Genomic DNA, 72,089 nt, shown 5'->3' on the forward strand with positions numbered 1-72,089 from the left:
TGGGATTTCATTCTATCCTTCTCTGTGTATATTTCAGGGCCCTTCTCTGATATCTACTATATGTATGATTTTGAACAAATGATTTAACCTCTGTTGTCTCAGTTTCCTCTCCAGTAATCTGAAGGTAGTAGATTAGATGTACTTTCAAGATTCTTTCTATCTCTATCCTTTTAAGTCCCAGAATTAAACTAAACAAATGGCTAATTGATATAAAACAAGGAACAACTCACTAAGTTTGACCAGACTCATTTGAGAAATTAGTCAGAATAGTTTATCCTGTGAAATGATCCAATCTAAATTGGGGAAAACAGTGCTTTTGCTCTGCAGATGTCCTTCCCAATGATTATTACTGATTTAAAAGGCATCTGGTTTGATCATATTTCACATAAAGTATTGTTTCTACAGAGTTGGACTGAAGTAATTATTTTATATTAGTGTAATATGATATTAATAAAATGACTTTTTAGGGAACATTGTCTCCTTTCAGGAAGCAAGTTGTAACAAACAGCAAGTTAGAATGATAAATAATTAAGTTACAGGATGAAAAGAAGTTTTATGATTTGGGCACACACCAACTGAAACATTTCTAAAAGAATTAATATTTGTTCTGCATTATGGATACATTTTCTTTTATTATCCCTCAAGATAAAACAACAAAAATCAACTCTGGGAAAGTGCAACCTTTAATATTTTATCTTATAATTTATTGCTTATACTACAGATGGTTTTCTAAAGGGAAGACTATCAAATGGGATTTTTAAAATCAGCTTTGTAGAGGTATATATATTTGAATCAATCTCCATTAAGAGCTTAAAAGCTTCTCTCCTGGTTCATAGCATTGTAATATAGAAACATGTTAATCTTCTGAAATTCAGAATTATATAATGCTAAAAAGTCCTATTAAAAACTCTGTGTGACTGACAATGGAAATAAACAAGATTTTTTATAAAGAGTGATGACTTTCAGTCTCTCATTTGGCTCATAGCTTGGGATCGGGTACTACTCATAACAAACAAAAAATATGATTAAAAAGTCAGAAGATATATCTGTGTAAAAGATAACAAATTGCAAAAGTGTAAAAGTAACAAATGTTATAGAGACATTAATCTGAGGAAAGAATTATCAAACAAATTGACTTAATTATGAAATTCTACTTCAAGTAAGACTAGTCCTTTGCTTAGGATACTCCTCTCATAAGCTTTTTCCTGCTGAATCTGGATTTTCCTTTAGGGCTTTTCATTAGTAGATTAGTTATAACAAGCCACTGGATCACTAGATTATCTGTGAAAAATACAAAGCAAATACAAAAAGCTATAGTGAGCCTCTAAACCTCAGAAAAAATGTGGAACCTGACCTTGCCTACTAAGTACTGGAAGCAAGTTAGCAGCATTGACCCCAGAACAACCAAAAGCATTTATTGCCCCTTTGCCCTAAGAAAAGACCTTAACCTTTTTAAAAAAATGAGGAAAAAAGCAAAAATAACTCTGATCATAGATAGCTTTTATAAAAAAGAGAACAGACTTCAAACCCTGAGGATCCTAAAGGCAAATATTGTTGGGGAGTTGCCCCAGAAGGTGATATTACTTGGTCCCCACTTAAAAAATCTCTCTTGGAAGAATTAAAAAAGGATCTTACAAGAAACATAGAAGAAACATGGGGAAAAGAAATGAGAATTTTGCAAGAGAGTTTGGAAAAGGAAAAATAGAAATTTGAAGAAAATTCCTTTAAACATAGATTTGATGAAATGGAAACAATAAACATACAACTTCTTACAAAATACATATGAAAAATAAATCAGTTCATCAAAAAAGAAAATTGTCAAATAGAAAAAGTACAGTGAACAAAATACTTCATTGAAAAGTTCAGTTGGCAGGGGTAGAGCCAAGATGGTGGAGAAGGCACAAGCAACCTTCTAAGTTCTCTAAGACCCTCACAACCAATTACTAAATACAGCCTCAAAAATAACGCTTGACTGGTAAAACCCACGAAGGTTAGAAATATGACAACTCACCAGCTGAAGATAATCTGGAATTTCATCAGAAAAGATTTGTCCTGAGAGGCCGGAGCAGATCAGCAGGGGAAGGGATAGAAGTAGAGGCTAGCATATTGTACAGATCAGGCAGGGGTGATCTCTATAATTAGAAAAATTACAGAGACAACTGGCATAGACTGATTGCTCTGCTTGCTTGCAAAACAGCAGATCAGCTGAAAATTCAAAGCCACTCTAAAAAAAAAAAAAAAGAAAGAAAGAAAGAAAGAAAGAAAGAAAGAAAGAAAGAAAGAAAGAAAGAAAGAAAGAAAGAAAGAAAGAAAGAAAATGCCAGAACCTAAGAGGATCTGGCTATACCTATCCCAAACCGGAAGTGACTCAGCACAGATCACAGCACAACTGTGCAGCTCCAATCTGCAGTACAGGGCTTTTCCTTGGGTTAGTTTTGAACCTGCATGGCAGGGGGGCACAGCCCGAGGTAGCCTCTAATCTGCACAGTGTGGGGCTCAGCCTGGGGCAATAGAACTTCTGCAGTGAGACTGTGCTTCTGGGGCAGAATCACTTCCGGTCCGTATGGGACTATTTGCTGGTCAGCTGCTAATATCCACAGCCCTATGGTGGGCTTTGGCCTGAGGTAGTGACACTTTCACTGCTCAATCTCTAACCTCAGGGCAGTTGCTAATCCACACAGTGGGGGTTCTTCACTGGCCACTTCTGCAGCTTGGCAGTGCTAACCAGATCTGAATCACTTCCAGTTGGGGAACTTTTTCCCAGAGCACTCCCGTACCTCACTGCTCTCTGCAGCCTAGTTTGTACCTTTCCCTGCTTTGCAGAGGAAGCTGGTAACCTCTTTGCCCTGAAGGCAGATCCTAAAGGCTTTAAAAAAAATGAATAAAAAAATCAAAAGAATGATTGATAGCTTCTCTACAGAAAAAGAGCAGATTTACAACCCTGAGGAAACTAATAGTAAACAGTCTCCAGACAATACCCCAAAGGGGAATGTTACCTGGCCCCCATAACATAATGCTCTTCTAGAAGATACCATTAAAAATCTCAAAAGAGAGCTAGAAGAAAAATGGGAAAAGGAAAGAGAAGATATGCAAGAAAGTAACAACTTTCTGAAATATGAATTGGAAAAGGTAAAGAATTCCCAGGAAGTGCAGGGAAACAGAATTGTGAATTAGAAAAGATTAAAAAAAAAACCCAGGAAAGTAGAATTTGGGAATTGGAAAAGATAAAGAATTCCCAAGAAAGAAGGATTTGTGAATTGGAAAAGATAAAGAATTCCCAAGAAAGTAGGATTTGTGAATTAGGAAAAAGAAAATAACTCACTAAAAAAAATAGTGAAATGGAAAAAAATTCCATAGAGCAAAACAACTCATTTAAAAACTCAATTAGACATATACAAAAAGAAGGAAAAAAGCTAATGAAGAAAATAACTCATTAAAAATCAGAATGGAACAAATAGAAATGAATGATTCATCGAGAGATCAAGAATTAGTGAAGCAAAACCAAAAAAAAAAATGAAAAATTAGAAAGAAGAATAAAAATCTACTTGGAAAAACAACAGATCTGGAAAATAGATCTAGGAGAGATAATCTGAGGATTATTGGACTTTATGAAAATTATGATGAAAAAAAGAGCCTAAATACAATTTTACAGGAAATCATCAAAGAGAACTGTCCAGATGTAATAGGATCAGAACGTAAAATAGGCATTGAAAAAATTCATTGAACACCTTCTGAAAAAGACCCTAAAATAAAACTCCAAGGAATGTTGTGGCCAAATTTCAGAACTATCAGATTAAGAAAAAAATAATATAATCATCCAGAAAAAAAAACAATTCAAATACTGAGGTGTCACAATAAGGAATCATCCAAGATCTGGCTGGTTCCACATTAAAGGATCAAAGGGCCTAGAATCTGATATTCTGAAAGGCAAAAGAATTTGGAACGCATCCAAGAATAAACTACCAAGCCAAGCTGAGAATTTTCTTCCAGAGAAAAAGATATTTAATGAAACAGATGAATTCCATTTGTTTCTAAGGAAAAAATCAGAATTAAACAAAAAATTTGATTTCCAACCATAGGACTCTAGAGAAGCAGAAAAAGGTAAATGGAACTCTTGAGAACTGTATTTCTGTTGTGGATATACAAAAAGGCTACATGTATAATTTGATTTTAATGATATAACATAAAAAGGGAAGTAGAAATGAAAAGGGGATAGTATCAGAAAAGCGGGTAAGGGGGATAAAAAGAGAGAAACTACACCCCACGAAAAGGCAAAGGAAACGTATTTATATCTGAGGGAATTTAGAGAGGGGGAGAAACATTGTATGAATCTTACTCTCATCAGAGTTGCAAGTAGAGAGAAAATAATTGACATATTTGTTTTACAGAGACTCTTCTTTCACCTCATTAAAAAGAGAGAGAGGAAAAGGGAAAAGGAAAAGAGTAATAAGGGAAGGGCACTGTGATGACCGTGTATTTAAAATCAGCTGGAGTCAGGAATTCAGGTTAAGGGAAAAATCTTTAATCTTTATTCTCAGTAGAGGTGAAGAAGGATTGCGATAGCAATATGGGCAGCTGCAACAGGAAGCCAGCTAGCAGAGGTGAAAGGGGATTGCAGGTGAAAAGGGGATCAGAGGTGAAGGGCGGTCACGATAGCAATGTGAGCAGCTGTGTCCAGATGCCAGCCAGCATTCTCTCTTTCCCCTTCCTTTTCCACCCCCTTGCTTCCACCCACTAAAATCAACATTTCCTATACAACACATCAGGACTTGCACAAAGAGTGTTTCTGCAAACATATATATTAATAGAGTATGGTCCAATTACTATTTAGCCTCACGTGCTTGAGACCTCAGTGCATTAACTCAAGCCTCAGCCCATTACATCTCCTGCTTTCTTTTTTTTGGGGGGTCATGCCATCCCTGACTCCTCAGGGAGGTCAGAGCCCCCAAGAGGAGGTGATCACACCCTCCCTGACTTCTCAGGAAAGGAGGTGAAAGCACCGCAAAGGAGGTGATCATGACCCCCCTTGTTGGAATCCTTACTAACTGCTAACTAATTAGAGTTGATCTAATCTTACAAGAAGATGTTTTGGGCAGAACCTGAAACAAGGTACTAAGTAGAACTACCCATAATCCCTCTCTCTGGAAGGAGCATAAATAGGCCAATGGGCCAGTCGGAGAGTTCTTCAGAGGAAGACGCTACAAGTCGAGATTTCACCGGAATGACATGAAGACTGGAGCTGGCTGGAGGCTGAAGAAAGCAGAGGCAGAGGCTGAAGGACCAGACCTTTGGATTTAAAGACATTTGGAGAGAGCTCTTGGAACCAAGCAGAGAGATAGGCCTCTAATCTCTCTGCTTGGTTCCAAGAGCTCTCTCCAAATGTCTTTAAATCCAAAGGTCTGGTCCTTCAGCCTCTGCCTCTGCTTTCTTCAGCCTCCAGCCAGCTCCAGTCTTCATGTCATTCCGGTGAAATCTCGACTTGTAGCGTCTTCCTCTGAAGAACTCTCCGACTGGCCCATTGGCCTATTTATGCTCCTTCCAGAGAGAGGGATTATGGGTAGTTCTACTTAGTACCTTGTTTCAGGTTCTGCCCAAAACATCTTCTTGTAAGATTAGATCAACTCTAATTAGTTAGCAGTTAGTAAGGATTCCAACACCCCCTGACTTCTCAGGAAGGGAGGTGAAAGCACTAAAAAGGAGATAATCACATCCTTCCTGACATCTCAGGAAGGGAGATGAAAAGCACCAAAGGGAAGTGGGGGTTGCTAGCAGGTTTCTGGGCTGAAGGGTCTTATTATGCACAAACCTATCAGCATGGGAGATATTACACAAGCACATAGCAATAATGCAGAGGCTATTAGTGATGACTCTCCCCACAGTCAGTGCAGGCTTGATGTGGTGTAACAAAAATGAATTGTAAATGCAAATAGTGGTATAACAAACAATATAAATCAACATGGTGTAAAAGATTGCCAGAGGTCCTAGAAGGAGGGTATGTAAACAGCAGTCATACATACACCTTCTTCAGCAGCCAAGAGATAGTCTAAAACCAATCTATTGTCCATTGTTTCACATGTCAGGGAATCCAATGATCCCCCCAAGTTTTTGAAATCCTGCAAAAGTCTTTTTATGTGTTAGGGAATCCAATGATTCCAGCAGATTTTGAAGTCCTGTAACAATCTTATCATTTCTCAGAAAATGCAATGATTTCTGAGGGCTTTCAAGTCCTACAACAATCTTATGTCTCAGAGAATCCAATGATTCCTGAAGGTTTTCAAGTTCTACAACAATCTTATCATGTCTCAGAAAATCCAATGATTCCTGAGGGTTTTGAAGTCCAACAATTTTCTATGTCCATGAGTCAAACACCATAACTGCCACACTCTTTCAATGGTGAGCACAATCAGCAACAGAACCACCAGATATTTCTTGGGTCTTCTCCTTCGTTTCAAGGGTCTGCTCTGTCTCTCTGCGATGGACAAGGTAAATATGGCTCATTGGCATCCATCTGATTCCTTCTCTACCTGTAGAGATACAAGCAAAACCTCTCCCCCAAACAGTTAGCCTATCTGGTCCCTTCCATTCACCATTTTCTGGGTCTCTCCACATTTCCTGGTGATTATCTAAAGATATTGGAGCTTCTCGCACTGGACACTGCCTTTCCGGTGGGTTATAAAACCTGTCTGTTGGAGCCAGTGCATCTTTGTCAATAATCAAGAAGTTAATAGTATAAAAGGTTAGATTTAGAAGTTCTCTAGGGTTACCTGTGGCTCCCCCTTTCTTTTGGTTTTGGAGCAGCATCTTAATGTCTCTGTTTCTCCTCTCTACTATTGCCTGTCCTTGAGGATTAAAAAGTATGCCAATAGTGTGTAAAATCTTATGCTGTGCACAAAAGTGTGCAAAATGTTTGGAGGTGTATGCAGGACTATTGTCTGTTTTTATTGCTTATGGCACACCCATAATAGCAAATGCTTCTGTGAGGAATCTAGTGACCACTCGGGCTGTCTCTTTTGCTGCTTGCTGGTATTGCAAAAGTGAATCCTGAAAAGGTGTCTACCACAATGTGGATAAAAGACAGACAACCAAAAGATTTATAATGGGTCACATCCATTTGCCAGATTTCATTGGGTCTCAAACCACGAGGGTTCTTCCCTGGAGGCAGTGTAGGAGCATGGAAAGGGAGGCAAGCTATACAGGCTTTTACTATGCTCTTAGCTTCCTCTCTTGTTATTCTGAATTGTAAACATAAAGCTCGAGCAGCCTGATGATATTTATAATGAGATGCCTGGGCTTCTTGGAATAAAGGAGTATTGACCAACATAGTTAGAAGGCTATCTGCCTTTGAATTACCATCAAAAATGGGACCCGGAAGTCCACTATGAGAGTGGACATGCAAAATATAAATCTTACCTGGATGCTTTCTTACTTGCTCTTGAAGTTTCTTAAAGAGCTGATATATATTAGAGAATGCAAATTTTATTTGGGCTGTGGCAATTCTTTGTACCACACTTACTGAATAGGCTGAATCAGATATTATATTTATGTCTCCTGGATAATAAGTAAGAGCTAGAATGATCACATACAATTCATTCTGCTAAGTGGACTGAAAAGGAGTTCTGACTACTCTCTTTATAGTTAAGTTATGAGAGTATATAGCACAAATATTATGTTTGGATGCATTTGTAAAGATAGTTGGTCCTTTAAGAGGAACTTTAGAAACTTTTTCTTTAAGAATCCATTGCCAATTATGTAAAAGTCTGGTTATCTTTAATGGAGACCCATGTGTAAAATTTGGAGCCATGGCAAATAAAATTTGCCACTCTGGGATGGTCTCATAGCACACATTAATTTATGTATTGGTGTAAAAGGTATATATTTTGTCAGGCCTTGTCCCAGAGAATTGTACTGCTCACTTAATGGCCTTTAATAAAATTCTAGCCACAAGCACTGGGTAAGGAGTAAGGCTTTGTTCTGGTTGTGCTGGGAGGCTCACCCACTCTATCACACTGTCTTCTTGATGAAGGAATGCTGTAGGTGCCTCTTGTGTGGCAAAAACTGATATTTCCAAGGGTTTTTGAGTGACCACATTGGATAAAGCCAGTTCAACTTCTCTCAAAGCCTCTTGAGCTTCTCTTGTAAGCTGGCGTGGTGAATTTAAAGCACTGTCTCCCCTTAAAATATCATATAATGATTGTAACTGATAGGTAGTCAAGCCTAACATTGGTCGCATCCATTGGATATCTCCTATCAATTTCTGAAAATCATTTAAGGTGTTTAGCTTCTCTGTTCTTAAGGACAGTTTTTGTACTGTAAGCACTTTAGGATATAGTTTGTAACCTAAATAGTGAAAAGGAGCATGTCTTTGAATTTTTTCTTCAGCTATGTACAATTTGTAGTATCTTAGTGTTTCTATGGTCTTTTGTAGACATGCTTCTAACATTTGTTCCTCAAGTGCACATCCCAATATATCATCCATATAATGTAATAGCATAACTTTTGGAAATGCTTTTCTTACTGGAGCAAGAGCAGCAGCAACATACATTTGACACATAGTGGAGCTGTTTTTCATTCCTTGTGGCAAAACTATCCATTCATATCTTTTATAAGGCTCAGCTAAGTTAATGCTGGGCACTGAAAAGGCAAATCTTTTCATATCCTCCTTATCCAGAGGGATAAAATAGAAACAATCCTTAATATCTGTGACCCAAAGAGGCCATTTTCTAGGCAATTGAGTAGGAGATGGAAGTCCAGGCTGAAGAGTTCCCATAGTTTCCATCTGTTTATTCACTTTTCTTAAATCTGTGAGCATCCTCCATTTTCCAGATTTCTTCTTTACAATGAACACTGGTGAATTCTAAGGACTCAGAGAAGGTTGTAAGTGCCCTTGTTCAAGCTGCTCCTGTACTATATCTAATAAGGCCTGAATTTTATCACTACCTAAGGGCCACTGTTCTGTCCACAGTGGTGTATCAGTTTTCCAATGGATAGGAACAGGTGAAAGTGTTGGCAGGCCTTCAACAGTAGCCCAGCTTAAAAAACCAAAGTACTCATTTTTAACCCTAATTGCTGTAAAACGTCTCTTCCCCACAGATTGCTGGAGATTTTCTCAACTATAAAAAGAGTAAAAACTCCTGTTTTGCCTTCAAAAGTCCTTCTCATAGGGGCAGCACTAACTTCAGCTGCTATTGATCCTCCTACTCCAGACATGTAGGTATCTGCTTTAATCTTTGGCCAGTGACTGGGTCAATTGGCACCTCTAATGACTGTATGATCTGCACCTGTGTCTACCAATCCTACTAATGGTAGGCCATTTATATAGATCGTGAGCATAGGTTGGTTGGTTGTTACAGCTGCTGTCCAGAATATTTCTGAATTTTGTTGTCTGGAGTCAGAATCTGGGCGACTATCACCAGGTTGCTTATTAGGATTCTGTATGAGTAAGCCTGATGCTACTACTTCTCCTGGGTGATAAGTCACACACTGTCTACATGTATTAGTGACTGGGATATTATCTACACATTCCCCAGTTTTCCACATTAGTGTGTAGATAGACACTGTTTTGTACGTACAAAAAGGAGGTGAAATGGTCGAGTCTACTGTGCCTGGACGCAAGGTATCCATAGCTGGAGAGTAACAGATTTCACCTCTCCAGGGTGTATCTCAGTTGTCCCAGCTGCATACAGCTTTATTCTCCCCAATTGTAATTCCTTTCTCCCATCAGGTTGCTTCCTGGCTGGTTGATTGTGTAATCCCCTTCTCCCATCATATGGCTTTCTGGATGATTGGTCATGTCTGGGTACTGAACTTGTAGGCACTCTCTGGGTGCACCATTGGTTGCCATCATGCCCCAAGTGTTTTTTGCCTTGGGCCCTGAGGCTGGGCCCCTCATCCCATTTCCCTGAATCTGTCTACATTCTGAGGCCCAGTGGAAGCCTCTGTTGCATTTTAGACATGGGTCTTGTTCTCCCACCCTGTTTTCTCATTCTGTCTCTATATCAACATGGAGCTTTAAGATGCCCTACTATACCACACTGAAAGCATTGATGAGTCTCTCTGGAAGTCCCTTGTCAAAAGGGACCCTCTCTCCCAATGTTTGGATTTTGGGAAGTCTGCATCATAGCCTGGCTATAAAAGGCATTTGTGCCCACTGTGGCACAGCATCTTATGAGCTCCTCTAAAGGAGCATCTTTGTGCAGTCCTAGTATAATTCTTCTGCAAACCTCATTAGCATTTTCCTTAGCAAGTTGCCTTATCAAAATGTCTGTTACTGCATTTTCCCCATTAGTTCTTGTGATAGCTATCTGCAAACATCCCACAAAGTCAGCAAAGGCTTCATTTGGCCCTTGTGTTATTTTTATGAAGGCCTTATCCTTGTCGTCTTTATTGTGGAGAGAAGTCCATGCTTTGATAGCATTAGCAGCAATTTGCTCATATGCTACTATGGAATAATTAATCTGTACTGTAATGTCTGCATAGGAACCTACACCTGTTAGTAGGTCACAGGTGATTGCAGCATGAACTCCACTTTGACAATTTTGTTGGGCTTGTATCCTACAGAGCTCACTATATTCAGAAAGCCACAAATAGTTTTGTCCAGGTTCTAGTGTCTAGTGTCCTCAGTGTTTGAGGTCTGTTCTCCCCTGTCTCCATAATAGCTAACAATGATTAAACTTCTTTTTGCTTTTTTGCTCACTTTTAAAGATTGAGGTCTGCTCTTAGGACAAAAGGAAGATGGTCCCAAGCTTTCCCTACAGGTGACAGCAGCTTCACACTGCCCTGAGACCAGTACTGCTGGCTTTCTTCCTGGGTTGTGCTGGGCTGGCTGCATGGCCAAGTCCTGCTTGTTATGCTGGAATCCAGGAGCTCATTATTTGCCTTCTGTAGTTGTGTTTAAGGTCTGCTGATACACTGGTTTGTGAATCAGGACAGAGTAGATAATGCTGCTATATTTTGACTAAGAGCCTGCACTAGATTCCCTTGGTGCAAGAAGCCTCTCTGTCTTAGGCTCCCTCTCCAATTGAAACAGACCTTTCCTAAAGTTCTTCCAAAAATATATTCTCTTGGACATTTGTTACACTTGAAATATTTGTGGATTCTGACACTCCAAAACCTGATCAGAGGCTTAATCTTGTGTTGATCTGAGGGAAGCCAGGAAGAGCTCAGACAAAATCTGTTTACTCTATGCCATCTTGGCTCCCCTCCCTTCCAGTAAGAAAGATATTTCAACAGTTAAAGAAAAATTATTGATAATGAAGATGGTACAGATAGCATGATGATTTAAAGTGGGACATTAAAGTTGGGGAAAGAAATTTATTTTAGGGAAATGTTTTATATCATTGTACCTGGGAAAGTAGCAGGGGGTAAAAGATACCAAATCACTGGATATTAAATTCAAACAAAATATCAAGGAATGGAAGGAGCTCTTCTGATAAAGGCATATAAGTAGCTTGTCAAGATCTTGGCATGATTAGGCTTTCTATTTACCAAAGTCTGTCTCTTGGACCCTGCCCAGTCTCTTATCCTGGTATTTCTCTCAGTCATCTAGTTGTGCTTCAACAGTGTGATCTGTCTCAGATCTCTGCCTGTTTGGAACATTAGCATGTGGTTTGTCAAGGTGCCCCCTCTGCTGGGCACTGAATGGTAGAAATACTCATATCAGTGTGAATTTTCTTGGCCAACATTTGGGAAACTTTAAAAGTTCATAACAATGAGGCATACTCAATAAAAGGAAAAGAATATGCTAAGGGAAAATCATTTAAATCATAGAAAAGAAGATGAATACAGTATAGCATGTTAGTACAAAGTAGTATGCCTTACCTAGTTGTATGATAATAGGAGTGTCTGTCTGCATGTATGTATAAAAGAGAGAGGGGGGAGAAGTTTGAAGAGGTATACAGATAGAGATAGAGATGCACAAAGAAATAGATCAAGGTAGAAGGGAAACAAAGAGACAAAGAGAGAGAGAGAATGATGGAGATGGAAACAGAGATAGATTTAGAGAAGAGGAAGGAGGGAGAACAAAAAGGAGAGGAAGAAAAAGAGAGAGAATGACAGAGATAGAAATACAGGGACAGATCAACAGAAATCTAAATGGACACAGAGAGAGAGACAGAAATAAAATGAAAATAGAGGAGGAGACAGAGGGGAAGACAATGAGATACAGAAAGAGAGATACGGATATATATAAAGACATATAGGCACAAAAAGATACTTAGAGACAGAGAAGGGACAGAAGAGAGAGAAAGACAGGGGTAGACAGGGATAGAGACAGAAAGACAGAAAAAAAGAGAATGGGGAAGCAAGGGAGAGAGAAAAAAGCTCAAATATACAAATGAAGTTACTATATATACAATATTGTACAAATCAGGGAGTTCTTGACATTTGGAAACACTGTCTTTTTGCCCAGAGATACATGCCTATCTACCATCAACCTAAGAATCATACTCTTTTCTTTGGCAGATGTGGTTCTTATTTATTTGGAGGAGGAGAGCAATGCCAAGAAAGAATAAAGAGAAGGTTGAAATATAACATAGTTATAAAGACTAAAGCATAGATTCAATGATAATTCAAAGAAAATAACAAAGAAAATACACCTCAACCATCTCATTCATTTTATTATATAGCTTATCATAAAATGAAACATGTCCTATGTAGCATTAGACTCTCCATCACTAGTAAAGATGAAACTAGAGGGAGGTATTTTGGGATCAATTTTTTCACTGACATCTGGGAGCTGGATGGGTTACTGCTTCCTTTACACTATGGTATAGAAATAGTGCCTTGTGCCTTGTGTTTCCTTTATATTTTCTTGTGAACAAACACTAAAGATTACTACCACTTTCATGAGATGTAATAGGAAAATACTGTGTGTATTTATAATGATTCGCTTTATTATCACATCTGCTGTTATTTGAAACAAAAATAACAAAGAATAGATAATCATTGTGTGAGAGCTAGCAATTTAATGTACTAAGCACATTGTTTTGTGATATAGATATCCTGCAGCCTTATAGGAAAACTTTTTCAACTCCCTTAAGAAAGGTAAAGATACTACATGATCTGGACTGTTATAGCCTTTTCAGGAAGTATCACAAAATCCCTCAATGAAGTAGAAAACCATTTATTAAATGCCAAGCCCTGAGCTAAATAATGGGGTTACAAACAAAAAATGGAGACATTCTCCACTCACATTTTTAATTAGGGAGACAACACATTAAGGAGAGTTTTTGTTTATGTTCAGTTCATAGAAAATGAAAAGGCCAAGTTGTACTTAGGAAAGGAGATTGGCAGAGAGGATAGAAAGACTCAGGTGTCAGAACAATGGCAGAAAGGATGGTGCTATGTGAACAGGATAATGCGTTCAAAGATTTAAGTAAATGATGTTTGGGAATCTCTCCAATAGAAGTAGGGATCTAAAGGTCAACACACACATGACAGTAGACACATCTTTGGCTAAGTGGAAATGGGGCACTAAAGAAATGAAGGAAAAGGTAAATTTGTGGTTTCCTTAAGTGGTAGCAGGTGTTTCTAGTCTGTTCTTTTGCTTCAGGGTGAAGGAAGGAAAGATCCCAAGATTTTTCCTGAGACAACTGGTAGAGGTAGCTTCTCTTTGTCATCAGTCAGAACCATTTTCTTTTTTCTTTTTTTTTTTTCCAATTACACATAAAGATAGTTTTCAATATTCGTTTTTGTAAGATTCTGTATTCCAAAATTTTCTCCCCCCTCCCTTACCTCCACCCATCTCCAAGACTACAAGCAATCTGATATATACATGGACAATCATTTAAAGCATATTTCCACTTTGGTCATTTGAAAGAAAAATCAGAATAAAAGAGAAAAACCATGAGAAAGAAAAAGAAAAAAATGAAAATAATATAATTTGATTCATATTCAGTGTCCCTAATTCTCTTTCTGGATATGGATGACATTTCCCACACCAAATCTATTGGAACTGTCTTGAATTATCATATTGCTGAAGATAGCCAAGTCTATCATAGTTGATAATCACACAAAGTTGTATTTCTCTAATCAATATGATTTAGAGCATTTTTAAATGGCTACAGATGGTTTTAATTTCTTCATGTGAAAATTGTCTAGAAGTATCTTTTATATGTACACCATTACCACACATAGCAATGATCTATACAAAATTGTTTCAATGCCCAGAGGACTTTTCAGCTGTGAACTGGGCCTCTTCTATTAAAATAGACTCAAGATATCCTTTCTTATCATTTCCTTTAGCACCCAGTAGCATCAATCTATCCAAACCTGAAGAAATTTGGATTTTTTGTACTCAGGTTAGATTCACAAAAGAAATTGAGTTGATTCCCTGGTTTATTATTGCATTAGGGAAGATAGCAAATTATGATAGTATTCCAGGACTGAATAGAGGAGGAACCCACTGAATTTATGATTCAGAAAACTTTCGTTAATCAGCATACTCTATCTCTCATATTTTTATTTCAATCTTCTCTTTATTCTTTCTTGGCATTATTTTCCTCCTCCAAATAAATAACTCTCCAATATGATCGTGGACAAGTCCCTTCCCGTTTCTATATTTCAGTTTCCTTAACAATAAAGTGAGTCATTTGGGGTTTCTATCAAGAAATTCGTGATCCTCTCCAGTGGTCCTCAAACTTTTGTTCTCAATATCTTTACCCTATTAAAAATGAATGAGGATTTGTCCAAAGAGTTTTTGTTTATGTGGGGTTATAGTTATAGATATTGATCACATTAAAAATAAAAACTAATTATGAATTTGTAGATTCTCTGAAAGGATTTCAGAGATTCTTCAGGATGCTCTGGGCCAGACTTTGTGAACCACTGTATCTAACCCTTTTCAATAATAAAAGAAACCAATGAAATGCTCCTTTTGAAACAGAAGTTTCTGCTTTGCTTGTTTTTTTACTTATTTTTGCTATTAGAATTTTTTTTTGCACAACAAATTCTCGATTTTCAACTAAATACAGTTGAAATGTCTGTTTTAAATGAAGAAACAAAACTTTCTAAAGGAAAGTCAACCTTCAAGTTCAGTTACAGATAGATTCTATAATTGTTCTTGTTGTTTTTGGTTAAACAAATGATTAAGATGTGTGCTTGAAGATCAAATTAGAATTATTTCCCCAATTCTTTGACACCAGGTTTTCCTCATTGTTTATGATTTATTTAAACATGAAAGGCAAAGAGTTTTTATTATTATTGCCTTGACATCAGTTTCTTACATGGGCTGTTCTTTCCAATTTAACTGGATAGAAAGAAGCAATGAAGATTTTGCTTATTTCCAAAGTTAAATGGTATTCAAGGCAGGGTAATTTAAATCTAGTTGTCATTAGGGACTTTGCCTTCTTTATGCATTCATTTATACTCTTTGGTATTAGCTTTCCTTTAGACCAAACAATAAAAGTCCTTGTAATTGGGTAACTGTAATTTAATGTACTAACTACATGCTAGTAAACCTACCTCCTAACTTCATATCCCACAAAATTTGTGTGACAGGTTTAGAATTAATGTTTTGTTAGTTAAAAAAAATTCACTTCCTTTTGGTAAATTTTGGAAGTTACTGAAATCAGATTGGCAAATGCACTGCAAGCACTAATATTAAGGGATTCATGAATTTATTTTCTCTTTTTAAAATAATGCCCAATTTTGAATCAGTTCCTTTTTTTCTACAAGTGGTAGCTCTTGCTCACTGAATAACTACTCTGGCTTCAGGATGCCCTGTTGACTTAAACTGACTCTAAACAACAGATCATGAACCTCCCTCAATGCCCTCATTTTTTTCTAGTGAGTCAGAGATCATAACTGGTTCAAAGTAAAGTTATTTAATGAAATAAGGTACTACATTAAATAGATTTAATATTCTTCCCAAATTACTAGAGCATGTCAACCCATAAATATATACTTAATTAGTAGAGAAAGTGAAAATTAATAGAGCTTTATGTGTGGATGATATATGGAATGATACTGCAGAACTCCTGATTTTTTCTGGCATTATTTAACTGTTCTCAGAAAGTCCATTCCTCAATATTTGTGACATCTCTGATGGATACATCCCTCCATTAGTTTTACTGGGCATTTCTGTTTTGTTAAACTTGATGGGATCTTAGCATTAGTTTCTAACAATGCATTGCTCTACTGATTTCAACATCTCTATATTGAGTTTATGTTCTGCTCCTATCTCCTAGTCTCATAACTTTAGAGATAGCCAAATTATCTTTTCTAGAGTACTGTAGCTAGAAATTCTTCTTAATAATGCCAGGCTAATAGAAAGACTGACAACATTCATTTAACAAAGCCAGGTAAATTGACTCTAAAGTTACATCTTTATTTTTTAACCTTTGCATCTTCATGGGAACTCACAGTTTTGTGTAATAGATGACTGTTTAATTTAGTATTCTTGCTATTCCATACATTCACAAGATCTTCTGTAACTTGCAGTTACACTGTAAGTGAATTTGAGTCAAAATAAAAGGTAGGCTAAAGATGAATATTTGGCATCCTTTCTCTACTTATCATTAAAATCCTTTTTTCTGGCACATGTATTTATCCAGAGGAAAGTCTAAATGATTTGGTGATGTAGATGAGATAATCAAAATCTCTATTTACCCAAAATGGTATGAATGTAGTCTAAAGTTGTGTTTTATTCCTTCACAGGATTGGTTTGGGACTATTGACTGATTTGCCTCTTTAAGTTTTTCATTTTCAAGAAATTCCCTAGAAAATATACATGGGAAAAAGAAAAATATTATCAAATTCAACAAAGTTTTTTTAATTTATACATTTTATTTTTAATTTATAGAATAAAATAAGCATTTTCATCACATAGTATAATGAAAAATGATTATACATGAAACTACAAATCTATTATGCACAACTTGCTATTACTTTTAAATATACAATAAAATTATCATGTAGAATTCTCTTTTCCTTTTTTTTTCTTCTCTCCCCCAGCCCTAAATATGGCCAATATTAGACACTTATGTGTGCACCTGCACACATACACATAAACACACAAACATAAAATGATAACGAGAAGTATGTATAGGGTGCTTTACACATGTGTGTGTATGTGTGTGTATAAAAATGTTCTATATCTCTATTTATCATTTCTTTCTCTGGATGCAGATATCTTCATATGTTCTTTGTAGTTAATTTGGGTATTTATAATAGTTGAAATGACATTCACTCAGTGATTTTTTAAAGCTGTTTATTTTCAAAACACATGCATAGTTTTCAACATTCATTCTTACAAAACCTACCATTCCAAATTATTTCCTACCTCCCTTTTCCTTATCCCTCCCCTAGATGGCAAGTAATACAATGTATGTCAGAAATGTGCAATTCCTCTCTTTATCTTTCCACAATTACCATGCTGCACAAGAAAAATCAAATGAAAAAGGAAAATATGAGAAAGAAAACAGAATGCAAGAAAATGAAAAAAAGTGAAAATGCTATGTTATGATCTATAATCAGTCCCTACAGTCCTCTCTCTGGATCCAGATGGCTCTCTCCATCACAATACCATTGCAACTGGCCTGAGTCAATTCACTGTTAAAAAGTGCCACATCCATCAGAATTGATCATCACATGTGTCATGGGAGCTGTTGGAATATATGGGAGCCACTTGATAGTGGCTGCTGGAGATCCAACTCAGACCTGCAGAATGGATCTTCTCTTGTGACAGGATGATACAGGGAGACTGGGAGGCAGTCTGAGAGCAGTTGCTGTTTTCTGACCTCTCTGACTGAAGCCAGTTCATTGTCTGATTTCTCTTCTCTTCCCTCTGCCTCCAATTTATTTCATTCCCTGTATGTAACACCTGTGTCAGCAAAGGCTGTCCTGCAATTCCTTTAGATGCACACTGAGGAACATATGGCACCTAAACATGGGATATAAGCATAAGAATTACAAGAAGAACCAGAGCTGTTCATGAGAAGGATCCTTCTAGAGTTCCTTCAGTAACCCGAAGGGAAGGAAAGAAAGAAGATCCCTGGTAAGACTTTTTTTATTCCGGGTAATTAAATGGGCCAACACATCAAAGGGCCAAGCCAGGAGACTGATGGGAGATTAAATGTCTATTCTGACTATAGTTCTCTTCTCTGTTTGAAAGTCTGCCTTCATGATAAGGTCAACACCTGCTATCACTATCCAGAGGTGATAGTGCTGCTTGTATTCCTCAGTGTGAGGACATGCTGTGGGGGTAAAATAAGAGCAAAAAACAAAAAAAAATGGGGATTTGTTAAGGGACAGGTCAATTCTCCAAGAGCCTCCACAGCTGTGCATCATAACATCTGAAGAAATTGCAATGCAGCCTTTGCTGACGCAGGTGTTGCAGACTGGGAATGAGATAGATTGGAGGCAGAGGGAAGAAGAGAGAGGTCAAACAATGCAACAGCCTCGCAGAGAACAGCAACTGCCTCTCAGTCTCCTTGTATCATCCTCTCACAAGAGGAGATCCATTCTACAGGTCTGGGTTGGATATCCAGCAGCCATTGTCAAGTGGCTCCCATATATTCCAACAATAGCATAAACTTGTTCTTGCTGGGTATGATGTTCTTTTGGTTCTACTTACTTCATTTACCATCAGTTCATATAAGTCTCTTCAATAATATTCAATAACATTCATATACTATAACTTATTCAGCCATTCTACAACTGATGGGCATCCACTCAGTTTCCAGCTCCTTGCCACAAACAAACAAACAAACAAACAAACAAACAAACAAAAAAAGACTGCTACAACCAGGTTTGCACATGTGGGTCCTTTTCCCTTTTAATGATTTCTTTGGAATACAGGTCCATTAGAGACATTGCTAGATCAAAGGGGATGCACAATCTGATAGCCCTTCAAGCATAGTTCCATTTGCTCTCCAGAATGATTGGATCAGTTCACAACTCCATTAACAATGCATCAGTATCCCAGCTTTCCAACATCCCCTCCAACATTCATCATTATCTTTTTTTGTCATCTTTAGCCAATGTAAGAGGTGTGCAATGGTACCTCAGAGTTGTTTTAATTTGTATTTCTCTCATCAACAGTGATTTGGAGCATTTTTTCATATGATTGGAAATGATTTTAATTTCTTATCTGAAAATTGTTCATATCCTTTGACCATTTATCAATTAGAGAATGGCTTGTATTCTTATAAATTTGAGTCAATATATTTTAGAAATGACACCTTTATAAGAACACTGAATATAAAATTCCCCCCACCCCCCAATTTACTGCTTCCCTTCTATTCTTGTCTGCACTGGTTTTGTTTGTACAAAAGCTTTTTAATTTAATATAATCAAAATTATCCATTTTATACTTTATAATGTACTCTAGTTTCTTTGGCCACAAATTCCTTCCTTCTCCATAGATCTGAGAGGTAGACTATCCTTTGTTCTAATTTGCTTATAGTATCATTATGTCTAAATCATAAATACATTTTGAACTTATCTTGGTGCAAGGTGTTAGATGTAGATCAATGCCGTGTTTCTGCCATAATAATTTCCAATTTTCCCAATTCAAAGTTATTCTTAATCTTTGCAAATAGACTATTTTTAAAGAGTCTACCACAGAAGATTAGGACATCCCATAAAACCAATAATAATGAGATCCAAATCACAATCCATTTAGTTGGGCTCTTTGCCACATTGAAATATGGAGGCTTGTAATGTGTAGGAGGTCTAAATGAGGAGGGTAGGGCATTCAACAATGTTGGTTTATTAGACTTTTACAACTGTAAAATTCTTCTTTTGCATAATTTACCTTTTGAGATATTTTTAAGATCCAGGTCCCTTTTCTCCTTCTAGTAGAACTCTCTTAAAACTCAATTCTCAGTTGGCAGAACTAGCTCTTCCTTGAGCACATAACCAACTTTTCTCTCTGCTACCAAAGGTAACTCTTGAAGTTTTATTTTTCCTATCCTTAAGTAGCTGTTTTTCTTAATTGATGTTTGTTCCAGAATTTGAAGTACTTTTGATCATATTATCAGCAGTTGTACCAACATTCAACTGATGAATTGGGTGTCTTTTCATGGGACTTTGCTGCTTGACTATGGCTAATGCGTAATAGAGAAGAAAAGCAAAATTCAGCTACACAGACTAGCTAGTTCTCTTCCTCGATCCTATTCCCAATAAAAAGACAAGGAAGACAATACTAAACTTTCTGGACATTAAGGCAGTCTGTAAAACATCAGTGCTCTCCAACCTTGCAAGTTATCCCATAACTATAAGATTCACCACACTTAATGCACCCTGCTATCCAGACATCTTTCTTTTGAAGATGGGATGGATGCATGGAAGAATCTATCCTAAATCCTTTCTATGCTAAAGCTTAAGTAATTTTCTTTCTGCTTACTCTTCAGTGATTTACAAGAGCCTCATGTTACTCTAATTGAATCCTGAAGCAGCAGATCAGACTAAATAAGGTCTGACATATAAAAGAAGATGACAGGAAGAGAGAAATCTTTATCCTGTTCTCTCAGACATAAAGATCTGGGTTATTCCCCAGCTGTTGGCTTCTGCAAAAACTTCTAAATCTTACTTCCTCTGGAATTGAGTGTGCTCTCTCTCTCTCTCTCTCTCTCTCTCTCTCTCTCTCTCTCTCTCTTTCTCTCTCTCTCTCTCTCTCTCTCTCTCTCTCTCTCTCTCTCTCTCTCTCTCTCTCTTTTTCTTCCTTTCTCTTATTCTATATATACATATATTATACAGATATATATATACACGTATGTATATGTATATATATATATATGTATGTATGTCTCTGTCTCGTCTCTGCCTCTCTGTCTCTGTTTCTGTCTTTTTGTCTCTGTTTTTATCTCTCTGTTTCTCACTTTTTTTCTCTCTGTTTTGTATCTTTATCTACCTCTCCAACTCTCTCTCATTCTCCATCTTTGTCTTTGTCTCTAGCTCTAGCTCTCTCTGTTTTCTATCTTTGTCTCTCTCTGTCATTGTCTCTTCTATCTCTGTTTCAATCTCTGTCTCTCTTTTTCGATCTGACTCTCTCTCTCTCTCTCTCTCTCTCTCTCTCTCTCTGCCTATCTCTCTTTCTGTGTGTGTCTATCTCTGTCTGTCTTTCTCTCTCTGTATTGGTTTTTCTCTTTGTATGTGTCTCTTTTTCCATCTTTCTCAAATATGTATTATAACGGAGTAAGACTGATTTTGTCAGCTAATTACTAGATGTTATTTTATTATTTCTATTTCCTTTATCCAATGGCCAAAACTTTATAATTCTCATTATTCAATTAAGGAACTGATTCACACCATGTGCTAGGATTGTAGGAAAACTACTTAAAATATCCTTTCTATTTGTAAAAGGAGAAAAGTAAAGGAAAGTGAACCAAATGTCATAGGTATTATATCCACATGTGGCTGATCTCCTTTGAAGAATGCTTATTTTTCAAAGACTTAGAACACTGTAATCAGAAGATAACATGTCATCACCCAATCGCAGTCAATGAATATTTCATTTTTTGGAGCCAATTCACTGCTTCACTCCCTGGATTGCCAAATTCAACTCAAACTAAGTGGGATAAATGCAAGGAATCCACCCCCTCTACCCCACTTTGATGTTCATAGCATCAAACAATGCTTCCTTATCCCAATCCTAAGCAAACATCCTCTAGAAAAGGCAAAATTCAGATTGCCTTGGCTTTAGACCACTGCTACTTTGATCACAAACACCAGTTTTCATAAGCAACTATCAAACATTGTGTGAGAAGAATATAATTTATAAGAGTGCGGACCTCATTCTGTAGTTTTATTTGGGCAAAACTCCAAAGAATGTCAATGGGACCCTTGTCTTTACACTGAACTTTAGGTTCAAATGTGGGGTTCAACTTATTTCTTTGAACTATGTTCTTAAAGATTATGCTGTTTGCATATTTCCTTTAAATTAAAGGAGTTTCCTGTCCAGTTTTTAGAACTTCCTTGACAAGTGATCACCTGCTATCAATCTTGGATTACAGTTGTCCCAAACCATTAGGGAACTGATCTGAAGTAAAACATGGATATTATTTTAAAATACATAAATCAAGTCATAAAGGACTTCCTATGAAATGAAAGGGAAAAAAAAATATTTCTAATGTGGGTTCAGTTTAGCCATCAACACAAATGGAACTTGAGGCCCCCAAGCAAAAACTGTTGTTAAACTATTCGATGATGTCAAGGACTTTTGTCACTGACAGTTTGCTTTAGAGTGTTCTTTCTATAGAAAGTGATCAGACATGTGTAGAGAATGGTAAGGGCAACATAATGCAATGAAAGAGAGACAAAGACAGAGATGCAGAGCCAGGCAGAGACAGTATCTATCTCAGTGAGAGAGATAGAGGCAGGGAGAAAACAGATAGAGACAGAGACAAGACCAAAAAAGAGATAGAATGAAACATATAGAGAGAAAGGTCTTTATTATCCTCCAATACAGAAATAAAACAAATGAGAATTTTTAAAAAGTTCTCTGAACTCCTTTCCGTAGACTGTATCCCAAATGGTGGCAAACATGTTTCCTTTATCCTTCTTAGCCATTCTAATCTATATCCTTCTACTAAAGTCCTTCAAATAGGTTTACTTAGTATTTGGGGATCTTGTACTAGATTTTTAAAATAATCCATTTCAGTCCAGGACAATACCTGGGCTGTTCATTTGGTAGCATCGGTAACAGATGAGTGCACCAACCAAAATTGCCCCCCCACCCCATTTCTGATTGTAAATCTCTTAGGAATCACCTTTATACCACATATTACAACATTAATATCACATGCTAATAACCTGGAAAGTGTGATTATAACAACAACAACAAGAATTTCTATAGTGCTTTAAAGTTTACAAATATCTTCAGAGCAAGTGTGGGAGGTAGGTGCTCTGATCATCTCCATTTTACTGAGTTTAAAGACATAGCTAGGGCCACAGAGTTAGAGAGTATCTGAGGTAGGATTTGAAATCAGGTTTTCATGACTCCCAGTCTAATGTATTATTTTCTGTACTACCTAGTTGTCATAGCTAATTTATTTAAGCTCATCTGATATATATATATATATATATATAATTTAGTTTATTTAATATTATCCTTATCTTATTGCTATTATTTACAGTATTCTTGAATATCAGATATTGGGAGATTTCCATCTCTACACTTTAAACCCTTTACATTTTATTTAATCCATTAACTAGCTGGGAAAATGTCATGTTTGGTCATTTATTTGACTTGTCAAATAAAACATAACAAAACATAGCTATCCAAAATTACTATGTCTCATTTTGCTTAGGGAAAGGGGTTGTAAACAAACTGTTGTGCCTATGTTAGTTCTATATGTCTTTTTAATGATGGGTTTAAAACTGGAGAATAATAAAATGGTCGTGCTTGAGCCATAAGCTTATACATTTAGAGTTAGAAAAGATGTTATGGTTTCAACTCTCTTAGCATACTAATAAGGAAACTGGGGCTGAGATAGGTTAACTGATAAGCCTACATAATAATTCACTTAACATATAGTTTTACTTCATTTCTTCTTTACTCTCAGTCCAATGTTCTATTTACTATCCCACTTAACTGACTCAGAGATATTCCTCTCTAATTAAGAAATATTTCTAGCTATCAAATCATATTGGAATAAAATTGTTTTGAATAAAATAATATGATTATACATAGTGCCTTTGTGGTGTTGGAAACATAAATGAAATAGGTATTGGATTTTTGTTGTTGTTTGTTTGTTTTTTGGCTTTTAACCAAGTATTTAGCAACTCCAGTGAAATTGGTCATCAGAACTGATGAGGTCTTTGAATAATTTCATCTATAAATAATGATTTAATGGAGATTTGCCAATTTGCATGGCTTTAGAATAAAAATCATTGTTAATGGCAACTCTCCAAATCACATTTCCCTGAAGGGAATTGCCTAGGACAGAAGCACAGCTGGGAATCATGAGCTGATCTGTTCTAATAACATCCTCCTTTCCCTTTTCATCCCTTCCCTTTATCTACCTCCCTCCTTCCTCCTCCCTCTTCCTCCTTCTCCTCCTCTTCCTTCTTCCCACTTTTTCTTGTTTTCCTTCTTTTTTCCTTCCTTTCTTCTTTCTTTCTTTCTTTTATTTCTTTCTTTCTCTCTCTCTTTCTTGCTCTCCCTCTCTCCCTCCTTCTCTCTTTCCTCTTCTCCTTCTTCTCTCCCTTCCTCCTTCCTTCCTTCCTTCCTTCCTTCCTTCCTTCTTTCCTTCCTTCCTTCCTTCCTTCCTTCCTTCCTTCCTTCCTTCCTTCCTTTTTTCCTTCCTTCCTTCTCCCTTTTCTTCTTCTTCTCCTTCTTCTTCTTCTCCTTCTTCTTCTTCTTTTCAGTATTTTAATTAATACACTATATTTCAAATAGGAAAACTAAAGTTTAGACAGAATCACACAACTAATATATGCAGGATTTGTATTGGCAGAATTGGGATATGAAATGAAGCTCTTCTCATCCCAAATATTTCTACCACACTGTGATTCCATAGGTAGTATTCAGAAAAGGAAACATATTATGGAAATGTAAAGTAATATTATTTATTTTAGAACAGCCTTATAATTATGCCAAAGACTGAACATCTGGGCTGTTAAAGGTTCTGATTCAAAATATAGCTCTGCATTTTCCTGCTGCATGACCTAGCTCTTTGGATCTCAGCTTTCTAATTTGTAAAATGAAGAAGTTAGTTTATATAACCTCTAAGAGTCTTATTTAAGTCACAAGATTATTGTGACAATATTAATAGTAGGGATAATAATAATGTAGGTAATTAATCTTCTTACAGCTTCAGGTTTTTTCAGTCTTCCTTGCTAACAACACAACAAAATAGATGGTCACTTTCTTTCTAGTGTGGAAATGCATTCATTATTACCTGTAAAACGTTCTTTTTTTCATTTTAGTAAGATGTTTCAAATTAATGATTAAAATAAAAAAAAAAACCTCTATTTTATTGGCTTATTGATGATCCTAATGTAGATGTAATTCTCTCTCCTTTCTCCAGTTTTGCTTGGTCCATTTTTATATCTCGACAAAGCAAAGATAATATTTGATTTGGGATCACATGACTTGAGTTCATTTTTGACCTCGTGTGATTTGTGGTAACTGAATAACCTTGGACCTATCATGTGATTTTTATGGGCCTCAATTTCCTTCCTCGTAAAAATGAGAGGATTAGATGAAATGACATTTATGATACCTATTAGCCTTAAGTCTTTTATCCTAAAAGAATATTTCATTTGAATAAGAAAAATTTGGGTCCATGAGGGATAGGATGAGGATAATGGACATGTGAAATCAAGGGGTTCTTGTTGGTATCTTTTTTCATCTTCCCAACTCTCATGATGGGAGATGTGAAAAGAGGTATCAAAGAAAATTGGTCACTAAATAAAAAAAAAAGTGGGAAATTTAAAAAGTTACAAAAGAAATTATTCTTCTATTTGGTACTTTAATTTTTCTTATATCTTCCCAACCTGTTAATACTCTGAAGGTTTCTCCCTTGGATTTCTCATTAAGAGTTGAGAAGAATCTTCTACCCAGAAGAAATAGCAATAGATTGAACTTACCAATAAGCCCTTAAGCCATCTAAATAGGCATGTTTTGTGTTTCAGGTTAACCACAGTAATTTTGAAAGATAGACATTTTGACTATGAATGAGAGTTTCCAGGATTCTTCAGTGGATGGTAGATAGCAATTTTCTGCAACTCTTATAAAGTGTCCAGCAAAAAAAGATGACCACCAATAGAAGAATAGAAGAAGGAATACAAGCCTTGCCCTGAGTTACAAGTAGATATCGACCTTAAGGGAATTGTTTGGAAAATATTATATTTCATGACTTTCTCAATGAGTATTTCTGAGTCTTTTGTGTTTGTGTTTTAATCATGGGGGGAGGAGGAGTGTTGAGTAAACAAATAACTGCTTTATATCTTATCTACTTTGCACATTAATTACCTTTCTAGAAAGAATCTTGATAATAGACTTTGATGAGACATAAGCTAACTCCAACTTTTGTTTAAATGAATATACCCAAAGATCTACTGTGGGGTGGTGTAAAGAGGCAGTGCCAATGAGAAATAGCTTGTAATTCCCCAAGACTAAAACCTGTCTGAGCCCAGATCTGCCATCCTGTGACAGAAGAAAATGTTCCAGCCCCCAATTTCAATATATCTTATTAACAATGACTCTGTTAAATTCTCATTTTATCATGTTTCTCAGCAACTTCAACTTGTCCCTTACTAGAGAGAGGAGGGAAAGATAGATAGAGTCATAGAATTATAGCACCCAGAGGTGGGCTGGACTAGCTAAGCTTTAAGTTTTCTTCCAGCTCATATATTCTTTTTGTTATTGTTTAATCATTTTACTTGAGGCTGACTCTTCATGATCTATTTGGAGTTTTCTTGCTAAAGTTACGAGCTTGCCATTTTTTCCAGTTCATTTTATAGATGAGAAAAAGGAGGCAAAGAGGGCTAAATGAGTTGGCCAGGATCATGCAGAATAAATATCTGAGGCCAGATTTGAACTCAGGAAGTCATGAGTCTTCCTGACTCCAGACCTAGCATTCTATACACTGAATCATGTAGTGCCTATAAGTTCATTTTTTTTTTTCTTTAGGAAGATAGGTGACAGTCAATAGATAGCTGGGCTTAAAATTCAAGATCTGCCTTTAAATTCTGCCTTAATCCATTTCTTTTTTGATCTCAGCAATCAATTTTTTTTTTAGGTTTTATTTTCTTGTCTTTAAAATAACTAGGTTAGTCTCTAGCTTTAAATCTATAATCCTCTTCTTTTCCTCTATTACCTTCTATTTATAAATCCCATTCTCTTCAAAGACTGTGAATACAGGAAGACTAGCCTGGGACAATGAAAAAAAAAGCTGCTTTTGGCATCAAAGAATCTGAATTTAAATCCTGACTTCATTATTTAATATCTGTATGGCCTTAAGCAAAGTTAGAGAAGATCTCTGGGAATTTTTTTTATTCATTTTTGCAATGATATAACATTATATACTAGATTTTTAAGCTATTGTCTTTATAAATATTTTTAATCCCAGACCTTTTGTACTATGAGTGGAAACTCTCATATTATTGGAAATTTAATTGGAAAAAGTTCCTCTAACATATTGAAAACTGTTGAGAGGAGGCAACAAAAGAGAAAACATCTATAAAGGTGAAAGTTAGAAATTTAATATTGAGATATTTTGCTAAACCCTTTCTCTGGCTCAAAGGAAAAATCGAAACAGAGAGAACATTAAAAATTCTTAAATACAAGTATGCAAAACACACAGAGAGGACATTTATAGTATGTAACCCATCTAGGCAATAAGTCCATTATAAGATTAGGGGAAACAGTCAAAAATCTTATAGCAGTACCCCTAACACCATTGTACCCATCTGCGCCTGAAATATCAGAGAACATAAATGGAACCTTCACAAAAATAATAAATAGAAACAATCGAAAGGTTCTCTAAAAAAGTCACCCTCCAGTGGTGTATGTCTTAATTTCTCCATTTTTCTGTTTTAGCTGGGTGTAGTGAAGGCAGCAAATGGACTTAGTCAGAAGTTCCAAATCATGTATGATAGATCTTAGGCATGTGGTGTTAAGCAACTTCCTCACCATCTTTATATCGCCCATTTCTGATTCTCTAAACAAAAGCACCATAATGCCTCCCATGATTTCACAATGTTTTTATTAAGATCCAATGTGCCATGCTAGGAAATTAAAGCCAATCCAGCTGAATTCTTTCAACATTCCCCTCCAAATAATTTAACAACAACAACAATTTCAGAGTAAATTCTAGAGTATCAGAACCAAAACATCAAAAGGGTCAGGATGACACATTTTATAACCTAAGAAAATTTAGGAAATAAGCAGTAAAAGTTTGTCACAATGAGATGAAGACTAGTTCATCACAGCAGCAGCTTTGAGAAGTCTCAACTCAGAGACAAAACAAGGTACCCAGCTTAAAGATCGATTGATTGAGACAATTCTCAGATGAAAAAATTGAAACTATTTCTAGCCACATGAAAAGATGCTCCAAATCATTATTAATAGAGAAATGCAAATTAAGACAACTCTGAGATACCACTACACACCTGTCAGATTGGTTAGAATGACAGGGAAAGATAATGCAGAATGTTGGAGGGGATATGGTAAAACTGGGACACTAATACATTGTTGGTGGAATTGTGAATACATCCAATCATTCTGGAGAGCGATTTGGAACTATGCTCAAAAAGTTATCAAACTGTGATCCAGCAGTGTTACTACTGGGTTTATATCCCAAAGAGATTTTAAAGAAGGGGAAAGGGACCTGTATGTGCAAGAATGTTTGTGGCAGTCTTTCTTCCCGGGTTATTTATACCTTCTGAATCCAATTCTCCCTATGCAACCAGAGAACTGTTCGGTTCTGCAAACATATATTGTATCTAGGATATACTGCAACATATCCAACATATAAAGGACTGCTTGCCATCTAGGAGAGGGGATGGAGAGAGGGAGGGGAAAAAAATCGGAAAAGAAACGAGTGCAAGGGATAATGTTGTCAATATAAAGTAATCATTAAATAAAAATTTAATAAATAAATAAATAAATAAAAAGAATGTTTGTGGCAGCCCTCTTTGTAGTGTCCAGAAACTGGAAACTGAATGGAGGCCCATCAATTGGAGAATGGCTGAATAAATTGTGGTATATGAATATTATGGAATATTATTGCTCTGTAAAAAATGACTAGTAGGATGATTTCAGTGAAATGAGCAGGACCAGGAAATTATTACATACTTCAACAACAATACTATATGATGATCAATTCTGATGGATGTGGTCCTCTTCAATAATGAGATGAAACAAATCAGTTCTAATAAAGCAGTAATGAATTGAACCAGCTACACCCAGCGAAAGAACTCTGGAAGATGAGTATGAACCACTACATAGAATTCCCAATCCATTTATTTTTGTCTGCCTGAATTTTTGATTTCCTTCACAGGCTAAATTACACTATTTCAAAGTCTGATTCTTTTTTACAGCAAAATAACTGTATGGACATGTAACATATATTGTATTTGACTTATACTTTAACATATTTAACATGTATTGCTCAACCTGCCATCTGGGGGAGGGGTTGGGGGGAAAGAGGAGGAAAGTTGGAACAAAAGGTTTTGCAATTGTCCATGCTGAAAAATTACCCATTTATCTTATAAATTAAAAGCTATATAATAAAAAAAAAATAGAAAAAACAGTTAGATAAAAAATAGTAAAAAAAAAAAAGGGGGGGGCACATTTTGAAAAGACACATATTTGAAGCAATTTATATATGTTGTGAAATGTAACTATTGATAATCTAGAGGAGAACTCTCTATGGAAAGAAAATTAGTTTATTTTTCAGTTTATTACTCATTTTTTCTTAAATTTTGAGATCCAAATTATCATCCTTCTTCCAGTCTCCCCTACCCTCTGAAAAATCAAGCAAAATGAAATGAATTATACATGTGAAATCATGTGAAACATTTACATATTAATTATTCTACCACAAGAAAACAACAAAAATAGAGAAAATTCTACTTCAACTGGCAAAAAAAACCGATTGATTGATTGTTATCCTTTGTTCATGAAGAGGATTAAAATGACATCACTATAATAGAGTCAAATTACACTCCAAATATGACTGATCAGACCAACATGAGTTTGGAATGCTCCACCACAGGTTGAGCAAAATTGGCCCACTTTAACATTAAGAGTGGATTCTCCAAATTTGTGCATCTCATGTTTCTTTTGGGCTATTTTAATTCTGCTTTGTCCATATTACACAGTACCTTCTCAGATGAAGGTATGCCATATTAGGTAGTCCTGTGACAGTGTTTCTCATATTATACAATCAATTCCAAAATTCTTAAAAGACACTTTGAGAGTGTCCTTGGAAAACTTTTTCTGACAACCATTTGAGCACTTGCCTTATGTAAGTTCTTCATAAAAACAGTCATTTTTGGTAAATTACGTTTAACATTTGAACAATGTGGCAGACTAATGGAATTGCACTCTCTGTTAGTAGCGTTTGAATGCTTGACAGTTTAGTTCAAGAAAAAAAAAAAAACTATAATATCTGGTACCTTATCCTGCTGCAAGATGTTCAGAATTTTCCTAAAACAATTTAAATGTGTTTCAGTTTCTTGGTATGGTACTGATATACTGTTTAGGTTTCCCAGGAATATAACAATGAATTCAGCATAGTGGTTCTGTTGACTTTCAGTTTGGAGTCAGCCTAATACCTCTTCTTTCCCATATATTTCTTTGGAACCTCCAAAATAATGAGCTAGTTTGGCAAAACAATGAGCTTTGTGTGTGTGTGTGTGTGTGTGTGTGTGTGTGTGTGTGTACCTCATTATCAATGTGTATCTCCATGAAAGTACACTGCTAAGATGCTAAGATAAATGAACTTCTCTTTCAAAACTTTTCCATTTGTCATAATTGATGGTTTCACATAAGGATAGTATGGTGCTGGCTGATGGAGCACCTGTGATTTCTTGGTGTTAACTGGTAAACCAAAATTATCCCAAAGAGCAAAGAATTGATCCATAATTTGTTACATCTCAGCTTCAGAGACTGCATTAAGGGCACAATCATCTGCAAATAAAAAAATCATACTGCACTTAATCTTGGCTCAAAGGTATTTCATGATGAAGAATTTACCACTGGTGTGGTAGCTGACCTTGATGCCATATTCATCCTTATTGAAGGTGTTTGCCAAGTAACCCTATCTCCTGGTTCTTTGCCTTTTCATTGTTTGTATTCCATGGCTAGAATGCTCTCCTCTTTTTTTTTTTTTTGCATTTAATAGAATATGTGATTATAAGAAGAATCAGACAGGATATGAATGTGACAAAGGTCATGAGCCATAGAGTGCTAGATTGATCATAGACATCATCTTGAAGCCAAATTTGAAATGTTTTATTGAGTATAAACAACACACTTGGAAAATATCTCAAGGAGATATTATTTACAAATTATTGGGCTACCTGAACGCCATGATCAAGAAAAAAGACTGGACAGCATATTAAATAAAACTGCCCCAATACCTTAGATTCGAAGATAAAAATGAAAGAATTAAATAATCAATTCCAGAAAGAAATCCTACAATGAAAACTCCTAGGAATATAATAATCAAATTTCAGAGAATTGTGAGGGATGTAGAAGACCCTTACCCAAAATGACTACTCAAAATCACTCAGTAGAAAGCAGAAAAGTTGTTGATTAAAAACCTCCGGAGGATGAGCCATCCCATCACGAGATAAAAAAGAGAAAGCTCATGGTAGGAGGGCTAAAGAAATAGTAAAGATACACAGCTTTTGTACAAGAGATTCCATCACAAGTAAGAGAGCATTGAGAAGGGGAGGGGGAAGCATCTTATTTGGAGAGATTGGATGGAAAGTTTCTGTTTCCCTGAAATTGCTTGATTTCTAGGAAAGAGAAAATCAGGCTTTCAGGCTTAATCAAGCAGATAGTGGTCAAGCTAATAGACTAAATATCAATAAATGTCAAATGCTGATAAATGTCATCAGCTCAGGTTAAGTAAATATGTTTATAACTGGCCAAGGCTCAAGTAAATATGGGCCTGCACATATTATACAGGTCATAGGGAAAACATATAAATAAACATAAACATAAACATAAAATACAGAAAAAGAATTCATACATTCCTATAAGTTCTTCACTTTATCTCTCTATTCCACACAGAACCAAAGTCAAAGAGAACACTTAAGACAGCAAAAAAGAAATAGTTCAAATATTGTGCAGCCATAGACAGGAACATGCAAAATTTAGCATCATTCATGTTACAGAAGTAGAGATTTAGAATATGACATCGTGGAAGGCAGAAGACCTAGGATTACAACCAAGAATAACACTCTCTGAAAAAAAACTAAGCATAATTATTTTTATTTTTAATTTTTTGGGGGGGATAGGAAAGAGGAAAGTAGTTTTAATGAAACAGAAGACTTTCAAGCATGCTTATGGGAAAAACTAGAGCTGAATAGAAAATCTGATATTCACACACAGGGTACAATAGAAAAATAAAAAGCTAAGCATGAAAGCTTAATCATAAGGGACTCAAAAAACTTAAACTGTTTACATTCCTATATGAAAAAAATACATATTACTCCTAAGAACTTTATTGCTATTAGGGCATTTAGAAGGAATTTATAAAGACATAGGGAAATGATATAAGTTGATTAAGTTGAAATGAGGAGGAGGAGGAGGAGGAGGAAAAAGAAGAAGGAAGAGGAAGAAGAAGAGGAGAAGGAGGACAAATGGAAGGAGAAGAAGGAGGAGGAGGAAGAGAAGAAAAAGGAAGAGGAGGAGGAGAAGTGAGAAAGAGAAGGGAAGAAAATATATAGAATGAGGAAAATTTTCTCATCTAAAACAGGCATATTTTGTAAAGTTTTTTAGAATGGAGATAGGGAGGTGGCAATTCTTGCATTCTCATCATATTTGATTTAAAGATGGAATGATACACACATACACACAAGCACACACTCAGTGGTATATAGAAATATAATTTATGAAAAACTGAAATTGGAAGTAGAGGATAAGAGAAAATAGAATGATTTTTAAAATGAGAATTTTTTTATATTAAAGTTTTTATTTACAAAACATATGCATGGGTAATTTTTGGACATCAACCCTTGCAAACCCTTCTGTTCCAAATTTTCTCCTCCTTCCCCCACCCCTCCACTAAATGGCAGGTAGTCCAATATATGTTAAATATGTAAAAATATATGCCATATGAAATACATGTATACATATTCATACAGTTATCTTGCTGCACAAGAAAAATCTAATGAAGAAGGAAAAAAAAACTGGGAAAGAAAACAAAATGCAAGCAAACAACAGAAAGAGTGAGAATGCCATGTTTTTCACACTCAGTTCCCACGGTCTTCTCTCTGGGTGTAGATGACTCTCTTCATCACTGAACAATTGGAAATGGTTTGAATCAACTCATTGTTGAGGAGAGCCAAGTCCCTCAGAATTGATTATCATATAGTCTTCTTGTATAATGATCTCCTTGTTCTTCTCATGTCACTCAGCATCAGTTCATGTAAGTCTCTCCAGGCCTCTCTGAAATCATCCTGCTTGTCATTTCTTACAGAATAATAATATTCCATAACATTCATATACCATAATTCATTCAACCTTTCTCCAATTGATGGGCATTCATTCAGTTTCCAGTTTCTTGCCACTACAAAAAGAGCTGCCACAAACATTTTTGTACATGTGGGTACCTTTCTGACCTTTAAAATCTTTTTTGGAATATAAGCCCAGTAGAAATACTGCTGGGTCAAAAGGTATGCACTGTTTGATAACTTTTTGAGCAAAGTTCCAAATTGCTCTCCAGAATGGCTGGTTGGATCCGTTCATAGTTCCACCAAAAATGTATCAATGTCCCACCTTTCCCACATTCTCTCCAACACTCATCATTATCTTTTCCTGTGATCTTGGCCAATTTGACAGGTGTGTAGTGGTATCTCAGTTGTCTTAATTTGCATTTCTCTAATCAATAGTAATTTGGAGCATCTTTTCATATGATTACAAATAGTTTCAATTTCTTCACCTGAAAATTGTCTATTCGTATCCTTTGACCATTTATCAATTGGAGAATGGCTTGAATTCTTAGAAATTTGAGTCAATTCTCTATATGTTTTAGAAATGAGGCCTTTATCAAAACCTTTGAATGTAAAAATGTTTTCCCAGTTTATTGTTTCCCTTCTAATCCTGTCTGCATTAGTTTTGTTTGTACAAAAACTTTTAAACAATATAATCAAAATTATCTATTTTGTGATCAATAGTGATCTCTAGTTCTTCTTTAGTTATAAATTCCTTCCTTCTCCACAGATCTGAGAGATAAACTATCCTATGTTCTTCAAATTTGTTTATAATATTATTCTTTATGTCTAGATCATGAATCCATTTTGACCTTATCTTGGTATATTGTGTTATTTCTGGGTCAATGCTTAGTTTCTGCCATACTAGTTTTCAATTTTCCCAGTAGTTTTTTGTCAAATAGTGAATTCTTATCTCCAAAGCTGGGGTCTTTGGGTTTGTCAAACACTAGATTGCTATAGTCATGACTATTTTGTCCTGTGAACCTAACATATTCCACAGATCAATTGCTCTATTTCTTAGCCAGTACCAAATGGTATTGATGTCTACTGCTTTATAATATAGTTTTAGATCTGGCACAGCTAAGCCACCTTCATTTGCTTTTTTTCCCCATTAATTCCCTTGCAATTTCTTGACCTTTTTCCTTCCAGATGAATTTTATTGTTATTTTTTTCTAGGTCAGTAAAATTTCTTGGGAGTTTGATTGTTATAGCACTAAATAACTTGTTTAGTTTAGGTAGTATTGTCATCTTATAATATATAGCCATATTATATTTGCTCGACCTATCCAAGAATACTTGATATTTTCCCAGTTGTTTAGATCTGACTTTATTTATGTGGAAAGTGTTTTGTAATTTTGCTCATATAGTTCCTGACTTTCCCTTGGCAGATAGATTCCCAAACATTTTATACTGTTGACAGTTATTTTGAAGGGAATTTCTCTTTGTAACTCTTGCTATTGGATTTTATTAGTGATATATCAAAATGCTGAAAATAAGACTGTTTTAAGGGAACTAATAGATTTTTGAGGAGGGATGGAATAGAAGGAGAGAGAGAAGAAATGGAAATACATAATGATGAATATGAATGGGATGATCTAACTCATAAGATTTACATGGATGTAGATATATTTAACAATTGTATGTCTTTCTATTATACTTCAGTTTTGCAAATCTAACAATGATTCACATCTTGATCATTGAACAGTATATGTATGTATGTGTATATAGATATGCACACATATATAAATTCTTCCAATAATTGCCAGTAGTTATGTTGTACTCTTGTCAATCAACCTAAAATAAAAATATGGATTCTATGTAAAAAAAAATTTTTTAATTACATGGATAGCAAGGTGGATTAGTAACCAGATTGCAAGAATATATTGTTTATAAGAAATACACTTGACACTGAATGATACATATCTAGTTAAAATTAAAAGGCTGGAACAGAATCTAAAATACTAAAGTTTAATTAAAACAAGGCAGGATTAGCAATTGTGATTTAAGAGAAAATACAAACAATAAAAAAAGACCTCATTAAAAGAGATAATTGAGTGCATTCTAAGAAGATGGTGATGTAGGTCATAAATTTCCAGGTTCTCCAGATTTCCTTAACAAACAGACAGAAAATCATCATGCAGTGAACATAGCCCAGCAAAAATAAAATAGTAAAACAGTTTTCCTCCTAGACAATTTGAGAGGAGCTCTGTGAAGACTTCAGGAGCTAAGGTTTGGCCTGAGTGAATTGTAAGTAACTTCAGGCTACTTCATTGAATAAATAAATAGTAGCCTCTGAGAGAAGTAGACTAAGCTTCAAGAAACACCTTAGGGACTTTTAACCTACAGAGTTTCTTCTAAAGAATAGCAGACCTTGAGTGTGAGAAGACATAAGGATCCATTGCTATTTTCAGAAGAGACACAAAATTGTAGAAAAAATAGTCTTTGAAAACTAGAATTGGGCATTTGAAATAAAATGACATTATAAGTCACTAAAATGTAATAAAAGTAGTAAAATAGGAAAGAATCTAAAACATCTAATTAGAAAAATAACTGATCTGGAAAAAAATATCGAAGAGATAAATTACCTGAAAGTATGGTCAAAAAAAGAATCAGGACACAAAAATGCAAGAAATTATTAAGGAAAATTGTTCTGAAGTTCTAAAACAAATAAGAAGGTAAAGGAGAAGTAGAATGAACCCTCTAATTACAACCTGAAAGAGTTCTGAGGAAGAAAATTTGCAGGAATATCATGGTTAAGTTTCAAAATTTCCAGGTTAAAAAATATTGCAAGAATAGGAGAAAATAAATAATTTGGGAAAACAATCAAGGTTTCATAAGATCTAGCAGCTTCTATACTAAATGATGGTACTTCTTAGAACATATTTTGAAGAGCAAAGAAGCTGAAATTGCATCCCAGAATAACTCATCCAGCAAACTTAAATATAATACTGAATGGAAAAAATGACATTTGATGAAGTGAAAGACTTTAGGTATTCGTATCAAAAAGATCAGAATTCAATGGAAAATTTGATATAAAAGACCCAGGAGAAATGAAAAATTATAAGGGACTGATGTTAAACTGTTTATGTATGACATATGAAAATGTTATCAGTATTCCTGAAAAAAACTGTTATTTTTATTAAGATAGTTTGAAAGAATGGTTGTGGCTGGGCTGTGTATAATGGAATAATTCTTTAAAAAAATTGAGTTAGGAAAATAAAAAAAGGAGCAATTGTCTTATGAAAACAGGATGGGCAAAGAATACAGAGAAAATGGGTGGATTTTGTTGTTTTTTTTTGTTTTTTTTTTTTTTTTTGCGGGGGTGAAGAGCCATCTGAACAATTTTTTTTTTTCTTCTTGAAAGATGTGAAAGTTTAGGGATAGAGTGGCAGAGTACCTCTTAAAAGGGATGTATAGAATAAGATAAGCAGTGTTAGAAAAGAAGCTAAGGGAGAGAATTTTAGAAGAGTGGGTAAAATAAGGAATAATAGGGCAAGGAGAAAAGATAAAATAACTGAGATAGGCAGAAATAGAGTCTGAGAAGGAAAATAATGAGTAAAATAAGATGGAGGGAAATTCACAAAACATAAGTAGGACTTTGTCAAAACTACAAAATATGCACCATTTCCCATTTAATAATCAGAGGATATGAACAGACATTTTCCCATAAAGAAATCTAAGCAATTTATATTCATATAAAAATATTTGAAATCATATTCGAGTAGAGAAATGCAAATTAAAACATCTTTGGAGGTACAATTTTATAACTACATATTAACTAAAATGATAGAAGAGAAATGTGACAAATGTTGGAGATCATGCAGGAAAACTGGAACACTAATTCACTGTTGATGGAATTATAAAATTATCCAACTACTTTGAAGATCAATCTGGAATTATGGCCAAAAAATTACTGACGTGCCTATACTCTTTGACCAAACAATACCACTAATAGGTTTTTTTTCCAAAGATGATTAGAGAAAAAGGAAAAGAACCCATATGTTCTAAGATGTTGAAAGCAGCTCTCTTTGTGGTAACAAAAAAATAGAAATTGCAGGGATGCCCATCAATTGGGAAATGGATGAATATGTTGTAGTATATGGTTATAATGGAAAACACTGTACTATAAGAAATGAAGAGCTCGATAATTTTAGGGGAGAAAAAACCTTGCATAACATAAGGAAGAGCAAAATGAACAGAATTAAAAGAATATTGCATACAGTAATAGCAATATTATTTAAGAACAATTGAGTGAATAGCTTATTTTTGTATACTATAATATATTATAAATACCTAAAATTATGGGAAAAAAAGATGTTATCTGCATCCAAAGAAAGAACTAATACATAGAAATATGTATATAATAAGTTTAGATGTATATATTTTGTCTAATGGTATCCGTTCCTAGTATGGGGTAGGAAAGAGAAAAAAGAAAAAAAAAGTTGTATATTTAAAAGGAATAGCAAGTTGTACATAGCAGAGCAGTTTCAGATACAATAGTCTTTTTATTGTTCTATGATATAGAAATCCTTGTTTTACTCCTTAAGTTAAAAACAAAAGAAAAAAGGGCAAGAGATAATTAGGAAAATTACATATTGCTAATGGGACCACAGACCATTAAGCAATATCAAAAAGTTTACAGTTTATTTCTCCCTGTAAAACTTTATTTCTGAAATATATACTGAGTGGACTAGAACTGAGACAAATAAATAAAAATAAGAGAAATTTCTCAATTGATAAATGATCAAATGATATAAAAAGATAGTTTTCAGAAAACAAAAGAAATCAAAGCTATCTATAGTCATATTAAAATGTAAATTACTATTCATTAGAGCAAGGTAAAATGTCTCTGAGGTACCACTTCACACCTGTCAGAAATGGCAAAGGCTAAGGAAGATGAAGAAAAAGTAGGTGCACAAATGAACTGTTCATTGAGTAATGAACTGGTCTAACTATTCTAGAAAACAATTTAGAACTATATCCAAAAAAACTAAAAAATTGTATGATTCTTAGGCCTTTCCAAAGAGTCTAAAGGAAAATGATAGGAACCAATAAATTCAGATAAAAAATATTATATCTGTGTATACATATACAAATATCTCTTTTGTGGTGGCAAAGAAGTGGAAATCGAGATGATGCTGATTAATTGGGAAGCGGTTGAATAATTTTTGACCTATATAGTTGTGATAGAGTACTATTGTGCTGTGGGAAATAATGTGGGTGGAGTTTGAGGAAAAATATGGCAAGATCTATGTGAACTGAAACAAAAGAAAAATAATATTAAAGATAATTTTTTAAAAGTTTCAATAGTATTCTTATATGGAAATATTATGTAAATAAAAAAGCATTATGCATCTTATATCAGTTAAAAGTAAATGAATTCTGTTGGATGTATTATCTTATCAGTGTGGCTATTCCCTGAAGAAATATAGTTGGACTCATTTGCCATCTATGTCCCTTCTCATCCCATTTGATTCCATTTTTTTAAAACTATATTTATGTCAAAGATTTACTTAATCTGTTGGAAACATATTCCATGTACTATGGTTGCATTAAGCATATTAATGCTTATTTTTATTAGTGATAATTTAATATTTGCATATATTTAACATAAATATATTTTAGAAATATTTATTATTGTGAATTTATTATATTCATTATTATATGCTTATTCTATTTATAACTAATGATAACAAATATATATATATAAAACACTTTATAATGTGTAACAATCTTTATAACTACCATCTCACTTTATCTTCTTGCAAGATGCTAGTGTGATTATTTTTTTACATTTTACAGATGAGTTAACTAAGGTTGAGGGAGGTTGTGATCTGCCCAGAGTCACATAATTAAAATAATATCTGATACTGTAATAGAGCTCATTTCTTCCTGATCCAGAATAGACATTATACCTGCTTCTTCCTGGACTAAACTCTAGCATTTTTTTTTAAATAATCAAAGTATTCAGATAAAATAAATCAACTTTTCTTTTGAGAACATCAAAATATGGCATATGTTTTTCATTTTTGCTCCAGAAATGTGAAGATATAAAACACTTTTAGAACTCTCAATCTTTTGGTCTGTTTTCTTATTTTTCAAAGCACTTTTCCAACATCTATTTGTTTTCCATATTGATTGATGAACTAATTGTTTAAAGGAGGAATGGTTTCTAATGGATCTAATGGATATCAGGTCAATGGATCTACAATACAGAAAAGTCTGGATTTTTCCCTTGAGAATGGTTCCCTTTATAATGATGTATCATTTTGCAGGCTGCTCTATAAAAAGGATGTAGTGGTTGAAGATAAAATCTTTTCATTATCATTTTAATACTAGTCTGGTAATCACACAGTTTTGATCATTCAGGAGATCCTCAATGAAAATCTAACATTTCTGAACATGTACTAACATGCTTATTGAATCTAAACTAGGGCAAGTAAATTAGATGAGAACTGAAAGTGCTCCTGGGAGGGGAAATGATGAATAACAGACAAGACATGATTCCAAACAGATCAAGAATTATGGGTTTGAGGTCAAACCATTGACCTTGACATTAGAAAATATTTCTAAGAGTACTTTGCAGTGTGTGAGTGTGTGTGTGTGTGTGTGTGTGTGTGTGTGTGTCTGTGTTAACTCTTAGTTTAATTTGTTTCTTCAGAAGGGTCAATTCACACCACTACACTGTGAACTTTGAAGCTAAATGGGTGGTCTGAAAAACATAAATAGATTATTCAGAAAAAAATAGAATTTTCAAACTTTTGCAATATTCAGCTTTTCTCCAAAGCCTTGGTTGTGTTTGAGTTTATGTGTGTGTGAGAGAGAGAGCCTATGAAAATGGGGCAAAAAAAAGCTACAACATGATTCCTGTGAACAAAAGCTGGTCAAACCTTATTGAAAGAAGTCAGGAATACATCTAGGAATATTCATGTTCATGTAAAATCAAAGATGCATTAGTAGGGGTATTGCTTATTTACTACAACCAGAGTAATGAGTTACTTAGGACAACTCTAGACAGTCAATTTAGGGCAAGGTGATTTTAAGAGTTATTAAGTCTGGCAATTATTTACTTGAACTTAGTTTTGACTTCTAAAAAACCTTATCTTCCCCTGTTCCCTATTTTATATTTAGCCAAAGAGAATGGCAAAAGGAGTAAAGCTACTTTAAAATCTGAAGCTTAAAGTCAATGTTGAAAAATTATCCATGCATATGTTTTGAAAATAAAAAAGCTGTAATAAAGAAGTAAAGTTTTGGCAGTTTGATTGGTATATCACTGAACAAGAAGACCAATTTAAGCTGAACTGTCATTTTTATTATATTAGCTTAGCCTAGCCATGAACAATTTGTATTTTTCCAATTGTTTAGAACTGATTTTATTTGTATGAGAAGTATTTTGTAATTGTGTTCATATAGTTCTTGCTTTGTCTTGGAAGGTAGACCCACAAATATTTTATCTTATTTACAGTAATTTTGAATGGAATGTATCCTTCTATTTCTTGCTGATGGGCTTTGTCAGTAATATATAGAAATGCTGATGAATTGTATTGGTTTATTTGATATCCTGCAACTTTGCTAAAGCTGTGAGTTGTTTTCTGTAGATTTTTGGAGGATTTTCTGGTATTCTCTAATTATATCATCATATTATCTGCAAAGAGTGATAGTTTATTTCCTCATTGCTTGTTCTAATTCCTTTAATTTCTTTTTATTTTCTTATTGATCAAGCCAATATTTCTAGTCCAATTTTGAACAATAGTGGTGGTAACAGACATCCCTCTTTCATCTCTGATATTATTGGGAATACACTTCTCTCCATTACAAATAATGCTTCCTGTAGGTTTTAGGTAAATACTGCTTATTATATTAAGGGAAGCTCCCTTTATACTCTTTTGCAGTTTTAATAGGAATGGATGCTGTATTTTGTCAGAAGTTTTTTTTTTTTTTCCTGTATCTATTGAGTTTATCGTATGATTTCTGTTGATTTTGTAATTGATATGGTCAATACAGGTAATTTCCTGATATTACTTGTATTCCTAGTATAAATCCCATTTGGTCATAGTGTATTATTGTGCTGATATGTTGCTGTAATTTCTTTACTAATATTTTATTTAAAATTTTTGCATGTATATTCATTAGGGACATTGATTTGTAATTTTCTTTTTCTGTTTTGGTTCTTCCTGATTTAGGTATCAGTGTCATATTCATGTCATGGAAGGATTTTGGCAGTGCCCCTTTTATACCTATTTTTCCAAATACTTTATATAATATTGGAATTAATTGTTCTTTAAATGTTTGATAGAATTCATTTGTGAATCTATCTGGCCCTGAAGATTTTTTCTTAGGGAGTTCATTGATGACTAATTCAATATTTTTTTTTCTAAAATGGGACTATTTAAGCATTTTATTTCATCTTCTCTTAACCTGGGCAGTTTATATTTTTGTAAATATTCATCCATTTTGGTTAGATTGTCAGACTTATTGCCCTACAGTTGGGCATAATATCTCCTAATTATTTCTTTAATTTCTTTTTCATTGATAGTAAGTTCCCACCTTTCCTTTTTGATGCTGGTCAATTTTTTTTCATTCCTTTTTCTGATCAAATTAATCAAAATTTTAACTATTCTGTTATTTTTAAAAATTAAGTCAACTCTTAATTTTATTTATTAATTTAATAGATTTTTTAGTTTCTATTTAATTCATCTCTCCTTTGAATTTCAAAATTTCTAATTTGGTATTTAATTGAAAATTTTTAATTTGTTATTTTTCTAATATTTTTAGTTGCATGCGTAATTCATTTATCTCCTCTTTCTCTATTTTCTTTTTGTAACTATTTAGAGATATAACATTTCCCCTTAGAATTGCTTTGGCTGAAGTATATAGGTTTTGGTATATTGCCCCACTATTGCCTTTTACTTGAATGAAATTGTGGATTGTTTTAGTGATTTGTGATTTGACTCTTTAGAATTCTTTAGAATTTGATTATTTAATCTCCAATTGGTTTTTAATATATTTTTCCCTGGCCCTTTATTGAATCTATTTTTTATTGCATTGGGGTCTGAAATTGAATAATTTACTATTTCTGCCTTCTGGCATTTTATTAAAAGGGTTTTAATGCCTTAATAAATGGTCAAATTTTGTGCAGATGCCATGCAGAGCTGAGAAAAAAAAAAACCATAATATTTTTTGTCCCTATTCAGTTTTCTCCAGAAGGCTTTCATATCTAGGTTTTCTAGGATCCTATTAACCTCCCTCTCTTTGTTATTTTGTGATTAGATTTATCTGATTCTGAGAGGGGAAGGTTGAGGTTCCCCACTAGAATAGTTTTGCTGTCTATGTCTTCCTATAAATGCATTAAAATATTATCTAGAAATTTGCCTGCTCTACCACTTGATGCATATACATTTAGTATCATTATTACTTCATTATTTATGGTACACTTTATCAAGATGTACTTCCTTCCTTATCTTTTTTAATAAGACCTATTTTTGTTTTTGCTTTATCTGAGATCAGAATTGCTACACCTCTTTTTTTTTTTTTTTTACTTCAAATGAAGCATAATAAATTCTGTCCCAGCCTTTTACCTTTATTCTGTATGTGTCTCTCTGTGTCAAGTGTATTTCTTGTAAACAACACATTGTAGGATTCTGTTTTTTAATCCATTTTGCTTTTGGCTTCCGTTTTATGGGAGAGTTCATCCCATTCACAATGACAGTTATGATTTTGTCTCTGAATTTCCCTCCACCTTATTTTTGCCCTTGTATATACTTTTGTTCTCTCTTCCCATTCTGTCTTTAGTTGTATGTGTATTTTTTTTTTACTTACACAACTCACTAGTTTATTTCCTATCATCCCTCCTCCTTCTCTTACTAGTATTTTTTAACCCCCTCCACCCATTCCCTTGTCTTCAATCAGCTCTTCTCCCTTTCTCTTACCATTTCCCCTAGTTTTTCTGCCCTCTTTTATATACTGTCCCTCCCTTTTCTTTTTTCTCTTTCTTCTACTTCTTTATAGAGTTAGATAAATTTCTATCACCAATTGAATGATTGTTACTCCCGCTTAACAATAAAATTGAGGAGATCAAGCTTCAGACAGTGCTCATCCCTCTCCCTTCTTTCTCTCAGTTGCAATAAGTCTTTTGCATTTCTTCATATGAACTTGTCCCATTATACTTCCCCTTTCCTCTTTTTCTAGTACAGACTGTTTCCCATTTCTAAATGCCTTTTTTTTTCTTTGAGATTATAGTTTTGAGGTTTTGCAAAAATGCTCCTTGGGGTTTTCCCTGTGGGATCTCTTTCCAAAGGTGATGGATGGATTCTTTCAATGAGTATTTTCCCTCTGTTTCTAGAATATTGGGGCAGTTTTCCTTAGTGATCTCTTTTAGAATACTATCCAGGCTCTTTTTAAAGTCATGTCCTTTCACAGTTAAAGATTCTGATAAAGGCCTCATTTCCAATATATATATAGAATTGACTCTAATTTATAAAAAAATCAAGCCATTCTCCAATTGATAAATGGTCAAAGGATATGAACAGACAGTTTTCGATGATGAAATTGAAACTATTTCCATTCATATGAAAGAGTGTTCCAAATCACTATTGATCAGAGAAATGCAAATTAAGACAACTCTGAGATACCACTACACATCTGTCAGATTGGCTAAGATGACAGGAAAAAATAATGATGAATGTTGGAGGGGATGCAGGAAAACTGGGACACTGATGCATTGTTGGTGGAGTTGTGAATGAATCCAACCATTCTGGAGAGCAATCTGGAATTATGGGAATTATGTCCAAAAAGCTATCAAACTGTGTGTACCCTTTGATCCAGCAGTGTTACTACTAAGCTTATAACCCAAAGAGATACTAAAGAAGGGAAAGGGACCAGTATGTGGCAAAATGTTTGTGGCAGCCCTGTTTATAGTGGCCAGAAACTGGAAACTGAGTGGATGCCCATCAATTGGAGAATGGTTGGGTAAATTGTGGTATATGAATGTTATGGAATATTATTGTTCTGTAAGAAACCCAGGCATGGGTTCTGTCAATAAAAAGTTATAATTATTAAAAAAAAAAAAAGGATAAAAATTGTCTTGAAAAAAAAAAAGTCATGTCCTTCATATAGGTCAGTAATTTTTAAATTGTCTGTTCTATATTTATTTTCCAGTTTGGGTGTTTTTTCAATGAGTTATTTCACATTTTCTTCCATTTTTTTCCTATTCTTTTTAGTTTGTTTGATTGATTCCTGCTATCTCACAAAGTCATTAATTTTTATTTGCCCTGTTCTAGTTTTTAATGTGTGATTGTCTTCAGCTATCTTTTGCACCTCTTTTTTTCATTTGATTTATTCTACATTTTAGGGAGTTATTTTCTTCAGACAATTTTTTTTTCATTCTTTTTTTCGTAACTGTTGACTCATGCATACCTTTCACTTCTTTTCTCATTTTTCCTTCTGCCTCTCTCATTTGTGTTTTGAAGTCTTTTATGAGCATTTCCAAGAAGTCTCTTTGGACTTGAACCAATTTATCTCACTTTTGGAGATTTCATCTCTGGACATTCTATCCTCATCTGAATTTATATTTAGGTTGGCTCTGTCATCATAGTAGCTTTCAATGGTCAAGGTTTTTGTTGTTGTTGTTTCTTGCTCATTTTCTTGCTTTTCTTTTGGTATTTCCTCTTTTTTATTTTTAAGCTCTGCTTCTGGGATAAAGAGGGTACTGTATCAAGCTCCCTGTGCAACTCTGAGCCTTGACTTTGAGCATAGGGACCCCTTGTGTTGGGAGTGGATAGTTTTGCCTGTTCTTTTCAGGAAATAACCTGGCTTCCTAGATTTTGCCTTCTGAGTCTGGATTGGAAGTTGCCCCCTGATTTGCTCCTCTACTGAGCCAGGCCTGAGGCTCTTTGTTACTGATTTGCTGTGATTAAGACAGTATCACCAGCTTTCCCAGCATTTGTCTGACCTGGGCTGAACACTCTTTTTACCCCAATGAGACTAACCTTTCTTGAAGTATTTTTAGGCTATCTTGAGCTGGAGAGTGGTTTCATTCCATCAAATTATGTTCAGAGGCTTGGTTTCATGAGGTTTTCCAGGGAAACTGGGACAGCTCAAGCAGTTTCCTGACTTTACTCTGCCACCTTGGCTTCTCCCCTGGAACTCTTCCTTCCTTCCTTCCTTCTTTCCTTCTTTCCTTCCTTCCTTCTTTCCTTCCTTCCTTCCTTCCTTCCTTCCTTCTTCCTTCCTTCCTTCCTTCCTTCCTTCCTTCTTTCCTTCCTTCCTTCCTTCCTTCCTTCCTTCCTTCCTTCCTTCCTTCCTCTCTCCCTTCCCCTCCCCCCTCTTTCTTTCTTCCTGAAAACATTGGGAGATTTAGTTTATTATAGTTTTCTATAGAACAAAAGCAAATAAGTAATACAATTTGGAATTTTGGAAAATGTGAATGCTGCCAGTGAAGTTTATTCTTCATTGAATGGAAAGGTAAATGAAATCGATGTAACTTTTTCAGGAAATTTATAGATTGTCTCGAAATCTTGTGAAAAAGATGTTGAACTGTTGGAGATGACTCTGAGCACTTTACTCTGCATCTGCTGTTCTAGTTTCAACTCCAACAATAAAGATGCCCCTTTGCAATGTATCCCTTGATATTACCCCTGGCTTCCCTGGCTTCTTTTGTATGCTTTCTCTCTCTAGGATTATGAGTTCCTTGAGTGCAGGAACTATCTTTTTATTAATGGTATTCCTAGGAATTTATGCAATTGTATCAATTGCAGTAGTGCCTAATATACACTGGATGCTTAATAAGTATTTATTGGATTTAGAGTGAATTAAGCAATCCTTCAGAACTTGATTGCTTATGAGAATGAATACAAAGAAGAATGAATATAGATCCCAAAATAAACCAGTAAGAAACCACTTACTCTAATTTAACCTTGTTCTAAATGAATGTTGTATAAACTATTTGCATCTTTAACAGTTTTGAAAACAACACCTGTGACACTGGGAAAATTAAAAAAAAATCCCTTAGCTACTCAGAAATGACTGCATAAGAAATGCTCATTATTTGCATCTTTTGTACAATTTATTCCTAAAATTCATTATATCATATTTAGTTTAAAAATGTGTTGAGACCATTTCCTTCAAAAATAGCTGTTACTTGCAAAAAGCCTAAAATCATAGTGTTGTAAGTATGACTGACGTCCATACATCACTACAGATTTTATGAAAGTATTATGTGTGTGGTATGCATGCATGTGTGTGTATGTATACATATATATGTACACACACACACACACACATATATATATATATATGTACACATTACATGTGTATAAATAATTCCTTGAGAACTGAGATTGGTTAGTTAACTGATATCAAATTCATTCTCATTTTTGAATAAATTGCTTGCCTAGAGTTATTTTATACAGATTAAGATTGGATCTTGTAAGAGACTAGAAAACAGGATTTAATAAAACAAAAAATAAAATTTAAACAAGAAAAAAAAGTAACTGCCTCAAAGTTAACAATGATTTCTCAGTCACCATATCTTGTGTTCTTGTTTAACATGGATTTATTCTGGACTTACTTTCTGCAAGCCAGATCTATTACATTTTATACACTCAGCTGTTAACCCTCAGGCTTTTCTAGTAGCCTGAAGGGTTTAAGAATTTCTTTTCTCTGCATCAACTTAAACACTCATCTGCTATGTTCTCTCTATTTTTAGGATTCCAGTAACTAGCACTTCAGTTCAATTTAACCATTTAAGATTGGATATGTTTTACAAAGGGATAAATACATAGAAAATATATCAAGTACAATAATATAAAATTTCCCCCAACACTTCCAGTTTTATAACATCAATTAGCCTTCTCTCTTTTTTTCACTCATAATACTCTACTTCCCATATTCAGATTTTTGTAATTTATCATTCTCATCCTCCTTAATGCAAAATGTCTTTACCTTGACCTTGTAAAATATTTCTCTTCTTTTAAGATACAGTTGAAGTACCCTCTGTATTAATGTTTTCCTAAATCCACCAACTTCTAGAAACATCCCTTGTATTTAACTGTTTTGTATTTGCTTTCCAAGGCCCTAATTGCCATAAAAATGTGAATTTAGAAAGTTCACATTGCTTCTCCTATAGATGTTCTTGTTTATCTGATACAATTCTGCTTTCCTGGCAGTAGGGAATCCTACCATAGGACAATAGGAGAGAACATTTGTCATGCCTAGGAATTTTTAAAACCATATGAGATAGAAATCTAAAAAAAAAAATCAGCCCAGGTGAACAACAAAAAAATCTCATTTTTTCCTTATGGGAAAGTACTTAATCAGATCTGAAGATTTCTTTATGTGTGTGCAAGCATTGGACACCATTTTGTCCTCTACCACACAAGGACTAGTGTGAAAACCATTACCTTGAGAAAGAAGCTTTGGAGCATTGTCTGGGCCCTTTCAATTAAAAAAATATATCTTTTGCTATCTGACTTTTTATGTCTATATGTCTGTCTGTCTTGTCTATCTATTTCAAGAATTATTTTTTTACCACTTCAATTGTCCCTTTTCAGATAAATCTCCAAATTTATCAGTTCTCTTTCTAAAATATGATGCCAAAATCTAAACACCTTACTCCATATATGGTCATATTCGGGTGAAGAAGAGAGCATCTATCAATTCACTAGTCATATTTTGTTTCTCTCCATATTGACAAAGATTATAGTGGGATTTTTGATTGCCCTATGAGATACACTGCTAATATAAAAAGTTTTCAGCCAGGTAAGAAATTGGAATCTTCTTTAGCAGAGTTCCTTTCTACACTCCTTGTAAAGCTGATTTTAACGGGGGAGAAGAACTCATGTGGAGATCATTTTGGATTCTTGACCCTGAGACCCAATGTATAAAATCCCTCTAATCTCTGTGGCATCTGTAAGTTTCATAAATATATTTTCTATATAGAAATCCATTGAGAGATTGATCCCTCTCTCAATATGCCAATTCCCTCATTATTAGGCAGACAAAAAAAGTCATACAAACCTACATAGAACTTGTGGCAGTGATTGAGGAGCTGCTTGAGAAAAGTGTGGCTGATCAACTATTAAGAGATTTGTAAATGAATTCCTTGTTAATATATATGATATACTAGTTGGCCTTCCAAGTTCATTCCAACATACTCATTCAGTGCTACTAGATGCTCCCATGATTAGGTCATCTTTTCTCATTTGTAAGAAAAGTAGAAAACCATATGTAATACTTTCCATATCATTACTCCATTTATATACAGAGAAATGACAATGTCACATAAGAAGATAGAAGGTGCAGCTGGAACTGATCAGATGGATGCCAAAGAAAAATACTTTGAAAATGCTTCATTTTAAAAGGCAAATGGAGATTAATTTTTCAAGATATACTAAAGGTGTGAGAAGGAAGAACTTTTAAGAAAAAAATAATCAGAGATGCCATTCACAAACATTAGAATGAAAAACAGGAGTGTCCATGGAAGTATACATGTGACTTCTAATCTCTTCAAGAACATTATCTACAGATACATTGAAGGTATTCTTAGTGAAAACATGAGAAGAAAATAGGCACCTCTTTATAGATGTCTCTCTCAATCATGTAATATATATATATATTATATATATAATTGTGTGTGTGTGTATATGTGTAATGTACATGTATATGTGCACACACATTTACATACACACAAATCTTGAATGCTTGCCACACAGAGATGATTAGCCACATCCTGATAAAACTGAACTATCCATCTGAGTGACTATTGTACATTAGATCAGTAGTATGAAACTCAAAGAATGGAGGCTGTTACATAAAGATTCTTGCCACTGCACAATTATTTAGTTTTAAAATATGACATAAATTATGTTTTATTTTATTTTTATTTACGTTGTTGAGTATTTCCAATTTGATTCTGGGTGTACTTGGAAGCACTGGGGACACATGGGGAGTCATGTTTGATAGACAGCATGTATTGTTTTTACCTTTGCTTTTCCAGGCTGAGTGGTTAGACCAATCTCTCTCAATTGCATATGAATTTTGTTTAAGAGCCTTTGTCCCATTCTAGCACTTATTTGGAATAGTGCATTCTCATCTTCTAATAGGAACAATTACAGAATATCATAATCACTAAAATCTCTTCCATTTGTACTCTAGGAAGGACATATTTTATGGTATAATTCTTACCAGTATAAATGGCATGAAATGAAAAGGTGGAGGAATCAAACATATATGCTCAAAAACAAGAGAAGTTGTGCTGGATCACAGTGATTACCAATTCCACAAAATAATAACAACCTAGACAGAGTATGTATTTCTAAGGTATAATTTTGTGTCATCTGAAAATCTTTTTTGTAACATAGTGACAATAAAGATAATGGTAATTATATAAATATAAAACTTTGGAAAAGTCTGAGAGAGGGAGAGTAAAAATTTGAACAGGAGGAAGTTGATATAATTGCATATTTTAAAGCCAGTCAGTCTAAAAGTATTTTTTAAGCTATATGTGCCACATACTGTGCTAAACACTGGGCAAATACATAGTCACTGCAATTATAAGAACCTACAACTTAATGGGGAAGGCATGTAAGCAACCATATACTCACAAGATACACAGGGTTAGTTTTGTTTTTCTTTTTTATTTTCTTTTTTATTTTTCATAATTATATCTTTTTATTGACAGAACCCATCCCTGGGTAATTTTTTACAACATTATCCCTTGCACTCACTTCTGTTCTAACTTTTCCTCTCCCTCTCCTTACCCCCTCCCCTAAATAGCAAGCAGTCTTATACATGTTAAATATGTCACAGTATATCCTAGATACAATATATGTGTGCAGAACTGAACAGTTCTCTTGTTACACAGGAAGAACTGGATTCAGAAGGTAAAAATAATACGGAAAGAAAAACAAAAATGCAAACAGTTTACACTCATTTCCCAGTGTTCCTTCTCTGCTCTATCATTGATCAATTGGAACTGAGTTAGATCTTCTCTTTGTTGAAGATAATCCACTTCCATCAGAATACATCCTCATACAGTATCATTTTTGAAGTGTCTAATGATCTCCTGGTTCTGCTCATTTCACTTAGCATCAGTTCATGTAAGTCTCTCCAAGCCTCTCTGTACAGGATCAGAAATTTGAAGGTTAAATTGAATTTTCTTTGAGGATAACTTCTGTACAGAATATAGGTAGAAGGCAATCTTGAAATGCATTAGCAGCTAGGAAGGACCATTTATATGAAAGCGGACTAGTTTTAAGGCATAGTCATTCGAGCCAAGAAAAAAAAAAAAAAAGAAGCTACAGAGACCTAATTTCTTTACTTACCTAAAAAGATGGTATTCTCCTGGAGGATGTTAATATTCTGAGGATGTTGGAAAGACAGCAAGATTTGGGATCCTGTGTCAGCCCTGCTGTGCCCTAGCCTAGGACAAACTTCTCACTTTACCTTCTTAAGTGCTTCTCTTCCTGAGCAGAAGTATATTATTAAGAGTACTGGATTTGGATTCCGAGGGGAGTAGATGCAAAGCTTAGGCTTTGCTGTTCATTACCTCTATTAACCATGTGATCTAGTCTCTCAAAGCTTCAATTTCTTTATCAATAAAGTGTGAAGAGTTGATGTAGACCTCTAAAGTCCCTTCTATCTCTTCTAGCTCAATAGCTAAGATTGTATGAGAGTATGAGCATTGTGATTCTTCCAAATTTTTTCAGGTCTTTGTATTAAGCAAGATGTCATTAAGCACTTTTAAAATTCCTCTCCTTTAACACCCCCGAATTGTCACTCTTAAAAGCATTAGGATTGTTTTAAACTCAGGATTTGGAAGATATTGTTCAAACTCACAGTTATAGAGACATTTATGTTAGTTCCAAATTATTTGAACAAGAAATCAAAGATATCACTGTTTTCTTCTATTTTTTTAATAAGTTGCATCAATAAAATATTGTGGGTAGGAAATCTCTTTGGGCCAATAACTATGCAATTAACTGCAGTTATATTTGATTTCCCCTGCCCCCAAATTAATGTTATTTTAGTGGCAATAGAGTTACCTAGATTATCAAAATCTTTGTAAATCTTGAATTCAAAGAGAATTAAGAAATCTAAAAATTCAAAAGATGATAGTAGATTTTCTCTGTGTGTCTTTCCCTATCTCTCTGCCTCTCTTTGTCTTCCTTCCTGCTTCCCCCCTCTCTTTCATACACACACACACACACACACACACACACACACACACACACACAGAATGTTGGCTCCACAGAAGCTCTTCACAGTTTACAACTATGGACCAGATGGAAACAAATGTCATTTTTGTATACATTTAAGTATTTTCAAGTTTTATTTGCTCAGTTATTTTACATTACTCATTTCTTAATCTTGAGCTAAGCTACAATGTTAACATAAACGAGTTAAAGTGAATGTACTCTCTGGAATCTCTCATTTACTCAGTCATATGTGGCATTGGTCCAGAAGTGATAGACAAAAAAGTAAAGCCATTCCAGGTGCCAAAATTAGCAGCATTTTTTTTTCCTGCTTAAAAAGATTTTATATAGGCAATGTGTTGGCAAACAAAATCTCATTAATTGAAGGCATAATCTCACTCCTTTTAATCCTTAATATAGCTCCTTTCTAATGTAATTGTTCATATGAAGAATTTAATTTCAGTACCATATTTCTTTCTATTCTTTGTATTGTTAATATTTTTAACATCTCGGACACTTCTCAATAGTTGCCCCTCCCCTGCCCCAGTTCTCTCACCAATCTATTTTTTTTTTAATTCTTCAAAATGTATAGCATTTGAATAACCTCTTGTTTGTCCCTTTGCTACCAGTAGAATGTTTTTCTTAAAATATAAGTCTGATGTTTTTTGGTGCAGTCTTTCTTTTTCTTCTTCTTCTTGATTCTTCTAACCTCCTTGGTCTTTTTCACCAAGGTTATCTTGCATCAATTTATATATATTTTGGTATATATACAGATGTCCTGCTGTTGGACCTGATGATCTTTGAGGGCAAAGATCGTGTCATTTTTGTATTTATGTGCCTAATATATATTTCATACATAGGAGTGATTAATAAATGTTTCTTTTTTGATACTGAAATTTTCACTTCTAAAGATCAATAATATTCACTTATATTTTTTCTTCAATTTCCTTTTTTCATTATTACCCTCAAATAAATATTTCATCATATGGTGGAACTTCTTTTACTTTTGCTCTTCTTGAGGTATATTTTTAATAGTGGACCAAATTTTAAAATTAGACCAAAGAATACAAATAGCATGAGGCAGTTAGATGGTACAATGAATAGAGCATAGGCTCTGTAGTCAGGAGGACCTGAGTTCAAATCTGGCCTCAGACATTTAGCATTTATAAGCTGTGTGACTCTGGGCAAGTCATTTAGCCCCAATTGCCTCATCAAAAAAAAAAAAATCAGGTAAAAAGGAATATTCATGGATTACTATTTTTTCCAGCATAATTCTATGTTATTTCCCTTAGCAGTTGGGTCAGTTCACAATTCTACTTCTGGAATGCTTAGGCCTCTAACCATTTCTTCCTTTCCTATTCTTCATCTACATTGTTATTTCATAGATTTTCAAAAATCATTTTAATATTATTTTTTTTAATTTTGTTTCAAATTTTCTAACTTCCTTCAATTTCTTCCAGATTCATAGAAAAGGCATTCAATAAGATATTAATTAAACAAGTAAAGTTATGTCTATATGGTTCTATGTTGTTTTTTAAAAAGGCAAGAAAAATTAAGTGAAAAAAATATGCTTCAATCTGCCCTCAGGTTTATCAATTCTTTGGCTATATAAAGCATTTTTCATTGCAAGCCTTTGAAATTGTCTCCTGTTATTCTAATGACCAGAACTAATTCTTTCAGAGTTGATAATTACAATTATATTATGGTTACCATGTACAATGTTTTCCTGGTTCTACTCATTTCACTTCATATTGGTTGATACACATCTTCTTAAATTTTTCTGAAACCAGAAATCACTTGTTTGTGATTTCTTATAGCACAACAGCATTCTGTCACAACCAATTACCACAGCTTCTTCAATCATTGTCCAATTATTGGGCATTTCCTCCATTTCTAAATCTTTTCCATCATGAAAAGAGCTAATATGAACATATATATATATATATATATATATATATATATATATATATATATGTTCAAAGAGCTACTACATAGCTTATATATATACTACAGACATAGTAGTGATATTACAGGGTCAAAGGATATAAATATTTTTTAATCCTTTGAGTAGAATTTTGAATTTCTCTCTACAAAACAATAACTCCCAACAATTTTATTAATCTCTCCTGTCATTTTTGAGATTTGAGATTATTTTATATTTTTAATTTCTTCACTAATTTTTAAATTGTTAACCCAATTTGTCAAACTATTTCTCTATTTTACTGATATATGTATTTAAAGATATAAAATTTCCTGTACACATTGCTTTGCAACATTCTACAAAATTTTGATATGTTGCCTCATTTTCTTACAATTTTTTGACCTAGTCATTCTTTATGATTAGATTATTTAGTTTCCAATTAATTTTTAATCTATGCTTCCAAGAACCTTTGTTAAATAGTTTTTTTAAATTTGTATTGCATTATAATCTAAAAAGGATATATATATATATATATATATATATAATTTTTCTGCAGTTGATTGTGAGGGCTTCATGCCCTAATGCATGATCATTTTTGTGAAAGTATCTTTTACAGCTCTTAAAAAGGGATATTCCTTTCTTTTCACATTCTTTTCAACATAGGTTTTTATGTTGAGCTTTTGTAAAATTCTATGCATTGCATTAATGTCTTTCTTATTCATTTTATGGTAAGATTTATCAAGATTTAAGAGGGGAAAGTTGAAGTTTCCACTAAAATATTTTTCCTCTCTATTTCCTCCTGTAATTCACTTACTTTTCTTTTAAGAATTTGGATGCTATGCCATTTGATGCATATATATTTAGTATTAACATTCGTTCTACATCTACAGTGCCTTTTAGCAAGATATAATTTCTTTAATGACCCTTTTTAATTAGATTTATCTTTGCTTTGTCTGAAATCATGATTGCTACCTCTACCTTTTTTTAAACATATATTTTTGCATGCATTTACATTTGAAGCATAATAGACTCTGCTTTAGCTCCTTATTTCAACTAAGTATATGTTTTTCTGTTTCATGTGTTTTTGTAAGCAACATATTGTTGGATTCTTTTTTTCTAATTCATTCTGTTTTCTACTTCTGTTTCATAAACTCATCCTATTGTCTTTCACAATTAAAATTACTAATTTTCTCTGGAAAATGAGTGTGAACAACTGCATAGCATTTCCAATCCCTCTGTTTTTATCTGCTTGCATTTTTGATTTCCTTCACAGGTTAATTGTACATTATTTCAAAGTCTGATTTTTCTTGTGGAGCAAAATAACTGCATGGATATGTATACATATATTGTATTTAACATATATTTTAACATATTTAACATGTATTGGTCTACCTGCCATGTGGGGGAGGGGGTTAGGGAAAGGAGGGGAAAAATTGGAACAAAAGGTTTTGCAATTGTCAAAGCTGAAAAATTGCCCATGCATATATATTGTAAATTTAAAAAGCTATAATAAAAAAATTACTAATTTTGTACCAACTGTGCATTTTTCTTCATTTTATTTTCTTTTGTTAATCTTTCTTTTTATCCTGTCCTTCCTTAAAATCTGTATTGTTTCTGGCCATTGACTTCTGTCTTTATTTTCCTTTATCACTTTTCCTTCCTATTTCTCTGTTGGGTAAGCTAGATTTGTATTATTAATAGAATACACTATTTCTCTTTCTCTTTGTCTTTTTCTCTGTGTGTCTCTATCTTTCTCTCTCTGTGTCTCTGTCTGTCTGTGTCTCTGTTTCTCTGTCTCTGTCTGTCTCTGTCTCTGTCTCTGTCTCTCTATATCTCTCTGTGTTCTGTCTCTGTCTCTTACTTCTCCCTCCCTCTTTCTCCTTCCTCTCTCTCCTTCTGTCCCTTCATCCCTCAAGTCTCTTTCTTTTGTTTCTGTCTCTTTTTGACTCTGTCTTTGTCTCTCTTGTGTATATGCATTCATATGCATATAATTTCATTCTTTGAACTAATTTAAATATGAGTATTATTTAAGTGTTGCCCATCCCACTATCATTTTCCCCACCACTGTAAAAGTTCTTCCTCATGTGCCTATTTAATATGTGATGATTCCCCCCCCCCCTTATTTTCCTCCCAGGGAATTCTTCTTTCTCTCCTACCCATTTTTTTACATCATTGCAACATAATCAACTAGCTTTTTCACTCTATTTCTATAAAAAAATAATACTAACTGTCCTAATAAAGATAAATTTTTTAGAAATTAGATATCTCTTCTACTCTTATAGAAATGTAAACAATTTAACATAGATAAGTTTCCTTTGATTTCTCTTTCATGTTTTTTTTTTTTTTAATCTTCCTTTTGTGTCTTGTATTTGGGAGTCAAATTTTCTATTCATTTCTGTCCTTTTTATCAGGAATGGTTGATAGTCCTCTTTCACTAAACATCCATGTTTTCCCACAAAAGATGATATTTAATTTTGCTAGGTATATTATTCTTGCTGTAATCCTGGATCTTTTCTCTTTTAGAATATCATATTCTAAATTTTCAATTTGCTACTTTAATGATGTAGCTACTAAATCTTGTGTGATCCTGACTATGACTCCATGGTATTTGAATGGGTTTTTTTTTTTTTTCACTGTTAAAGTATTTTCTCTTTGGCCTAGGAACTCTAGAATTTGCCTATAATATTCCTAGGAGTATTTATCTTGAAATTTCAGGAGGTGCTTGGTATATTTTTTCAATTTTTATTTTGCTCTTAGGTTCTAGGATATCAGGGCAGTTTTCCTTGATAATTTCTTGAAATATGATTTCTAAGTTCTTTTATTTGATCATGGTTTTTAGGTAGTCCAGAGATTTTTTTTTTCCTGAGGCAATTGGGGTTAAATGACTTGCCCAGCAGCTCTCTTTGTAGTGGCTGGAAACTGGAAACTGAGTAGATGCCCATCAATTGGAGAATGGCTGAATAAATTGTGGTATATGAATATTATGGAATATTATTGTTCAGTAAGAAATGACCAAAAGGATGATTTCAGAACGGCCTGGAGAGACTTACACAAACTGATGCTGAGTGAAACGAGCAGGACTAGGAGATCATTATATATTTCAACAACAATACTATATGATGACCAATTCTGATGGACCTGGCCGTCCTCAGCAATGAGATGAACCAAACCAGTTCCAATGGAGCAATAATGAACTGAACCAGCTATGCCTAGCGAAAGAACTCTGGGAGATGACTAAGAACCATTACATTGAATTCCCAATCCCTATATTTTTGCCTGCCAGCATTTTGGATTTCCTTCACAGGCTAATTGTACAATAATATTTCAGAGTCCAATTCTTTTTGTACAGCAAAATAATTGTTTGATCATGCATATTTATTGTATATCTAATTTATATTTTAATATATTTAACATCTACTGATCATCCTGCCATCTAGAGGAGGGGGTAAGGGGTAGGAGGGGAAAAATTGGAACAAAAGGTTTGGCAATTGTCAATGCTGTGAAATTACCCATGCATATAACTTGTAAATAAAAAGTTATTTTTAAAAAATGACTTGACCAGCTAGGAAGTGTTAAGTGTCTGAAGTCAGATTTGACCTTAGGTCCTCCTGATGTCAAAGCTAATGCTCTATCAACTGTGCCACCTAACTGTCTCCTAATCCAGTAATTGTTAATTTTCCTCTCCTCATTCTATTTTTAGGTCAATTTTTTTCCATTAAAATATTTCATATTTTCTTTTATTTTTTCATTCATTTCACCTTTGTAGAGAACTTTACTGTTTGCACAATGATTTATATTCATCATCTCATTTGAGCCACACAACACCCCTCTTCCAACAATTTCCCTCTTCTAACAATTTTGCATGAACTGCCAGGGACATCATTGTTCATGATATTTGGAGTCAGAGGACATAACTTTGAATTTGGCTACAAACTACGTGTGTCAATTGACTTCTCTGGGTCTTCACTTCCTCATTTAAAGTGAATGAGTTAAAGTAGATTGTCTCTAAAGTACTATCCAGCTTTAAATCTATTATGACGATGAGAGAGTAGTGTGAAACAAGTAATGACTCGAGACTCAAAGCACCTTGATCTTGGGGGAATCATTTTTAACCTCAATTGATTTCAATTTCTTCATCTATAAACTGGTTATGAAAAATTATAGTCTCTGAGGTCCACTCCAACTTTAAATATGTGATGATGATGAAAATGAGTAGGTTTTCTGACAATGCTGAATGAAAAATACAGAGGGGGTTTTCTACACTCATAATCAAGAGGGAACTAAATTTATACTCTAGAGGAAAAAACAGAAATTATTAGAATAGTTTAAAATTTTACTCTTTTATGAGAATCTTCAAGTAAATCCTGGGAAACATTTCAGAGAGCATCAGATCAAAATTTTTGTTCTAGTTACTTAGGGCTATGATATCTCAATATGACTTAGGGTTTTGTGTGTGTGTGTGGGGCGGGGACCAACTTCTTTAGCAATTCATCAATATGCTGGAAAATTCATGTATTCAGGAAGATCAGATGCTTAACATATGTGAGATGATTCCAAGATGCCATTTGTTTTTCAATCACATTTTAAAAGTAAATGAACAGGAGAGGGATAATACTATTGAATTATTCCATGTGATTTATAAGTCTCAGTCACTCGCTCATGTTTTTAATGCTTTCTTTATGTTATAGATACCATGTGCATTATTATGCAGGCCTTGATGTTCCAGTGCAATTAAAATAATTCCTACTGTGACTAATTTTGAAAATAAGACCAAAGAGAACAATCATTAGTCCATGGGAAAAACGACTTTGGGGAATCACTTGAACAACTCATGAGTGTCAAAAGCAATAATACAACCAATGCTGAATATAAAAAAGCACAAATATCTACTTTTTCTGAGGTTATTTTTTTTATCCAGCTTACTGATGAACCTAAGGATAGACAAGTGCAGCTTTGCAGAATACATGAGAAAAAAATTGCAATAACATTATTAGTTTTTTAATTAATTTATTGTTTTCAAAGATGTGTCCATTTTTAGGAGATGAGGACTAAGGATGACACAACTAATCTGTATACAAACTTTAAAGTTATATAAAAAAAAGATGGGAATTTGTTAAATACAGGAAAAGAAAAGTTAAGGCCCACAAAACACGCTGGAAAGAGAACATTTGAAGTCAAATTAAAAGATGTAAAATAAAGAAAGCAGGATGCTCGTTTGATTAGGGTGCTGTTTGTAGGCAGGGCTTATGTTTTTTACCAGAAGAATTCTGAGGTTTGTGCTAAAGGCAAAGTTTTGAGAGTCATTACATAGCTTGTTCTAACCTCCTAGAGCTCATTACTTCCCAGAAATGGTCCTTGAAGAAACTATAAATAGGGCTCAATTTAAAAATGTTTCACTGTATTTCTAAGTCACAGATCCAGAATACTTTAAAAAGGGAAATACTCATGTTTGGGACATGATCTTTAAAAAATATTCATAGAAAAAAAAAAAAACAAAAATAAATAAAAATAAAAACAAAAATATTCGTAGAGAATGGCTTTCTGGGGAGTAATATAGTTATTCATGAAAAAATCTTGTCTAGCTATTTAAATGGAGAAAGAACAGTACAAATAGCTTATTACTTCTTCATTTAACTCCAGATAGTGAAGATCATCCCCCAAAAGAGTCACAGGATGGAGAGGACAACTTTATATTATATAATTCAGTAGATCCATTGTGATTTAACTGTGTCATATGGACAGAATTGAAGAATATTTAGGGGTCTGATGGGGACAGATCTTTCTGCTTGGAAGAGTAGATTGTGAAATTTTCAGGGCAAAGCATTTACATCTATGAAATAGATGAAGACTACAAACCAGTGCTTAATTTATTTTTCTTACTAGTGGTATAGAAATAAGAAAATGATTGAGAGACAATTAATGATTCAGATTAAAGGTAAAAATATGTCACACATCTTCAGGGAGCTAATTGTTCAAACATTTATGTCAACACCTGATTTAAATCTTTTTAGTACAATGAATAACTCTTCCCCAGCAGACTTTATAAGAGGAGGTTTTTATTATCCTACTGATAGCTTTGAGATCACAGAATCATGGAATCCCAGATATAGAACTGGAAGGCACTTTGGATATTATTGAAGTCAGCTCTACAATATAGCCTTCAACTCTAACAAGGGGGCACATGAATAGTTTGATTGTGAGTGGTAAACCCTTCAACAAGATATGCATTTCCTTAATCTTTTTTCTTGCCCTCTCTCTTTTCCCAATGATCCAGGAAGCAGCAGCAATATGGCTCTCTGGCCATGTTGCTTCCTTGCTCAGTTATCTCTGGGAAATCTCTATTACTCTCAAATAAATTACAACACTCTGTCCCTTAAGGTCTTGAATAACTTGATTCCAAATCCATTTTCAAAAATGAAAGAAGATAAATTTCATGTTAAAGAGAGATCCCTTATTTAAATAATGGAATTCTACATACTAAAGTATGTACAGGTATTCAGGTAGAGGGTTTAATGAATAAAAAAAAAATAACTAAATAGGTAAACAAATAATTACCAAATAACGGTTTCTATCTATTTATCTATCTTTGTTTTTCCTAAATGTTGAATGGTTTCTTTTACTGGTCCTAGGGGGTGCAATAAGATTATTAGTTGAGAATAAATATTAGCAGAAACTCAAGTGAACAAATTTCAACAATGAAGATTATTATTGAAATAGGGGATTATAGGATTTAGATTGAGTAGGAAGGGAAGTGAGAACCTTCAATAGTATACTGACTGTAAGAATAGTCATCAATAGGAAGTTATGGTGAATAGGAAAAACAGATCTTCTCAGAACAGTGGATTGGAAGAGGTAGAAAAAATAGAAGATGGTGGTCAAAAAAGGGAAATATGAGATCTGAGGAGGGAAAAAGCTAATTTTGGAAGGAAAACATAGAAACATGCACAGACACACATAGACACACAGACACACACACTGTTTTATTAAAGGCAAATGTTAGTTGAGACTCCACAGTGCTGAAAAATAAAAATACAAACAGAAAATCCAGACAGAAAAGGGCATGTATGATTTAGAATGACATTATTGTCTCTAATGAAGTTATGAGTTTTTTGTTTACTTATCACAGACTTGTAAACAAGCAAAATATACCTTGAATTATGCAAATTGCCCAATATGCTACCTCAAAAAGTGGAAATTATGTTTTTGATATTTTATTTTTCCAAATTAATTGTAAAAAAAAAATTAAACATTCACTAAAAAAGAGTTCCAAATTCTCTCTTTTCTCTTATCCATGAGAGAGTTAGAAATTTGATAAAGTTTACACATGTGCAATCACATAGAACATAATTCCATATTAGTCATGTTATGAAAAAAAAAAAGAGGATGAGGGGTGGAAGTGAAAAATAGCATGTTTTTATCTTCATTCATAAACCATCAGTCCTTCCTCTGCAAAGAAAGAAGATTTTTCATCAAAAATCTTTTGCAATTTTACTGGATTATTGTAATGCTGATAATAACCAAAACAATGTGCTCCCAGTTCTGCTCACTTCACTTAGCATGTATGTCTTTCCAGGCTTCTCTGAAAATTTCCTATTCATCATTTCTTACAGCACAATAATATTTCATTACAAACTACATACCACAACTTGTTCAGTCATTCCCTAATTGATGGACATCTCATATTTCCAAATGTTCTGCCACCATTAAAAGAACTGCTATAAATATTTTTATACAAACAAGTACTTTTCTCTTTTTAAAAACTCTTTGGGATGCATATCTGATAGTAATCTTTCTGGGCCAAAGCCTTTTGGACATATGTAATATTCTTCTCTAAAATATTCTCTGGGAGCAGGTTTCTTGGGGGGCTTCTGGAGGCAGCCTTAGTTTCACTTCAGAGTAATCACTCCGAATGTAGCCAGGAGTTAAAGTCCAAATCCTTTATTTTCTCCTTCAAAGTCTTAACTCCTTCACTTGGAGCTCAGCTAGTTTTTCTTAGAGGCCTTCTGTAGTCTTGGGTCTAAGAGCTTAAGCTGCCTTCTCTGTCTTATGAATCTCTTTCACTGAATCTGGCTTCTGAATCTCTCAGAGTGAATACTGGTTGAGGCTCCTAGCTTATATATGCTCTCTTAAAGATGTGAATCTTGTAGAATTCTAGTAAGTACTAAGTACATAATCATTGTCTCTATCAATTCCAGTGACTTAGCACCTTGTTTCAAGTTCTGGCCCATAACATCTCCTTGTAGGATCATATCAATCATACTGAAGCATGCTAAATTAGATAATTATTGTGTATCAATTCCACTGTCTTAGTACCTTGTAAGAATCCCCACATCTCCTGCTTTCTTTTGATTTAGAACATAGGTAGTCATGATCTCCCTGACTTTTCAAGGAGATGAGAACCCCACCAAAGAAGGTGATTCCACCTTCCCTAACTGCTTAAAAAAGGAGTGAAAACAACATAAAAGAGAGGTGAATCACACCCTCCCTTATGTCTCAGGAAGGGAGATGAAAACACCAAAGGAAATGGGAAATCAAATCAGATTAGTGCATTTCTGAAGGGGCTCACTCTTAAAACAGGTATACATAAATCCATCAATATGGGAGGTATTACACATAATTACATAAATTACATAAGCACATAATAACATAACACAGGCTAGTAGTGATGTAACAAATAACATGAATCAACATGAGGAATTATACATATTCATAAGTCATAGAAATAGTCCAAAAGGCATCTATTGTCCATTAGTTCATGTGCCAAGAATCCAATAATTCCTGCAAGTTTTTATGTCCTACAATAGTCTCATTAACAATTTTTTCATCTCAAGGAATCCAATGATTCCTGCTGGTTTTCAAGTCCTGCAATAATCTTATCTTGTGTTAGGGAATCCAATAATTCCTGCAGATTTTGTTCTTAGGTCTTCTCCTTTGTTTCCAGATTTTTCTCTTTTTCTGTCTCTCTCCAGGTGCTCATTGCCACCCGTCTGTTTCCTTCTCCATCTGTAAGAATACAAACAAACCCTTCCTCCCAAGCAGTTAACCTATCTAATCCCCTTCTATGTACTTTCTAAATCTCTCCCCATCATCTGGCAATTACATTGGAGCTGTTTGCACTGGACACTGCCCCGTTGGTTTTTGCCTGTATTCTCCCCAATTGTAATCCCTTTCTGCTATCTGATTGCTTTTCTGCTGACTGAGGACATCAGAGTCCTGAACTTCTAAAGTTCTAAAGTAAACTCAGCTGCCATCATGCCCCACTCTGCCTCTCATTTCTCTGGGTCAATCTACATACTAAGGCCCAGTGGAAGCCCTTGTGGCATTTTGGACATGGGGTTTTAGGTCCTCTCTCATCCTGTCCTCTCATTCTATCTCTATATCTGCATTGGGCTCTCAGATGTCCTATTTTTCCACACTGAAAACATCAGTGATTTTTTCTAGAAGTCCCTTGTCAAGAGGGACCTTGTCTTTCATGTTCATCATAGTCTGGGTATAATAAGCACTTGTGCCCACTGTGGCACAGCATCTTATGATCTCCTCTAAACGAGCATCTTTGTGTAGTCTCCATATAAGTCTTCTGAAAACTTTATTAGCATTTTCCTTAGCCAGTTGTCTGATCATTATGTCTGTAACTGCATTTTCTCCAATGGTTCTTGTGACAGATGTCTGCAGACATCCCACAAAATCCACAAAGGGTTCATTGGGACCTTGCTCTATTTTTGTGAAGGTTTTACCTTCATCTTTCCCTGGGAGGGAACCCCAAGCTTTTATAGCAGCAGAAGCAATCTGTTCATAAGCTATTGTGGGATAATTAATCTGTGCTGAATTCTCTCCATATTGACCTTCTCCGGCTAGTTGGTCAAAGGTGACTTGTATATTAACTCCAGTTTGCCTATTGCATTGGGCTTGAATCCTACTTAATTCATGATACTCCGAAACCACAAATTTTTTCCAGGTTCTAAACATGTCCTTGCTATGGATTTCCAATCACAAGGGGTTAGGATTTTATAAGCCAAATTATCTAGTAACATTTTAGCATAAGATGATGTAGCCCCATAAAGAGTGCAACCCTTTTTCAAATCCTTATTTTTTTTCAGATCAAAAGGAGTGTATTTTCTCCTTTGTTGACCTGAAGAGTCAAGCTCTTCAATCACAGGGTTTGCATTTATTTTTAAATCAGATATATGCTGTTCTTCTCTCTTAGCCTTAAGCAATGCTTTTTGTTCCTTCTCCTCCTGCTCTTTAGTCTTTTTCCTTATTCTATAACTTATATAATTTCCTAAAGCTAGTTGTGTTAAAATGTATGTATAAAGTGTATCTTTGGAAATTGAGTCAGGTCCATTTTTATTGTAGAATTGACATAGTTGCTCTCTTACTAATTTCCATTCCTCTAGATCCAATTATTTTTCCATAGAGAACCAAAATGTATACTGTATAGTTTCTAAAAGTTCAGTGATCTGCTCCCAAATTATAATCAAGTCTTGGCTTTTCATAAGTCTGACAATGCTCTATACACATTTTCTTTGAAGAGGAAAAGAAGGCTGTTTTCTAAACATCTATCCTATTTTAGATGAAATACAAGTTTAGCCCTTTAACAAAGTTTCCTTGTCTGTTTTTGTACTCACCCTAATTTCTAGGTTGAGGGGACTTTTCCATTGAAGTCAGGTTCGTGTCTGTCCTACATTTGGACACCAAAATGTAATATTCTTCTCTAAAATTTAATCTTCTTTTCTTCAACAAAGAGAAGATCTAACTCAGTTTCATTTGATCAACGATGGACGGAAGTAGCTACACTCAAAGAAAGAACACTGGGAAATGAATGTAAACTGTTTGCATTTTTGTTTTTCTTCTTTGGTTATTTTTACCTTCTGAATCCAATTCTTCCTGTGCAACAAGAGAACTGTTTGGTTCTGTACACATATATTATATCTAGGATATACTGTGACATATTTAACAAGTATAGGACTGCTTGCCATCTGGGGGAGGAGGTGGCGAGAGGGAGGGGAAAAGTCGGAACAGAAGTGAGTGCAAGGGATAATGTTGTAAAAAATTACCCAGGCATGAGTTCCTTGCTTCATGTACCAATTTTGACTGTATTTTGATATATAGGGTGAGATGTAGGTCTATGTCTTCTTTCTGCCAGATTATTTTGTAGGTTTTGCAAGGAATTTTTATCAGAGAATTATCGTACCAAATGATTGAGTGTTTTAAGTTATCAAAAACTAGATTATATTTTCCTTAATTACTACATATTAATAGTGAATCTAATCTATTCCACTGGTCCATCAGTCTACATCTTGCCAATACCAGATTGTTCTGATAATAGCCCCTTTGTAATACAACTTGAGATCTGATATGCTAAACCACATTTTCACTTTTTTTTTCATCAATTCTCTTAATATTGTTGACCTTTTGTTTTTTCAGATGAATGCTATCATTTTTTCTTTTCTTTATTTTTTTTATTATAGCTTTTTATTTACAAGTTATATACATGGGTAATTTTACAGCATTGACAATTGCCAAACCTTTTGTTACAATTTTTCCCCTTCTTTCCCCCAATCTCCTCCCGCAGATGGCAGGTTGACCATATATGTTAAATATGTTAAAGTATACATTAAATACAATATAAGTATACATGTCCAAACAGTTATTTTGCTGTACAAAGAGAATCAGATGTTGAAATAGTATACAATTATCCTGTGAAGGAAATAAAAAATGTAGGTAGACAAAAATAGAGGGATTGGGAATTCTATGTAATGGTTCATAGTCACCTCCCAGAGTTTTTTCACTGGGTGTAGCTGGTTCTCTTCATTACTGCTCTATTGGAACTGATTTGGTTCCTCTCATTGCTGAAGATGGCCACATCCATCAGAATTGATCATCATATAGTATTGTTGTTGAAGTATATAATGATCTCCTGGTCCTGCTCATTTCACTCAGCATCAGTTCATGTAAGTCTCTCCAAGGCCTTTCTGAAATCATCCTGTTGGTCATTTCTTACAGAACAATAATATTACATAATATTCATAAACCACAATTTATTCAGCCATTCTCCAGTTGATGGGCATCCAATCAGTTTCCAGTTTCTGGCCACTACAAAGAGGGCTGCCACAAACATTCTTGCACATACAGGTCTTTTTCCCTTCTTTAAAATCTCTTTGGGATATCAATTGCTGTCATATTTTCTAGCTATATAGAATAATTTTTGATAATTTGATCAGTATAACACTGAATAAGTAAATTTAAGTAGCATTGTCATTTTTATTAAATTGCCTCAACCTACTCTGAGCATTTGGCAATTTTCCAATTGTGCAGGTCTCATTCTATCTATATGAAAAGATTGTTGTAATTATGTTCATTGAGTTTCTGAGTTTATTGTCAGGGAGATGTAATTAGTATTTTATATTGTTTACAGTTATTTTATAAAATTATAATTGGTTACCTATCTATCTTGGTGATGGAATTCTTAGCAGAAATATTTGAGTTAAAGGCTACTTTATTCATCCTAGTTGCACAAATTTTGTTTTCATAATTTTGCCAATTATATATAATTAAAATTATGTATTTTGACATTTCTTATTGCCTTTACTCCTTGTTACATTAAAAATTTTAACTTAAGTATCACCTGTAAATTGTATGTTTTCTGCTTTATTTTTAAAAATGATTTCTGGGTTGAATGATTTTGAAAGCTTTAATATTCATTTCACTTATCTATTTTGAGTTTATTCATGAGCATAGTATTAAAGTTGGACTTTTTAGATTTCTATTAAATTTTATTTTTGTTTCCAGGCTCTCTTTTTTTCTGCCCTTCCCTTCTTCTTGAGAAACTAAGAAAAACAAACCCATTTCAAATCCGGATTAAGCAAAACAAATTTCTACAGCAATCATGCAAACAAACAAGAAACTGAAACTGAAAAACACAACTGAAAATTGAAAGTCACAAAAATTACAAGTAAAAATTATATATATTGTTAGATTAATTGGAATGAGTAGAGCTTAGTATAGCTAATAATAGAATAAGTAGGACTTAGTATGGCCACTTGAGACTATAGATGGATAAAAAGCTAAAACAAAGAACAGCCAATATAGAACAGGAAAGAAGATGCAATGAAGTATATCATTTTGATCTTTGATTGATCCCTGCTCATCCCTTCTCTATTAAATTGCATTTCTCCCATTTTCTTGATGTCTTTAACATAAGGGTCTGAATCAAAGCTTTTCTTTCATCTCATCTAGCAGACTTCTGACTGAGTCAGATTGGTTGGACAAGATTTTTTTTCACCTTAAGAAAATTGAGATCATGCCCAGAGGATTATCAAATTGTGCCTACCCTTTGATCCATCAGTGTCTCTACTGGGCTTATATCACAAAGAGATCACAAAAAAAGGAAGGGGACCCACATGTGTAAAAATGTAACAATCCATTTTTGTAGTGGCAAACTAAGTGGATGCCTTCAGTTGAAGAATGATTAAGTTATGGTTTATGAATTATATGGAATATTATTGTTGTTTAAGAAATGATCAGCAGGATGATTTCAGAAAGTCCTGGAAAGACATACATGAACTGATGCTAAGTGAAGTGAATAGACACAAGAGAATATGGTACACAGCAACAACAAAGTTAAACAATAATCATTTCTGAAGGATATGGCTCTTTCACAGCAAAGTGATTCAGTTCAATTCCAATGGTCTTATAATGGAGAGAGCCATCTGCACCCAGAGAGGGGACTGTGGGAACTGAGAGGCAATAACAACAGAGCATTTTCACTTTTTTGTTGTTGTTTGCTTGTATTTTTTTTTCCTTTTTGATTTGTTTTTTTTTTTTTTTTTTGTGCAGTTTGATAATGGTAGAAATATGTATGGAAGAATCACACATGTTTAACATAAATTGAATTACTATTGAGGGAAGAGGGTAAGAGAAAAGGAAGGAAAAATCAATTTAGAACATAAGGTTTTTCAGCGGAGAATATTGAAAACTATGCATATATTTTGAAAATAAAAACTACAAAAAGATAAAAAAGTTGAGGTCAATTCCTATAAAGTCCACCATTCATTTTTTTTTTAATACTTTATTCTTTGTCACTATTTTTTTTTTCATTTTTAAATAACTGACACTCATAGAATGCTTTCAGTTTTGTGCAGTGATAAATAAAGTAGATATAAATAGATATGTAGAGATAGAAAATATATACATATATACAGAGTGAGTAGAGTGATATGCACATTTATATATTTATCTCTCTCCATAGATATTATATATACATATATATTAATTGTGTGTATGAAATTTATATATATACACACATATGTATAGCTATATGAAATTATAGAAATAATATCATTCAGATTAGGTGATGCTACAGATATTATTATATTTAATAATATCTTAGAAATAATAATATCTTACAGATAAGGAAACAAAAAAAAAAAGAGAGGTTAAGAATCTTTCATAGTGTCACATAGGTAGGAGGTATCTTAGTTGTATTTGAACCTGGGTGTTCCTGAGCTCAGTTTTGGTTCCTTATATGCTATACCACACTAGATTTGTCTGATAGTTATGAGAATTTAATTTACATATTAGTATTCTTCAAGTATTGGACATGATTTAAAAAATGCAAAGTGTATGTTGGACCAACAATTAAAGATACGTTATATTTTAGGGATTGTGTTTATAATGATTCTATTTATTTGATTGTGTTAAAAGATGCTCTCAAACTCTGTCCTGTGATGGTATAAAGGACCCTGATGTACAGCATTGCCAACCTCAGAGATCTAGTAGGGATTAGATTCTGGATTTGAAAGTCAGTATGGAAATCAGGTGACTTAAGCAGAGAACAAGCAGGATCAATAATCTCCTACCCCTCCTCACTAAAAAAAGTGGGGGGAATGTGTTCAAAAGAGGAGAGAAAATCATGATCTTAGGACAAAACTCTAAATCAGAGATTCAAGCTAGAAAAATGAGTAAAGAGAAAATACTGATTTTGATAAAGAATCACACTAGATTATGAAATACCTCTAAATTCAACCTAGATGAAAAAGAGAAGAACTCTATACCAACTGTAAGAAGGAATTCAAAAGGCAGGGGACAAGGATTTTCAAAAAGACTATATAAATCCCTAAGAATAAATTTTAAATATAGATAGATAGATAGATAGATATGTATAAATTAAAGACTGAGAAAAGAAATGGAAGAATAACAAAGTCTCCATAAGAGAACAAGAACTACTGTTGATTTTGGTCTTTCATAATCAAAGAAAACCAAAAAGACATTGGGACATTGGGTTCAATGTAGTTTATCAGGCTTGTTAATGTAGTTTTAGGTTTGTTGATATAGCTTCCATCAGACCAATACAAGTTTGGAAGTCTCTACCATGGTCAGGTATAAATAGCCTGCATGACAATTGGAAGAGAAATGCCTCTAAATTTGTGCATCTCACATTTCTTTTGTTCTTTTGAGATTCTGCTTTGCTCATAGAGTACAATTCATTGTTTAATGTGGATATGTCATTCTGAATGACCCTTTGGTTAGGTTCTCCCATATCTCACAATCAATACCAAAATTCTTCAGAGAGATCTTGAGAGTGACCTTTATCACTTCTGATCACTATGTGAATTCTTGTCTTGTGTGAGTTATCAGTAAAATAGTCTTTTAGGCAAACAAAATACTTTTTTAGGTTAAAAAAAAAGATTTTTAGGCAAGAATTATGAGATTAAAATAAAAAAAAGGGGAAAAATGTACTACAAAATGTAAAGTAATAGTATCACAAAGAAATGACTTGGGAGAAAGGATAAAGAAGAGAAAATTTAAGAATCATTAGTATTTCCTGAAAATCCAAATTAAAAAAAGAAAAACAAAACAACTAGACATATTTAAAAATAATAATAAATAAAATTTCTGGGGTTTATTAAAGCCAGTTGACAAAGTGAAAACAAAATAATGCATCAATGACTTTTTGAAATAATCTTCGAGAGTTTAGCTTGATTACTACCTCTAATATGTCATCTTGGCTCCATCTTTCAAACATTCCCTTCCAAACAAATTTAAAATTAACACCTCAAATTGCATGTTGGAGCAGGAGAGACAACATAGATCAGGCAAGACAGTTTTCCAGACTAAACAACTTAAAGGATTGGCAGAAGCGGTGTATGATAAAATGGAAAGGTTGGCCTAGAGTTCAAGTGGCATGATCAGTAGGCTTTAAAGGTGGCCAAGATAGCAGGAACAGCAGTTTCCAGAGCTTTCAGGCCAGAGATCATAATGAAAAGAGGGACAGTTACACAACTTATTAGAGACAAGAGGGGACACTTTACTGGCATTGATTAGCAATTCTATTGTCCATACAGGGAAATACAGGATACAAAGGAATACTTGTATTCAATCATATAAGAGTTGGGGCACTAGTGTAACTTCAAGGGCAAAGGGAAACATGAACACCTGCAACAGTAAAAGACCTAGTCATAAATTCCAGAATGAAGTGGCAGCACTTGAGAGTGCAAGAGAGTAGCTGACCTTCTTGTGTAAAAACCAAAGCTTAGTCCTGGAGAGCAAAGACCATAACTCTTTCAGGATATACCACACTGGAAGTATTAATAATAACAAGCAAAATGGCAAATTGATTCTGAGAACAAGCTCTGAAAACATCATTTTTTAAAAGTCTGATGATTTGGACAGAAGCTCCCCACCCCAAAGTGAACAAAGTTCAACTTTAACTTAAAGTGCAAAGTCAAAAAATAGTTTAGAAAATTAAGCAAATAAAAAAAAAAGTACATGACCATAAAAGCTACTAGAGTGAATGCAAATTTATAAGACAATAATGCGACAATAGATACAACATAAACTTCAAAGACAAAATGTTAATTGAATAATTGAATACAAATACAACAATAATTCCTAGAAGAGAAGGGGGTGGGGGAAGAGCTAAGAGCTTTGAAGAAAAAAAAATGGGAATGCAAATGATAGTCATGCAGGAAAATTTGAAAGGAGAATTGAAAGATTACAAAAGGAGCAGAAAAATAATAAATAAAATACTCTGAAAATAGAATTGGCCTAATATTAAAAGAGGCATGGAAGTTCATTGAAGAAGAGAACTCAAAAATCTGAAATAAACCAAATGATACAAAATTCACTGAAAAATCAGAATTGACCACATTGGGTAAAAAGAGGAACAAAAACTCACTGATGCACATAAGTGTGTAAAAATTAAAATTGATCAAATAGAAGCTAACGACTCCATGAGGCATCAAGAAATAAGAAAACAGTCAAAAGCAGGAAGAGATAGAATAAAATGTGAACTAACACATCAGAAAAAAACAACTAATGTGGAAAGTACATTGAAAATAGCTGATTTAAAAATAATTGAACTACCTGCAAGCAATGATTTAAAAATTATGGAAATAATATTTCAATAAATTATTACAGAACACTGCTATTATGAAAAAACTAAAATTGACTACTAAAAGAGATTCCAAAATGAAATCTCCCAGAATCATTAGAGCCAAATTCTAGAGCTGCCACCAAAAAAGGATAAAATGATACCATCAGAAAGAAAAAAAGATTAAGTATCATGAGCTCACAATCAGCCACAAGATTTAGCAGTTTACATTTATTTAAAAGAGCAAAAGACTTGGAATATGATATTCTGCCTTTGGAAGGCAAAGAAGCTAAGCTTGTAATGAAGAATTAGAATAAATAGCAAAATTCAGTTAGAAATACAACAATTAGATATGTATCCTAAAAAGATTTCTTTTAAAAAAGGAAAAGTACCATATGTTCAAAATTATTATACCAGCTTTTTGTTTTTTTGGTAGAAAGGAATTAGAAATTGAGGAAATGACAATCAATTGCAGAATGACTGAACATGTTTTGGCATTTGATTATGATGGAATACTATTATGCTTTCTTCTCCTGGATCAATGCCTTTTCATGGAGGAGCAGCTTGTGTACTTCAATAAAACTATGGCATATGACATTAAAACTTACCTGGTTTGGACAGGTCATAGTGGAGTGTTATGACAAAAAGTGATCTTCTGGAGGAGGAAATAGCAAACCAATCTAGTATCTTGGACAAAATGAGTATAATGAAAGTTGGTAATGAAAAGTTGGACTTCTGAATAAGCAAGATGACAGAATAAATAGAATTGAATGAAGAAGGCTGCCTATTGTGCTATAAGAAATAATGAGAAGAGCAGTTTAAGGAAAAAAAAAACATAGAAGATGATGCATATGAACTGATTCAAGATGAAGTAGGCAGAATCAGGAAATTATTATACATAGTTATAGCTGTGTTGTAATGATGATCAACTATGAAATTTTTAGAAACTCATCAGTATAATGACATAAGAAAATTCCAGTAGACTTATGAATAATAATAAAAAAAACTATCCATCTTTTGAGAAGGAATTAATGACCTCTGAATACAAAAAATAGTTTTGTTACTTTATTTTTCTTGCTTTTTTGTGATTTGGCTAATATGGGCATGTTTTGCTTAATTTCACATGTGTAAATGTTTTTTTAAAAATAACTTTTTATTGACAGAACCCATGTCAGGGTAAAATTTTACAGTATTATTCCTTGCACTCACTTCTGTTCTGATTTTTCCCCTCCCTCCCTCCACACCCTCCCCCAGATGGCAAGCAGTCTTTACATGTTAAATAGGTTACAGTCTATCCTAGATACAATATATGTGTGCAGAACCAAACAGTTCTCTTGTTGCACAGGGAGAATTGGATTCAGAAGGTATAAATAATCTGGGAAGAAAAACAAAAATGCAAGCACTTTATATTCATTTCCCAGTGTTCTTTCTTTGGGTGTAGCTGCTTCTGTCCATCCTTGATCAACTGAAACTGAATTAGTTCTCTTTA

The sequence above is a fragment of the Antechinus flavipes genome, chromosome 6 (assembly GCF_016432865.1).
Source record: "Antechinus flavipes isolate AdamAnt ecotype Samford, QLD, Australia chromosome 6, AdamAnt_v2, whole genome shotgun sequence".
NCBI classification, from domain to species: Eukaryota; Metazoa; Chordata; class Mammalia; order Dasyuromorphia; family Dasyuridae; genus Antechinus; species Antechinus flavipes.